Here is a 72,089-nt window from a genome sequence, read left to right as displayed (position 1 = left end):
GTACTGTAGTCATGATTTGCCTTTATTAAGAAGATTCATCTACTTTTTTCGGCGCCTCATATCTTTTCAGGATGTAGGAAAATATTTTCCAAGGATCTATATATGTGCATTTTCTGGGAAGTACTATAATGGAATTTACTTAGAAAGATTTCTACTGAAATCCACTAATCAGATTTTCTATACCATATGTGAGAACACTAGTCCAGAGAACTAAGTTTTTTTGTTTTTAGCTCTGAGGGTTGAATATCAGCAAGTTCAATAAAAAGGGATAAGTAGATTAATTCTCCAATCAGTTGTAACTAATTGTCAAACAAACAAACAATAGTTGCTTCAATTATTAGTTTCAGTTTTTACCCGCAACGGATTTTCTGTCCCACATCCTGTGCCACTCTCTGTCACACTTTTTATTATATTGCTATTTCTCCTTCACAAACATCATATTTTAATTCTTTTTTATTTCCTTATAATCCAATAACTATTAATTGAGTAAAAAATAAATACAACAGCTTCAGAAAACTAATATATAATAGAAAATTAAAAAATACAGTAGAAAATTCATAAAAAAATCTCATTTTGTATGCATTTTGATTTTTTGAGTTTGTTAAATTTTGTGTATTACTCAATTAATAGTTATTGGATCTTAAGGAAATAAAAAAGAATTAAAACATGATGTTTGTGAAGGAAAAATAGCAATATAATAAAAAATGAGACAGAGAGTGGCACAGGATGTGGAACAGAAGATCCGTTGTGGTCTTTACCCCAAATGTTGAGGCATTAGAAAAATTTTCTCAAAGTCTGCCCAAGCTCACAAAAGTCTAAACCCTGCAAAACATCTTATCCCTTTCCCTTGTGTATGTGATCTAACCCTCATTTGTATTTATGTTGGGCATTCCTGATCGTCCAATAAACCTGCAGAATATGGAGAGCTGCAATAAAACTGGCGTTAGGCAGTACAAGAAATCGGCTTGTCCCCGTCTCCGATGGACGCCGGAACTTCATGAGCACTTTGTTGATGCAGTTGAACAACTTGGTGGAAAGCATGGTAAGTTTAAATTCCTCAAGAAACACCCTTTTTCTTCTGCTTTTCACTACTGAAAAAAAGATTTTCCATCAACAAGGACGAGTAGTATGGCATACATATTAAGCTGCTTTCCAAGGACTTTTTTTGTTAGCATAAGACTAATTAATCTGGTTTACAGTAAATCGCCTAGTACTTTTAAAATTTTTGTTGTAAAAACACTGCTACTGTATTAAACCATTTTATAATTATGGTTAATCTTCATATCTTCTTACTTAATCATGATACTATAGTAAGAATATATGGAAAAATATATTGCTTGGTATGGGAATATATGTTGAATTTGTGACTGAACCTGTAAATTTTTCAGAAGCAACACCAAGGAGAATCATTCAAATGATGGGAGTAAGAGGGCTTCAAGTGTCTCATGTCAAAAGTCATCTGCAGGTATAGCAATTAGATATATTTCCCTTTTTTGTCAATTTCTCTTTTTTGGTTAAGAAGGAACATGCAAATTATCAACATTGAAAGCTGCAATAGAATCGTTGATATCCTAGGGAGCTTTCACGACTGAAAAGCTTGCTAGGTTCGGATTCTCGAAAGAACTTACTCTGTGCTCTTTTGGAATTGAAACTTGTTCAACAAGAAGAAATAGACCATATAGAAGACAGAAAAAGAGAATTAAGTACACAAAATTTAGTTAAGAAATCAGAAAACTATGAAGATTAATATTCATCTAATAGGGGATGTCTAATAGGGGATGAAAGGAGTGCTTTACAACTATAGATACAGACACTTTGCACGTTTATGTGTGTCCTAAAAAGTTTCAAAAGAAAGAAAACCAAATGGACAGAATGAAGAAAAAACAGAACGAGGAAGTAAATTTATAGGAGCTTTTAACGTTTTTCGAAAATCCAAGATAGCCTAAATTAATGTCTGAGAATTTGGGCTTGCAAAAATGGGTATCAGATTGATCATTTTGCAAAAAGGGGTTTCAGTAAGATAGAAGTGTTCAAGTTTTCCAATAATTGTGTAACCCCCACAAGTTTTGGTAGCTAGATCAAGCCTAGAATTAGGCCTAGCCAGACACTAACTAGGTTAAATGTATCTCTCATTAGTTCGTTTATTCTATAATTAGTTTACACCACAAAGTAATGCATTCTATTTCACTTTTTTCTTTCTCTTGCTTTCTTTGTTGGTAGCTTCCGGGCTGGCATACATATCCTATACACTTTAGGCTTAAATTTGTTTCACTTCATCCATCTTGACCTAGATCATCATGATCGCAAATCCTTTGATTAGTTTTTACCCTTGGAATCAGTACTTCTCGGTAGTTTATTCCATGTGGCTTTAAATCCTGGAAACACCATACCTGAGTAAGCAATAAGGTTTCCAGTATATTTGATGGCTATGGATCTTCTGTTATACATTAATTATAATTTTCCTGTTACACACTTTAAATAGATTGATACTATATTACTTAAATTGTCACAATAATACCCCTAGTTAGATTTAACTCTTGAAAAAGATACGTGTCAATATATGAGAATGTGTAATATGAATATTATACATTAGCACGTAACAGATGACCTGCAACCCATTTTAACAACACACACATATATAGGCCTACCTATCTACTCGTCCATTTTAAGAATTGCTATGTGACCAAACATGTCCCCATAGACGTGTAGTCTGTCTATTTAATTAACTTTTCTTTTGTACCTTTCAACAAAATTTAACGAACCATTATCTACGAGATTAAAGCAGCAGATTAGGACTGTATATTTATATTAAAGATATTTCCCAAAATAGAATGTTATTGCTGAAGAGACTGAGTGAGTTCTTTTCCTCTAGCAAAATATATAATAGCATGTACAACATTGCTGCAGAGATCATCTAAAGGGAAAAATATGAAAAAGAAATTTTATACATGCTTAGACAACCCTTTTAAAAAATTAAATCTGATCTGAATTAATTGCAATCATGGCTTTTGCAGATGTATAGAAGTATGAAGAAAAGGACCACCATTCACCTAGTGGTACCTGCGATGCTGCATGAGAAGGAAACCCCAGATTCTGTAGTTCCGTCCCCTCCCAGGTAGGCACTGCTACAATTAGTTCACCTTCTAGGTGACAATCAGTGGCATCCTGTTCTATGTGCATGCGTATGATATGGCAGGGATTTTTCTTATTGTTTTATCATGTTATCACGGTGTTTTCCTAAGATCACCCAAGGGTTTTTGTTTTTCTTTAATTTAATGAACTTAAATTATAAGGAAAGAGAACATTTTGACTGCAAGTAATTATAGGAAAACATTAAATGAGAGTTATCTCAAGACAAGGGGTGGGGCAGATCAGGAACTTACTCTCATCTACCATTTGACTGATTCGATCCGCATCTTGCGGGTCAGCCATTTTTTGATCTTTATTCCCTCGGTCTATTAGCGGGTACCTGATTATAGGGTTCTCACTGAGATAGGGCCGGATCAACAGGTACCCACCCCACTCCATTTTTCATTTAATTTTTTTAAAAAAATGATTTATACTAAATTTAATTTTATATTTTACACATTCATCTAAGATTTAACAAAGATTTTTTTTCTCAAAAAAAGTCTCCCACCAAAAAATAAGCATGCGAAGAGAATATAAGATAAAAGAAAAAAATTAAAAGAATTCAAAATCAAAAAATTTTTAAAATAAGTAGCACAATTTTTAAAATGTGCACATTTTTTAAAATAGTCTCTCATATTTGTACTACAATTTGTTCAATAAAATTAATTATTTAATTCTAAATTATTATTTTATAATATGTATATAAAAATAAAAAAATAAAAAAATATATATGCGGGGCAGGGCGGGACAAGTCGGGTACCCGCAAGTTTTTAATTATGTGATCCTAACTCGCCATGTATCTTAACGGGTACTCGGCCCTTTTTTGACCCAATCAAATAATACAAATTGGATATCTTAATTTTCGAATTAAATCAGATCAGATATGGTGGGTTTTCGAGTTAGTGGATAATTTTGCTCACCCCTATCTCAAATAGTACAAAAGTAGTGAATTTTGAACAACTGACGTCTTTGAAAAAAAAAAGGGAACAAACAAACAAACACTCAATCGAATGAGTGCTATGGTAAGTAAATGTCTTCTTGTTCCTTTTCGTTTTTCCTTACTTATTTTGAGTTTTATAGAAGATGAGGACATTTGTTTTGGTTTTTCTTTTTCCAGTTTCAATTGAATACAAGCAGTAACCCATAAATAGTGGGATATATACGTAATTATATCCAGCAAAGTCCTACTCATTATTCTGAAAACGTATAAAAATCTCGTTGCTTTTGCAGCAAAGTTGGCAAAGATCAAGAACCACAAATAAAGAGGAAGGAATCAGGGAGCTCGATCACTTGCAAAGGCAAAACTAAAACTATCAATCAAGGGGATTCTCTATTCGATTCCCAGGTAACTTTTTTTTCTTTTTTTAGAGAATTCCACGGTAACTTCTACTCATAGTGTTAAAAAGAATAAATCTACTTATACTGCAACAGATTTAATGTACATATCTGCATAAAAGGACTAATTTCAGTTTGTACCCTTAAAATTTAAATCGATTCTTACATTGCACTGTAAATTTTAATTTAGAAAATTTAACTCATCTTTTATTTTCCCCACTTGTTCTGATAGTTTACTGCGTTTGAAAACTTGATGAAAACAGAAACTTAGCATCACACTGCACCCTTAAACTATACAAAAGTAATCATATTCCATGTCAAATTTCATTTTTGAGGCACTTTATTCCTGAAAGATGCCAAGTGTTTTATTTGTTTCACTTTGGTTGTTACAGTATTCAAACAAATTACTCAAATCATAGGCAGATGAGTGTCAAATACTAGGAATCGCACTAATGTTTCAAACTGCCAGTAGTCATAAATTTTCATTCCATTGTTCCTCTGGTGACATAAAGATTGTTTTAAGGTACTATTTTTAAATGGACTACCACCTATGAAGTTTGGGTGTGGCATACGGGAATTAATTGAAAGTTAAGGTGCATAGTAGAACTAATTGCAGAAACTGTCAAGCTCACATTTTGTCCTTTATTAACTTCTTTTACTATTGGACTAAAGTGGGCTGGATGGAAGATTTTATAGTGCAAAAATATCTACAATTTAATTTTGAGGGGCTAATCTGAGAATATCTATTAAGTTTAAGGTTGCAACTTGGTCCTACATAAAACTGATCTCTATCTAGCAACCCTACCCAAACTTACTTGAAATATAAAAGATGCTACGTGCACTTTGCCCCAATTGTTTTTGGGCATGCTACTAATTTTTCCTTGCTCTCAATTCTTGACAGCATACGAACAACATAAGCCCTTTATGATATGTGACTAAAATTATGAAACTTTTGTTGTTGACTGCTAAAAGTGCCATAATATTCCTATCACAGTAGGGGAGCATTTATCCATATGTTAGCCTTTTGATATGAGCTCAATGCTTAAGCTTACGAGTAACTAGGGCATAACCAAGAAATCTGAAAACGCAAACATATAGGCCAAGATTTAGAGCTTGAAGGGGTAAGGTATAAAAAACACGGGGTATAATTCGCATTTTAGGGAAAAGTGTATGAAAAATTATGCAAACTAACTTGGGTTTTAATTGAAAATTTGCAGGTCATACAAGGTAGTACAAATTGTAATACTTTGACAGAAAGTCAGACCGGAATTTTTGACTTTTTACAAGCCATTGTTGAATGTGGAAAAGAGCCAAGGTTGTGGTCCTCAAATGGTCGTCTAGTCTCGCAGTCTAGTGCCTCGAGCAATTCTTTTGACCTTCTTCCCCATTCTTCCAAGGACAGTCATGTTAACTTGGACTTGTCTATCTCACCATGTTACCACTACTAACTCCCAAAGAACAATATATGACCAGTTTGTTCAACTTTAATAGTATCAAAACATAGTAACAAACTGTGAATTTTGTATAAGAATGTAGAAATTTTGTACGGATTGATTTACAGATATGAAAGCTTGTGCAGTGTTTATCTGGAGTGAAAAAGAGAGAAGTAAACCTACCAATTAATTTGTCAATCTAAAAGAGAAGCAAAATCTACCGAATAAATTTATCAATAATCTAAAAGAGAAGCAAATTCACACTCTGAAAATATTCAAGAAAAGATATTCCTTAATTCTTTTCTTTTTTGGAGAACTAATGGACTAAGTGTAAACTCTTGTCTTACTATTGTACTTCCGGTAATCGAATGTTGATGAATTTAGTTCAAATCACTGAGGTGATGTGGTATGCATTCATACCCACTTGTATATATACTATCAACATATTACACATAATTACTTTCAAAAGCTTTAGTATTGTATTCCAAAATTTTAAAGCAATTTTTATATGCTGTTGTAAGTAGTAGAAATGTATCGCCTTTTTAATGCAAATATGCATATATCATAAAGCGATGGTTGTTGAGTTGTCCACTCATAAAGCTGAAGAAACGTGTGTACCCCAAGTCTCTGGTTAAACTGAATCTCAACCACACTTTTCATGTCTAACAAAATGGCATGACAAATCCTCGCCACTGGCATCTGCCTTCCTTCATGGTGTGCACCGTTTCAAGCCTTCCAAATATGCCAACATATAAAACTGGGAAGAACAGAGAAAAGAAACCGTCTTACCGCAAACCGAGGGGAGAATAGCCACCAAGCCATTAGCCATGCCCGTAATGACAAACCAAGTTGTGTTACCACACAAATCCTACCAAAATAACTCCAGACACCCTTCGCAACCTGGCCCTCCACAAAGTTGTGCCCTCTACTGGAGAAAGTATCAGGCTTAGCCACTGAATTGCATCATCTATCAGGTCATCTACTTCTTATTCATGACCAACTTTGTATATAGGAACGTATCGCAGAATATTAAAGGAAGACAAGAACTTATCAAATAATAAGAATTAATTTTAATTTGCACCATCTAACTTGTATGCAGTTCTTACTTTGTACCTTAAATTTTAATTTTGGACGTATTGCACTCTAAGCTTTCAAAATCCATTCCATTTGAATCCAATCAGTTAACATTGTGAGCAAAACTAACACAATTAAGGACATCAATAAAAAAGACTAATGCCACTTTGCAATCTTAACTCATATTTGATTCTTAATTAGTACTCTAAACTTTAATTTTTGTTTACATTGCACTCTAAATTTTGGGATTTGCCCTATTTGAATCCAATCATTAACACCATAAGAAAATTTATGGAAATTAATAAGGAAAAATGTATAATTTTCATCAGTTTCCTTTGTCTAAAAAAAACCAACTAGAAATTAATATCTAGCAGATTAGTAGCAGCAGTAGTACATTATAGTTTTTTAATCCGAGATTCTTGTTCTTTAATTGTAATTTAGCTAGTTAATCATCTATCTAGTGGAGTTTAGCAACATATTCACTAGTTCCCTATATTTAAGCCATAGTTTGAGGTCAATGGATTGAAAAAATTTGGAATCTCTAAGTTGCTATACAAAGAATAAAAATATGCTCCTTCCATGAGTATCATATCTAGAGGAATTAGTGGTGCTAGTCCTCCAAATACGAAGAACTAGTTTTCATCACTAATTTGGTGTTTGGCACATCCTAAGCATCTTATTCTAAGTCTTAGATTTGTTCATGCTTGAAAAATTCTAGTTGAATTTCTAATTTTTTATTGTTAGCCTTGCTTTACTTTGTCAGGCAATCGTGTTTCTTTTTAACCAAAGACTCGATATATGGGACCAAATTTGACGGTGAAGGAGGGACTATCATTTTATCTTTCACTGATTGCAATTGTTACACTTTGCGTGTTGTGTAGACAATCTTTATTTCCATTAGTTTTGCTTAGTAGTGGAAAAAAAAATTGGACTCAAATTTGATAATTTTGAGAGTTCAGGGTCCAATGTATCCAAAATTGAAGTTTATAGTGAAAAGTAATAACTAGATACAAGTTAGAGGTGCAAAGTGAAATTACTCTTTTAATGATGTACAATTGCTATACTCACACATTTTGTGCACGTACCTTGATTCAGCTAGTTTTGCCCACAGTGCCAAATGTTGGATTCAAGCAGGATAGATTCAAGAGTTTTGGGTGCATAGTATTCAAAATTGAAGTTTAGGATATAAAGTAAAAAATTGAGTACAAGTTAAGAGGTGCAAAATAAAATTAGTCCAAATAATAATTTGTACTACACTATCAACTTTTAACTACCCCGAAATTAGTTTAATCCCTAGCAAGATCTTGATGGAAGTTAAACTAAGCTATTTTATTTCCTAATTGTTTTACTTTCCGTTAAGTTCCAGAGTTGTTTGAAGACTAGTACTAGTTATTAGTTAGTTTCCTTTTCAAAGGCTTAGTCGGTGACAGTTTGAGTCCGAATCTAATCGAATAGTCAGTTTCCTATGTGTCATTGGTTTTCTTGTCCGAATCTTAATCCGAGTTGTTTCTTGATTCGTTAGCCGGTTTGGATTTGTACTTTATAATTAAGAAACTAATTGGTCTATAAATACTACTAGTGGTGCTAGGTTAAGTTTTGAAGAGTTAAATTGAGTTTCAAGAGTAGATTTGAGCGAAAATCTCATAGTTGAAATTTGTGAATTGTCGTGAGTGAAATAACTTGATATTTGTTATTGTTGAGTTTTGAATTAAATTAATTATTGAGGTTTGATTGTGAGTTTATTTCTCTTCCTCTTCCCATATATTTTTATATGTGTTAGAATTGTTTCCGTCATGTGCATATTTTTAGTGCCAACAAGTGGTATTCGAACTTTAAACTTTGATCTTAGGAATTGTTTGCAAAATTGGAGCATAGGATTAGAAGATTTGTTTTTGACAATTTGGATGCAGAATTGGTCCTAATTGAGTGGAGATTAAATAATTAAAATATGGATCCACATTATTCACAACATTGTCCTGTTTTTGTCTTTGATGGTAAAAACAATTTTGAGACTTGGAGGTCAATGATGAAGAATTTTTTCAAAGATATTGGAGTTTGGAATATTATCCAAAAGGGGTTCACGGAACTTATAGCAGGTACAGAATTATCAAGCGATGCAGTTAAACAATTACAGAAGAATAGACAGTTCAATTACAAGACATTTTACTATCTCAGGATCCAAATCCAGTTACATGTAGTGAAAAAATTCATACATATAAAGATAGCAAAGGAGGCTTGAAATTTTTGATAAATTCCTATGGTCATGGTGGAGAAGAAGAAATTTGTGGTGAAGAAGAAGAAAAAGAATATTTTGATGAGTCAAAGAAAGAAAAAATTATAGAAGTTGTGAGTGCACATGAAGATGAAAAATTTGTAATTCAAGAAGAAATCTCATGTGTGGTTGAGGAAAATGGTGAAGACATTGATAAAGTTAAAGATGTGTTTGAAAATCGTGGCAGCATAGCAATTGTTAATTTTGTCGAGATTGATGAATTTTTTGAAGATCATTTGATGGAATTGGTTGATATCAATTATGATGTAGACGATTTAGTTGAAAATTGTGACATTGCTAAGGTTGATGTAGTTGTCAATGTGAATCAATCAACACAAAAATATGGTGATGTTAAAAATCTTGGTGGCAGAAATTATGATTTTCTGATTTTGGGAGATTTTATTAGTGATATGCATGAATTGAATTATGGAGCATTGGATGGAGTATGGGTGAACATGTTCAACTTTTTTTATAGAAGTGATCAGGCGAAAAAATTATTCGAGAAGAACAAGTTTCGTCCACTATCGCGTGTAAAGATGAAATTAAAAACCAATTATAAGTTGGGGTTGATTGTTGGAGGTGACCATAATGAAGAGTTTAATTTAAGAGAGGCAAATATGGAAGTTAAATTAAGCTATTTTATTTCCTAATTGTTTTAGTTTCCTTTAAGTTCCAGAGCTGTTTGAAGACTAGTACTAGTTATTAGTTAGTTTCCTTTTCAAAGGCTTAGTCAGTGATAGTTTGACTCCGAATCTATTTGAATAGTCAGTTTCCTATGTGTCATCGGTTTCCTTGTCCAAATCTTAGTACGAGTTGTTTCTTGATTCATTAGTCGGTTTAGATTTGTACTTTATAATTAAGAAACAAATTGGTCTATAAATACTACAAGTAGTGTTAGGTTAAGTCTTGAAGAGTTGAGTTTTGAAAATAGGTTTGAGCAAAAATCTCATGATTGAGATTTGTGAGTTGTCGCGAGTGAAATGACTTGATATTTGTTATTGTTGGCTTTTTAGTTAAATAAATTATTGAGGTTTGATTGTGAGTTTATTTCTCCTCCTCTTCCTACATATTTTTATATGTGTTAAAATTGTTTCCGCCTTGCGCTTATTTTTCGTGCCAACAAATCTTAACACGTTAGCATCCCATTGGCCCTTGGACATACATGTAACTCTGCATTCCATTATTATCCCTTGTCCATATGTCTTGGTGGATAGAATTATATTTTATGTTTATATGTTATTACAGAAGAAGGATTTACTGTTATGTAACATGTTGTCTTAAACTACTTAAGAGATAATATGCACGTCTCCTCGTTTAAAGGAAAATGGATGTTGTGAGAACCAACTTATTGGAATAATGAGGTTAATATTTAAATTGGTGATCATTCCTCAATGTTAGGTCTGGTCCCAAAAATTGACAAATGAAAATAATAGCATTTTTGGCAACTTAATAATGACAATAACAAAACAAATAAATCAAATAGAGAGAAATAGAATTTTTTTGTAGTTTGGTGCAATTAACCTACGTCCACGGGTGAAAGGGCAGCACATTTACTATAACAAAAAGAGAATACAAAAAAAAAAGAGTATAAAATCTTATGAAATAATTCCTAAATCCAAAAGACATGTAAAACTGAAAACACAAAAGAGTTTAAATGACACAAAATGCTTAATAGTCCAAAGGCCCATAACTTACTCTTTTGATTTGATGCCCAACCAAAACTCTTCTCAAACTAGAGTGTGAGCCTCCCAAAACTTTCTTGAATTGATGCATATGGCACTTGGGTTGTTGCCCTTAGCACATTTAAATTCGGTTAAACCCACTCTATTTATAATAACAACAAGGAGAGATTTCTTTGTAAACTTTCGATGTAGGATACAAAGACACACTTACAAATCTCCACCTTTGCACCGTATATCCAACATCTGTAAATAGCAGATAAATAACAAACAAGTTCCACTTTCTCCATAAAAGTCCCAACGAATTTCAATGAATCACCAAAGTCCCAATAGACCCCAACGAGCCACCAACAAACCAAGATCCAAAAGACTCAATAGGTCCTATACGGACCAAAATTCACAAAAGATTCAACAGATCCCAATGGGATAAAATCCTCAAACATACTAATCTTTCTCCACCTTCTTTTCAAAACTCTCAACGAGTTTCAACATGTCAAATAACTCTTCTTCAAAACTCAACTGAGTTCTAACGAAAATTTTTTGTTCTTCACTCTCAGTATCACCCAAAACCTGTTATTGTCATCAAGAACCCAAAACCAAAAACCTGAAATTCTGATACTAATTTGTTAGGTCTGGTCCAAAAAAATTAACAAATGAGAATAATAGGATTCTTGGCAACTCAATAATGACAATAACAAAACAAATAAATCAAACAAAGAGAAACAGAATTTTTACGTAGTTCGGTTCAATTGACCTACGTCTATGGGCAAAAAGGTAGCACATTTACTAGAAAGAGAGTACAAAAGAGAGAGTATAAAATCCTAGAAAATAATTCCTAAGTCCAAAAGACATGTAAAACTAAAAATACAAAAGAGTCTAAATAGTACAAAATGTTTAATGGTTCAAAAACCTATAACTTGCTCTTTTGGTTTGATACTTAATCAAAACTCCTTTCAGACTGAAGCACGGACCCCTACAACTCTATTAGGTTGGTGCATATGGTACTTGGACTGTTGCTCTTAGTACACTTAAACTCATTTAAACCCACTATTTTTATTACAACCATAAAGAGAGATTTTTTTATAAATTTCTAATGCGGGATATAAAGACACACTTAATACTCAATGCTCGGGTGCAGGATCCTTTGAACCATCAAATGCAGAATCGGATTGGGTCCGGGATTATGGTTTTTGTATACTAGTGGATTGGGGCCAGATCTTCGCTAGAAAATTTTGTTGCCACCTTTTCACTTTAATTGGTGATTATTTTTTGTGCCAGAAATTGTGTTTTGCAAACATATTGCTTCTGAGTGTTAGAGACAAGTGGAAAACATCTTTTCCTATACTTTAACAAGTCTCTTAATAATTGACACCAATAAGATTCATTTGATAAATACTTAGAAAAACTTAATATTTGCTGTAAAACTTCTCTTCTCTTGTTATATTTTAGGGGTAAATTGCCAAATATCTACTACAAATATTTGGTGTAGTGAGGGCAATTAAAATCTTAAAAATAGTGTTCAAACACACCTCAAAAGATCTTCTTTCTTTTTCCACTGTTAGTGGATTTTCAGTAATAGAAATTTCTGCAATTTGTACTACTTTCATTAACAGCCAAACAGTCTCCTTAAACCACAAGGCATATGTTATCTAATTTAAAATAACCTCTCAAAAAGCTCCATTGACAGTTTAAAATAATTAAATGAAGCTGGAGCTCTAACATTTATTAGCAGCAGCAGCAGGAAGAAAAATTGCTATCCTTTGATTGGATTTGAACTAACTATTCTTTAGTTTGCTTTCCTGTTTTCCATCCACATTGAATTTTGGTACAGTTTAGTGTTGAACACGACAGCCCATGACACAACAACGATGGGTCCAAATTCCAAAAGTAGGCACCGCCTTTTGTTTACATGAAAGTGACAGTATAAATATCGTGACAAACTTGTCCTTTGGGTTGCGTTTTTGTTTTTGCATCTCTACTATCATCACAACTTGACTAATTTGCTTTGCTTTCTATCATCTGATGGAACTTTAACTGCGGATTAGGTTTTTTAGCTGATCCCTAGAGAACTAATTGAATAAAAAAAAGGAAATGTACACGTGCTAGGTTGTAGGACATGCATTAGTACTTAAACACATGCAAACATATCCAAATCATAATGTTATTAGTGTGTTAATGATGACAATTAATACATCAAATTTTTTTCAATCGTTTTTCTAGGTGCGTATGCCACAAGATCCTTGGCTTTACTGCGTGTTCAATTACGACATCATTGAAAAGTACGTGTGGTTTGAGTAGCGTGTAAGTAGGGATGGCAATGGGGGCAGGTGCCCGCGGGAGGCTCACGGGGTGGGGGTTGGGGCGGGGGGTAATTTTTTCCCCCCGCTTAGAAACGGGGCAGGGGGCGGGGGTATACTCCCCCGCCCCATCCCCCGTCCCGTCACCCGCAAAAAATATATATATATATATAAATGACTATATATTATATGTAAGTTAATTAGTTATAAACTTATGATAATGATATTATTAGTTAGATGTATTATATAATGTATATTAGTTTATGTAATATAATTGATATTATCAATTATATGAATAATTATACATGTCTACTAATAGAATTTATTAATTAGTTATACTAAATTTACTAATACATTTATACTAAATTTCTAATTACACTTAATAGAATAACACTTTTTTCTCAAAAAAAAGCACAAACACAATGATGAATTAGTGATTGCATTTGTACTAAAAGTGAAAATTTGACTATTTTAGTTATATTTATTTCATCATATTGGATTGTATTCAAATAACTTCTGTTTGATTGTTTTTATGAGTTTCAATTGTAAAATTACAATGAATAATAATTTGGTGATGTGTTGATATTTTAGTACTTGATTATTTATTAAAATTTAATTATAATAAAATTATATAATAAAATTTTATTAACCCCGCGGGTGCCCCCGCGGGGGAAGCTGGGCAAGGCGGGGCGGGGGTGGGGCGGGGCGGGGGGAGCGGGAGGCGGGGGACGGGGGGAACTAATAGGCAGCGGGGCGGGGGATCCCCGTCCCCGTTGCCATCCCTACGTGTAAGTGTCTCATAATTGCATGAACTTTGACTTTGTTCTTCTCTTTTGTTTCTATTTTACTTTTTTTTTTTGGGATAAAATACGCTTTACCCCTGTGGTTTAGCGCTTTTTCATATAACCTTCTTATGATTTCAAAAATTATACATAATCTTCTTATGATTTAGATTAAAGTGTCAAAATTACGAAATCTATATTACATAACGGAGTAAATTAAAATATCAAAAGTACATCTATATAAAATTGAAAATAATTTGGATTATTTATGTGATAAAACATTAAATCATAAAGAGGTTTTGTAGTAAAACATAAAATTATACAGGGTTAAAGTATCATATATATTATGTTTATATATTTTGGCTAATTCAATCATATTAACTTTTAAATAAGGATAATTTTCATATTTTCACAGGTTCCGTAGCAGAAGATTATTTTCGTCACTTTGATACTTTAGCGCAAACTATAAAGGGTTATGTATGGCTTTCAAAACTATAAATGAGATATGTGAAAATTGCTAAACCACGAGGGATCGAGTAAAATGTATTTTACCCTTTTCTTTTTTGGGAAGATTAAGTTCATCAATTTTGTTTTAATCTTATGAAAATATTAATGCATCTAAATCAAACTCAACCTCATGCACTGATAAGTACGAGGGGTCAATTAAAAATTTTTAGTTTTAACTTGTTTTTCAATTCTCCAGTGGCTTTGGTGATCGTAAACGAATAAATTCCTTGGAAAGGTACTAATAGTTCCTAAAAAAATGCGTAATTTAATGGTTGTCACATCACAGGGCATCAACATTGCACAAAAAAAAATCGTAAAAGTCAAATATTGGTAGAGGAAACTTTCTCTGCTGAAATTATTTGCTGTTCAACAGATTCAAAGACGCTAATAAGGTGGTCCATAGGCTCTCTCTCTAGCACTTCTTCAATCCGCGACCGAGACATTTCTTTGGCGGATCATCATATTTTCTGAACTTCTGCAATGAAAACTTTCGTCAATTGAATAGACTAATGGGCATGTTTATTTTATTAGCATTTAACACGCAAGAACTGGAAGCAGAAAAATTGAAAATATTGGAGTCAAGTTGCCAAACCTGGGCAAATCAGATTGCATGAATTAGGGTCTCCACAGCTCCGACACAGAAATTCTTAAATTTGACTGCTACAATAATTAAGTATTAGAGTATGATTTGCAAATTAATAAAAAGATTTAACTATTTTAGTTGGCATTTCATATATATATATATATATATATATGTATGTATGTATATGTATAATATTGTCTAAACTCATTAGGTACTTATTAACTTATCTTAATTTATTTTTAAGTGTAAGTGAGAGAGGTGACTCGATACCTCTCAATTACACTTCCTCCCCGAACCACTCAACTCATCCCTCCTTCCAACTTACATAAATTACACCTTATCACAATTAATGTACCTTTGTATTTAGATTTTGTTTTCTAAATGGTCACCTATTAGACAAACCCTTTTGGCCTACTAATTCCAAAAGTAGCCAAAAGATTAATTGCGGTAATCAATTGTGCTTAATGAGCATATGGCATATATCTAGCTAGCTGACCAATTTTTTATGTAAATTTGAGAAATTTTATTAATAGAGCAAGGAAGTTAACACACACGCACATGACTTGTGTGCACAGTTCTCAAATTTGATATAATATATGTCTATTATCATTTCTAACTATTAATAATTAATTGATAATTAGTATAAATATTAAGTTTTTAATTATTATCAGAAATAAAAATAATAAAACTCATTATCATTTTTTAATTATTATTATAAATAAAAATAATAAAAATATTAAGTTTTTAATTATTATTACAAATAAAAATAATAAAATTCATTATCAATTTTTTAATTATTATTAGAAATAAAATTAATAAAACTCATTATCAATTAATTATTAATATTGATAAGATACATATATTATGCTAAAGAAAATGAACTTATGATATATTATTAGTATGAATAAATAAAATAAAAAAGAAGTTTAGTTAGAATTCTTATTGCCCATTTAATACTATTTCACTCTAATTTGCATCTCAATTCTTGCTAAAACTCTCTTAATATCATTATTTAATATTTAGAGAAATATACTAATTCAAAATCAAAATATTGGGAACCAAAAGTGCAAAGTCAAAGTTATATTTGATGTTGACCGTTAGTCATTATTCCATTTCCATTAGTTGTTTTAAATTTGTCTAAACTAACAAACTTTGGGGGACTAGATTTGTTTTGATCGTAATATTAGAGACCAATTTGGCACATAGATCAAATTTTGGGTACCAAAATTGCAATTATCCGTTTCGAGTTTTATATGAGAGGAGGACATCTTTTGTTGAGTTTTTTTTTTTTTTTAATCGCACATGATTACAAATAGTTCCCCATAAATAGTGGGATAAATGCGTAGCTATATTCAACGAAGTCCAACTCATTATCCTGAAAACACATGAAAACCTTGTTTCTTTTCCAGCAAAGTTGGCGAAGATCACGAACCACCCAAAAAGAAGAAGGAATATGGGAGCTGGACCACTTGCAGAAGCAAAACTATAGCTGTCAATCAAAGAGATCCTGTTCAATTCCCAGGTAAATTTCATTTTCTTTTATAGACAATTCCCAGGTAACTTCTACTTAGAGTGTTAAAAAAATAAAAATCTACTCGTACTGCAACAAATTCATTGTACATATATACATAAAAAAAAAACTAATTACATTTTGCACCCATCAAATTTATTTGTTTTGCTTTAATTGTTACATTGTCCAAACACATTACTTGAATCATAGGGCACGTAAGTGCCAATTACTAGAAATCGCACTAATGTTTCACAATGCCACTGGTCATTAATTTTCATCACATTGTCCCTTTGATGATATTAGGATTGTATAATACTATTTTTTGAAGAAAATAAAAAAGAGTTAAAAGATCCTAGAATATTAGGAGTTGAGAAAAGCAAATTACTATCGAAATTTTTTTAAAAAAAAATTTGCTTAATTTCTGGCAACCGAGTAGTTGAAATCATTTTGGGGTAAAGCATGTAGCAAGTAGAGATAGGAAGCTAATACTCCATCTTCACAGGAAAAACTAGGTGCATGATTTACAGCCCACACAATTAACATCCCTTCTAATACAAAGAAAATGACAATGTGGAATAACCATTACAAAAATCTTAGGGCATTTGTTTCATTAATGATCATTAGTTAAAAGGGGAAAATTTTGAACCACAAAAGGACAGATGAATTGCATTTCCCTCAAATTGGCAATGACATGTAACTACTAATTTTGTATTTTGTAGAATACCATTGCTAGAGTTAAATATAACACTTACATGCATATGCATAATTCAACCAAATCTGTAACAGCTTTACTGACAATTAGAGCATTTTAGAGTGCAATATCCACGCTGAAGTTTGGGATGTAGTGTAAGGGAATTAATTGGAAGTTAAGGTGCAAATGGAACTAATTGAAGAAAATTTGAAGCTCACATGTTGTGCTTTATCAGCGTTTCTAAGCTCTGTTAATTATTGACCCAAAATAGGATAGATCTATAAAAGAATTTATAGTACAAAACGTCTACAATGCAAACTTTTGTGTGTGTATATGCGTGTGTGTATGTATATATATGTATGTATGTGTATCTATATATGTGTGTGTATGTATGTATATAAAATTCAAGGGTGCACTGTGGTCCTACGTGGCTACTTGAAACAAATCTATATTTAATAAGGTAAATGATACTTATACCCCAAAATAGTCTTCTGACACTCCACCTTTATTTACATAATAAAATATTAGTACGGATTGTAGGGAGCTACTCTCCAAGTTATCACTTGCCTCCAGTGCAAGTTAGTAACCTTCCCATCCCAAGCTTACTTGAGAGAAGTCACATTTAGTTTGTAAACTTTCCAAAGGAAATTATGTACGCTGCAAATGCAGATTTACTTTAGTGAAGTTCAGTTTCATTATTAAAAAAAAAAAACCTTACTTGAAATATAAAAGATAATACACGCACTTTGCCCCCAATTTTTTAAGCATGCTATTAATTTTCTGTGTTTTTAAACTCGAATGGACCGTCCGGTCTGACCGGTCAAACCGAGAACCGACCAAGTATCCGATCTGAGTTATTCTAAAAACTCGGACCATTATTGTGATAGTAGAAATTTTTTTGACTAAATTAGGTCTTGTAATTTTTTCCAATTTAGATTTTTCACGCAAAAATATTGGTGTCTTATGTATGTTTTTTATTTTTCCTGTATTTTATTATTATTGTAAGCATTGTTAGTTGGTGATTTGATTTATTCCTATTTTAACTAATATTTGGGAAAAGAGTAATTTATCTTGGGTTAATTTTGATATTATGTGCTTGCACCGATACCTCTTTCCCAACAAAATGGTATCAGAGCAGTCAAGTTGGACTGCTCATTTGTACTAATTAAAATGAATGATTCGGATAGTGGTTGTACGATAAAATTAAAGGCAACTAATTATTCGATTTAGAAGTTTAGAATGGAAGATTACTTGTATTACAGAGATTTGTTTGAATCTAGGGGATAAGAGTAGGACAAGTGATATGAGTGATGAAAAATGAGTTGTTATGCATGAAAAAACTGTTGCTAATATTAGAAAATGGATTGGTTAGAGTATTTTTCAATATTTTGCTAATGAAACTAGAGCTGATGAACTATGAAAAAAGTTAGAAAGTATGTACGAAAAAAAGACTGATTTAAATAGCACCTCTTATCTGAAACCAATTATTCGGATGAAATACAAAGATGGTGGAGATATGACTGAGCATCTGAGTAATTTTCAGGGCTTGATAAACCAAGCAACTACATTGAACTTGAACTTAGATAATAAGGTGCAAGTTTTGCTATTGTTCAGTTCACTACTAAATGGTTGAGAGACTGGTGCTTTCGATTAGTAATTCAGTTCCAAATGGTGTGTTGACTATGAATATAGCAAAAGAGGTTGTAATGAATGAAGAACTTCGGAGGAAGGAACAAGGAATTGTAAACGAATCCCAGGCCCTGGTGACAGAAAAGAAAGAAAGAAAGGGGAGAAGCAAAAATAGAGGACCCTACAACAGGAATGACAAATCCAGAGGCAGATCTGAGTCGCAAAAAAATATTACATGCTTTTATTGTAAAAAAGAATAGACATTATATAAAGGAGTGCAAAATTTTAAAACGAAAACAAATTGAGAAAAAAGGTAAGGTGTAGGAAAAAGATGATGAGGAGACTATAGTAGTTGTGGCAGCTCATGATGATATGTTTGTATTCTGTGATAATAGTCATGTGAATATTATCTATTATGACAGTTATTAGGTAGTTGATTCGGATGCATCCTATCATGTTATATCTCACAGGCATTTCTTCTTAATCTACACTGAAGGAGACTTTGGCTATATTAGAATGGGAAATGAAGTTTCGTGCAAAATTGTTGGCATCGAAGACATATATTTGGACACAGATACCGGGTGCCAGCTGATTTTGAGAAATGTTCGACGTGTTCCTGATATTTGTCTTAATCTTGTTTTTACAAGAAAACTTGATGACGAGGGCTACCATAACTCGCAAGGTGGAGGCAAATAAAAACTTAGCAAAGGAAATCTTATTGTTGCTAGAGGAAAGAAACAAAGTACCATCTACTTGATGCAATTCAAGTTAGGAAAGGGAGAAGTGAATGTTGTTCGTGATTTTTTAATTGACCTTTGGCATAGACAACTTGGACATATGGGTGAAAAGAGGATTCAGACACTTGTTCGCAAGCAGTCCTACTTGAAATTAGAGGTAATGCACTTAAATTTTGTGTTAACTGCATTTATGGGAAACAACACAGAGTTGCAATTCAAATTTTTCTCTGTCTAGAAAATTGAATCCGTTAAAGTTGGTGCACATTGATATTTGCTATACAAAAGATAGGTCTCTTGATGGTGTTGTTTATTTTGTAACTTTTACTGATGACTTTGCTAGAAAAGTTTGGTGTTTTGTTTTGAAATTCAAAAATCAAGTTTTGGATGTGTTCAAAGATTTGCATAGCAAAGTTGAGAGAGAGACTGGCAAGCAGTTAAAGTGTGTTTGTGCTGACAATAGTGATGAGTACAGGGGATCGTTTGAAAGTTACTGCAAGTCCTATGAGATCAGACTAGAAAAGACAGTACCAAAAATTTCTCAAGAGAGTAGAGTAGTAGAGATGATGAATAGATCTATCACTAAGTGGGTCAGATGTGTGCTCTCCAATGCTAAGCTACCAAAATCTTTTTGGGGTGAAGCAATGAGGACTGCAGTTGATTTGAATAATCTTTATCCGTCAATTCTTCTAAATGGCGATATTCCAGAAAGAGTATGGCTGAAAAAAGATGTATCCTTTAAATACTTGAGAGTTTTTGGTTATCGGGCATTTGTTCATATTTTCAAAGATAAGATGTCAAAATTTGATGTAAAATTAAAGCAGTGTATTTTCTTGGGTTATGGATATGAAAATTTTGATTATAGACTGTAGGATCCTGTTGAAAAGAATGTGATTAGAAGCAGTGATGTTGTCTTCCTTGAAAATCAAACCATTGAGGACATTGATAAATGTGACAACCCAAAATTCTCAAATGACATTCCTGCTAGTTCAGGTCCAAATTCAAATCTAATTCTAGTACCTGTTGATTTTGATTATGGGGGAGCTGATACAGATTAGAGAAAGGATATTAATGGTAATGACACTGTTACTGATGAACTTGAACAAGAGACACAACCAACTCCACCACCACCACCACCACAAGATGAGTTTAAGAGGTCTAACAGAGAAAGAAGACTTTCTAACAGATATAATTCTAATGAGTATATGTTGCTGCCAGATGGAGGAGAACCAAAATCCTATAGTGAGGCTTTAGAGTATGACAGGAAAGAAAACTGGTTGCAAGTTATGCTAGAAGAGATGATATCTTTACATGAAAATCACACCTATGACTTGGTGAAATTGCCTAAGAACAAGAGAGTACTAAAAAATAAATCGGTCTATAGGTTGAAGACTATAGATCACAGTTCACAGCCAAAGTACAAGGCAAGATTGATTGTGAAGGGATTCAGTCAGAAGAAAAGTGTTGACTTTGATAAAATTTTCTCTCATATAGTAAAAGTGTCATCAATTCAGTTCGTTCTTGATATTGCAGCTAGCTTGAATTTGGAGATTGTGCAACTTGATGCAAAGACAGCCTTCCTACATGGTGACTTCGAAGAAGAAATTTATATGAAACAACGGGAGGAGCTCAAAGAAAGTGGCAAAGAGAATCTTGTATGCCATCTAAGAAAGATTTTGTATGGATTGAAACAAGCGTCAAAATAGTGGTACAAGAAATTTGACTCCTTCATAACAAATCACGAGTACCATAGGACGACATCTGATCATTGTGTCTATGTGAAGAATTTTTCTGATTAAATTTTTCTGATGGTGATATCATTATTCTCTTACTGTGTGTTGATGACATGTGATTGTTGACCGTGACGCTGTGAAAATTAACAGGTTGAAAAAGGAACTAAGTAAATCATTTGCAATGAAAAATTTGGGTCCGACTAAACAGATTCTTGGAATGAAAATCTTTCGGGACAAGTAAAATGAAAAACTTTGGTTGTCTCAGAAAAAGTACCTTGAAAAGGTGCTATAGTTTAACATGAGCAAAATTAAGGAAGTCTTTACTCCACTTGCAGGTCACTTCAAACTAAGCATTAAGCAGTGTCCTACAAATGAGAAAGACAAAGAAGAAATGAAAAAAGTTTCTTATGCGTTGCTATTGATAGTTTGATGTATACTATAGTTTGTACCGGGTCAGATTTTGCACATGCAGTTGGAGTAGTTAGTCGGTATTTTTCTAATCCTGATAAGGAGCATTGGAATACTATCAAATGGATCCTCGGGTATCTCGAGGGAGCTTTCAAATTGTGTTTGTGTTTCGGTAATGGCAAGACCATGCTAGATGGGTACACCGATGTAGATATGACAGGTGATCTCAATAATAAGAAGTCTATATCTGGGTACTTGATGATTTTTACAAGGGGGCAGTGTCATGGCAAAATAAGTTACAGAAGTGTATCACCATTTCCAGTACAGAGACAGAGTATATCGCAATCACTGGACCATAAAAAGAGAATATTTGGTTGCAGAAATTCCTTTAGGAGTTGGGTATGAAACAATAGAAGTACAGTCTTCATTATGACAGTCAGAGTGCCATTCATTTGTGTAAAAATTTTACATTTCACTCTCAGTCCAAGCACATTGATGTGAGGTATCATTGGATTCGAAATGTATTGAACTCCAAATTATTGACACTTGAGAAAATTCACACTAATGACAATGGTACTGATATATTGACTAAGACATTCTCTAAGGAGAAACTTTTGTTTTGCGAACAAGAAATAGGTTTGACGGAACCCTAAATGAGTTGGAAGAGGAGATTGTTGGACTAGTGGATCTAGCCCATTTGATGGACCAACCACAATAAGTCCATATGTTAATGAGTTTGATCAATTTTGACCAAATCAAGTAGGGAAACCAAGTCACAAGACTTGAGGAGTTAATCAACTGAGGAAAAGAAAAAGGTGCAGCCGTCACTTTTCTTGGTTTTGAGAGAAACAAAGAGAGAGGAATTAGGAGAGAAACTAGAGAGAGAGAGAGAGAAACGGCTTCAAGATCTTGATTGGAGGGTAATTCGAAACCCGATTGAGACAAAATTTTATCCATGTGATCATCTCATCAAATTCTACTTATCTACTGGTTCAGATTTTAGATTTTCTTTTCATTTGATAACACCTTTCTAAACCCACTTCTTTGGCAGTTATAGTTTTTGTGGGTGATTTTGTAGTGATTTGATTTGGTTAATATTGATGATATTGTTATCATTTGAATATTTTGGGTAGATCTATGTATTTCCATTATTATGATAGTGGAAATTTTTTTGACTGAACTACGTCCCGTGATTTTTTTCAATTTGAATTTTTCACATAAAAATCATAGTGTCCTGTGCCTTTTATTTTTTCCTACATTTTATTATTGTTGTTGGCATTGTTTTTTGGTGATTTGGTTTATTTCTATTTTAACTGATATTTGAGAAAAGAGTAGTTTGCCCTGAGTTAATTCTGATATTGTGTGCTTATACCGGTATCCCTTTCCCAACAAAAAAAACATGTTAAAATAATTTATTCCAATAATAACGCATTGATGCCCACCAACAAATAGGGGTGGCAATGGGGCGGGGGATCCCTCCCCCAACCCCCGCCCCCTGCTTGCCCCGCCCCACCCCGTTTCCCCTGCGGGGGCACCGGTGGGGTTAAAAAAATTTTATTATATAATTTTATTATAATTAAATTTGAGCAAATAATCAAATACTGAAATATCAACATATCACCAAATTATTATTTATTGTAACTTCACAATTGAAACTCATAAAAATAATTAAACAAAAGTTATTTGAATACAATCTAATATGATAAAAAAATATAACTAAAATAATCAAGTTTTTACTTTTGATACAAATACAATCACTAAATTATTATTGTGTTTTTTTAGAAAAAAGTGTTACTGTATTAAGTGTGGTTAGGAATTCAATATAAATGTATTAATAAATTTAGTATAAATAATTAATAATTTTTATTAATAGACATGTATAATTAGTAATATAATTGATAACATCATTATATATATAATTATGCACGTGTATATATATATATATATATATATATATATATATATATATATATATATATATATCTTTTTTTTTTCCAAACGGGTGGCGGGGCGGGGGTATACATTTCTAAACGGGGGGAAAAATTACCCCCCGCCCCCGCCCCACCCCCACCCCAATCCCTACCCCAATAGACCCCCGCAAACACCCACACCCGTTGCCATCCTACCAACAAAGTTGTTATCATACTTTTAAATGGCAAGATCAGCATATGATGGTGATCCTTACTCCCAATTTGCGTTTTTTGTTTCTTGAAACATCCAATCCCGCGTAAGCTTTTTTTTTTTTTTATATATATAGCTTTTAAATCTAAGGCAGTTTTTGGTTTCAAATCATTTTCATTAGGTCTGGGTTTATTGGCATTTCATTTCATCTATGACGTTAGCAAGTTTTTTGCCTTTGCCTTGACTATTTATTTAGCTTTGATTCTTGACACACCTTTCATTGATTATTTGAGGGTAAAAGGTTTTTCATGCTCACTTGAAATTCGATAGACACATCTCTCCTTATTTGTTGGGACCCCTTGAATCTTCTGGCATCAGTTGTTCTCTTAGAGAAATTCTGTTGATTTTTCTCAAGTGGTAGGCCCAAACCAAAGTTGACAAATAAAACTTACCATTATACATAAAACACAATGCACCAGAATAAAATTCAAGAGACACTAAAGCCTAATACACTACACACAACCCTAAAATTAGACACTAGCCTATTTGTTGGGGTAGTATCAGCTGACCATAATTGGCAGATCAATCAGCAATTTATCAGCTGCAGCCACTTGCTTGAAGATGATGCCTAAAGGAAATGTGTAAATAGCAAAGAAAATCGGCAGCAATAGGTGTCGATTTACCATAGTGGTCAATGTCCATACACTTAGCTACACAAAAGGATAGGCACCAGAAGGAAGAAGAGCCAATTAGGCTCAGCGGTTTGACACTAAAGCTACAGAAGCGTACACAAGAGCATGTCCATAAAAGCTAGGAAAGTGAAAGACCATGTGCTTCTTATAATGAAGAAGTGGGTGGTTACCACTATCTCCTTATTAGTTGGTAGGGATGACATGACAGGTTGTTTCTCCTAATGGTGACCATGATTCATGAAGTGCGGGAGTGGACTAATCAGCAACTATCACTTTTAGAGGGAAACTTCATCCATAAATAGTTAAAGGTAACATTCAACAACAAAAACAATTCTAGGGAAAATTCTTTTAAGAAATAGTATTCATAGAATGCTCTCATTTTAGAAGCTTTTCTAGGGTCGTTAAGCTAAGTTTACGATTTCTTGCTTTCTGCAAATACTTCCATTTCCGTAGAAGCTTTCAATTACACGTCTTCAATTAGATTCACGTTAGGTTTTGCAAATGCTTTCCTAGTTTGACACGAATTCCTTTTCATTCCAAGCAGTCCTTTAGTTTTGAGCAATCTTTACCTTCCGGCAAGCTTTACGTTCTAATCAAGCATTCAATCTATATTGAGTAGTTTTCTTAGAATTTCTTTTATAAATCAACTTTCCCTTCAATTGCTTTCTTTATCCGAAGCTTTGTCACAAATTTCAAGTCCTTGAGAATGGTTAAGGCGGACGAACAGCGATTGACTATGAGTCAGGTTTATCGGTGCATTGCAATTTCTACATTTCTCAACACATTTTACCTTTTTCTTGATACACATCAAGTGGTAGGTTCAGAAATCTCAATCTACCAAGTCAAATCGATTTTGGTCTGTTAGCTATCAAAAATCAGTACGAACGCTAACAATAGAGCTTTATGTCGGTTGAAGAAAGGAAAATGTGGCTGTCAAGTTTACCACGTCACACAAGTAGCTATCACCTTTGCACCAAATTCATTTCTTGAGAATTCCAGAGTGAAGCTTCCCTAACATTCTTGATCATTTGAGAATAAAGAGAGGCTGCGCATATTTAACATCTGCAGGCATCAACATTATAGGCGGTAGCAATTCCAACCTTGTTGAATTATGATTCATCATAGTTTTTACTCTTATTCGTGCTTGGGTAATTCTCTTTGGGATGGAGAATTCCTAGTGATTTAAGAAATTGGGAGATAGCTCCTTTTACATGTTTTATTTTCCAAGATCCCACTTTCTAATCCGTGAGTTCAGTGTGTAAAGAAGTTTCAGAATGATTCATTGCAAGAGTTAGATCAACTCTCGTGAATAGCATGTTTTGGTGCAAATCAACTTGGTTTTATCCAGTTGGAATCCTCTATGCCATTACTCGATGTCAAATCCAATGTCAATTCCACTTATCACGTGATGGTAATAAATTTAGATAAATAGCACATGATAAATTAAATAAATAGAACACTTGGCATAAATATAGAAGTGACACTGAATTATCACTGGAAAAGTGACACTGATGATGTCGTGTAGGTTTTATCCGACTTATATGTGGTAAGATCATATCAAACCTGATAAGAGTAAAATATGAAATACAAGACTGAAATAGAAAGCTTTTTTTATTAAAAAAAAATGTGATCTATGCTCTTTAGCTCTAGATTCCTTTTACACATATATTGATGATTTCTGCCCGGTGAATGTTGGTTTTTTCAAAGTCTTGGGAGTTTAGATCTGACAAACTGTGTTTAATATATTATCAATTTACTCCACATTGATTGTTACCTATGAAACAATTCGATTATTTATAATTCTATCAGCTGTTATCTACTACCTAACCACAGCAAGTAAATCTAAATGATTGACATGTAAGCACAAATATACTATTCCTTCTCTCCTCCTTCTCTCTTTCTTCTCTTTAAAAAAAAAAATTCTAACTAAAACTCCTTTCAACTCTCTCATAGGAGAGAGATCAGATTTTTCTGATCTTTGCCATAGGAGGAGCCTTTTTTGTAGTTTCTTTTCATTTGTATAAACAAAATCTCTTCTAGAATTTTCTAGTGAGAGTTTCTCCTCTCCTTGGGATTGTTTAGTGAGAATTTTTTTTCTTTTTTAAATTTTTTAGTGAGAGTTTTATTCTCTCCTAAGGATTAGTAGTGAGATTTTTTATAATTTTTTCATTTTTCTTTTATTAGATTTGAGTTTTCTCAAATTTTGATTATCAGATCTAGAATTTCTTGGACCTGTTCGGCAAATTTCACCATAATATCTAGACTTGAAGCAGTTAATCAGCAGATATGACGATTGGAATCATGCACAGATGTTCATAAAATTACAATTATTTTATCTTATTTTTTAAATTTGAAGCTTTACAATACAACTTTTATTGTTCTTCAAATTGTTTTTTGATATTTGTGTATGGTTGATGATATAAGTTTTGCCATTAGTGCAAATTAATGAAATTATGATATTTCATAATAAAAAAAAAAAAAACCTCAGCATGTAAATCTCGATAGAGATATATTTACCATCTATAAAGAAACATGTTCTTTTCTTTACATATACAGCATCTATCATTGTAATAAAAGCAATTCTTTGTCCAGAATTAAGTTGATCGATGCATATTTGATATGCCAGTGTGTCTTGCATCTTTTTGTCTGCCTTGCACGTGGAACCTAAAAAATTGCTTATCTAATGTAGAAATTGATAGCAAACGTGATCATCCTTTGATGCTTGGCGGAAGTATTCTTTTTTTTTTTTTTTTGTCAATCGTCAATCCTACTCCTATTCCTACTCTATTCTAATCTAACTACGGGGGAGACCCAACTGGACCTATGAAAGGACCGATAGGAACAGAACCACCACCGGACCAAACGGATGCACTACGCACCCATCTGAATTTTTTGAAAAACCACAACTGTGGCAAATTAGTGGGAGGTTTGAACCTTGCCTCCCACCCCACCAAAGCCTTAAAGGCTTGGTGGTGGCCATCAGCCTAAGACTGATGGTTTCTTGGCGGAAGTATTCGAATTTCACATTTTTGCCACCCCTCGTTAGCATTATTAGCCGCAGTTAAGTACACCAATATAGCAGCCAACAGTCTCCTCAAATCATAAGGCATATGTTATGGAGATGCTTCATCTAAACATTACTCTTGAGAGTTGTTTGATTCGATATGATCTCTTGAAACTACTGCTTGATGAAAAGTTTGCACATGAACTTCATTGGCGGCTCTAGAATCACCCAATGAAGTTGGAGCTCTAACAATTTTTAGCAACAGCCGCAAAAAGTATCGCTCAGTTAGCTTTCTTGTTTTCCATCCACATTGAATTTTGGTGCAATTTGGCATTGAACAAGGCAGCCCATAACACGAAAATATGGGTACAAAAGTAGGCACCGTCTTTTGTCGTTTACATGGAAGTGATAGTATAAAAATCGAGACAAACTTGCCTTTTAGGTTTCCTTTTTATGTTTGGCATCTCTTCTACAATTCACGCCTTGACTGATTTGCTTTGCTTTTGCCAGTTGATGGAACTTTAACTATGCATTAGGCTTTTTAGCTGCTATCTAGAAAATTAATTGAATAAAAAAATGTACACGTCCTAGGTTGTGGGACATGCATCGGAACTTAAACAAATGCAATCATATCCTGATAGGGAGAAACATTTCGAAAGAGTCCCTCAAAGAGTCCAATATATAAGTAAGAAATCCAACTCTGATCCAAAAGATTAAACTATTAGATCTTGATCCCTTACTTACATATTAACCGATCTTTCTCCATCTCTCGGACCAATGTGAGACATGAGCCTTTACTCATGAACCTAACAAACCTCTCCCTTCGTGAGTAACCCCTACATTAAATCCAAATTTACAAGCTCTTTTTTAAGTCCATTCTAATACTAAACGCAAGCCCACCTCTGCTAGCCCTTGTCTCCATCTCACACCAACTGGACCCTTTGCCAAACTCATGGCGCACCTAATCCAACATTAGCCAAACTCCCTAGCACCTTGGTCCACCACCAAGAAGAGAATTTTTACTGATCCAACACCGAGAAGAATTCACTTGCTCATGAGTAGTCCAGTCTTGCAACCTAAAACTCTGATACCAATTTGATAGGGAGAAACACATCAAAAAAGTCCATCAAAAAGCCCAATATACAAGTCAGGAACCAACTCTGACCCAAAAGTTTAACGTATTAGGTCTTGAACCCTTATTTATATATTAACCGTTCTTTCTCCATCTCTCAAACCAATGTGGGATATGACCCTTTACTCGTGAACCTAACATATCCTAATCATAATGTTATTAGTGAGTTAATCATGACAATTAATTCATCATATTTTGGCATTCATTTTTCTTGGTGTGTTTGCTACGAGATCTGTGGCTTTATTATGTATTCAATTACGGCAGCATTGAAAAGTATGCGTGGTTTGAGTGGAGTGTAAGTATCTTATTCTATTTTACTTTCTTCTTTGGGAAGATTAAGTTCATCAATTTTGTTTTATCTTATGAAAAAATTAATGCATCTAAATCAAACTCAACCTCAATTGCTGACCAGTACTAGAGGCCCATTAAAGCCGTTTTTGTTTAGCTTATTTTTGAATTCCTCAGTGACTTTGGTGATCGTAAACGAATAAATTGCCTGGAAATTTAATAATAAAAATATTTCGTGCAAAAAATGCGTAATTTTTGTCATCACATCACAGGGCATCAACATAACACAAATAATTCGTGAATGTCAATTCAAACTAAATACGGTGGAGGAAAATTTATTTGGTAAAATTATTACCTGTTCAACAAATTCAATGACCCTAATAATGCGTTCCGTGGGTTCTCTCTCTAACCCTTCTTCAATCATAGATCGAGACACTTCTTTCGTGGAATTGACAAACAGGCATGATTATTTTGACCGCATTTAACGTGCAAAAAGTGGAACCAAGAAAAAATGAAAAAAAAAAAAAAAACTTTGAGTCAAATAGTCCAATCCGGGCAAATCAACTTGCATGAATTAGGTACCAGACTGCTCCGACACAGGAATTCTTAAATTTGACTATTCTACTACACAAAGTTAAGTCTTAGAGTCATGATTTGCCTTTTGATAGAAAGATATAGTCATTTTTCTTGGCATTTAATATATATACCTTTTTAGGGAAAAAATTAAAATATACATATATATATATATATAAATTTTTTCTAAACCTATTGGCACTCTTTAACATACCTAAATTATACCTAACTTATCATGTGATTGCACACATAATCACAATTATAGCACCCTCCCACTTACACTAAAAAAAATAATTATTGCACCCTCCGTATTCAGATATTTTTCAAAATTAATTCACTTTTAAAAAAAAATAACACTTGAAATCTCTCTTAACTACACTTTTTTCAAATGGGCACTTGTTAACCAAATCTTTTGCTTTTGGTCTACTAATATTTCTTTGGATTGTGATTTTTTTCAAAAAAATTTTATATTTTCTGTGAACATATTTTTTGATCATCTTTTTATTTCACATGCATCAAATCGTTATAGTATATTTTTCTATAAAAACTCTTAAAAATAACAATTCAAACGAATAACTGAATTGTGCTCAATTATGAGCATATGGGGCTACGGGCCATTAAGCACATATCTAGCTGAACAAAATTTTAGTCAAAGAATCAGCCGACAAGTCAAAAATGTTTGGTAGGCTGTAACAATATTGTCAATTTGACGTACTGAGGTTTCAGTCACATTGAATTGTTCTGGTAGGAAGAAATTACTCTCAAGCAAAGAATTTTGAGCACACCATAGCTATAGTTAGTCCTATACTATTTATGGGAACACCAATTCAAAAAACTATTAAGGTTGAATATCTCAAAAGATCCAATCAAGAGGTAGTTAGATCAAATGGTCGAGTCACTTGTAACCAAGTTTCAAACTAATAAACAATAATTGCTTCAATTATTTCTTTCATTCTTTTTCCCCTAATGTTGAGGCAGTAGAGAATTTTTCTCAAATTCTGCTCAGGCTCACAAAAGTCAAAGCCCCCCAAAACATCTTATCCTTTTCACATGTGGTAGTGGTCTAACCCTCATTTGTATTTATGTTCAACATTCCTGGATGTCCAAGAAACCTGCAGAATATGGAGATGTGTAATAGAACGGGCGTCAGGAAGTATAAGAAATCGGCTTTTCCGCGTCTCCGGTGGACGCAGGAGCTTCATGAGCACTTCATTGAAGCTGTAGAACACCTTGGTGGAAAGCACAGTAAGTTCCAGATACTGGAAATTAGTTAGCTATATTGAGAAAAACCATTTTCATTTTATATTTTTTACTTAAATGTTATGTTTCATAAAGAAGGACAAGTAGTATGGCAAGAATATTAATCTACAATCTGAGTATTTTCTTGTTGAGTGGATCAAAATTTGAAAACAAGACTAACCATTCTGCTTTGCATCAAATCATCTAGCTAATGCTATGTAAGAGTTTGTTGTAGGTTTGACTTCATATATTTTTCTCAAACGTAGTAATATATTAAGGTTATGTGAATAAATACATTGCTTGGTGTAGTAGTATATGTTCAATATGTGATTGAACCAGTAAAATTTTCAGAAGCAACGCCAAAGGGAATCGTGCAAATGATGGGTGTAAGCGGACTTCAGATGTCTCATGTCAAAAGTCATCTGCAGGTACAACAATCAATCAAGCCAATCTTTTTCTTTTTCTTCAAATTTCTCTTCATTTTGATACTGTGGCTTTGGTTAACATGTGCTCTTTTGTAACTAAAACTTGAACAAGAAGAAGAAATAGATCAATTTGGAGAGAATTTAGTAAACTTCCTTTTTTTTTCCTTTTCGGGGACTTAGTTTACTGACATGATTAAGATATTTATTGACATAATAAGACCAAACTTCGTAATATATAGCTGATATTTTCCATTTCTAATTTAGAAGTTTTGATGTATATTCAAGCTTTAGTAATTTACTTGTTTAGGTTATGGTGTAATCATTTAGTAGTATCTCCTCTTAGTAGTTTCATATTCACTAAGTTTTGTGTTTAGTATATAAGGTGTTTAAAATATTGTATTCATTTGAGAAGAGTGAGAGAAAAAATTAGGATAGACAACCAAATGCCTTGGGTATTGGAAAGACAATATTGTTTAAAATTTGGGCCGGTCTCAAAATCAATGTGCTTCGCATTTTTATATATGTCAAATACTCTCTACTGCATTCTGCTAATAAAATCAGAAAAAATGAAGATCAGTATTATGGGGTCGAAGAATGCATCAGGATAATACTATGTATACACAGACTTCTGGACTCTTATGTATTTCCTGAAGTCCCGAAAGAAAGAGATTATGGACAGAATGAAGAGAAACAGAAAAAGGAAGTAGACGTTTAGCAGCTCTTGGCATTAAATTGAAAGTCCAAGTTAATGTTGGAGAAATTCAGCTGGCGAAAATGGGTTTCAATTAATAATGAAAGGCATAAGCAGCAGAAACAAAAGTTTTTTAAGTTCTCCAAAAAAAAAAAATGCAGGGGCAATAGTTTCATTATTCTTCACAAAAATTTTGAAGTTTAAAAAGCATGCAATGCATGAGTATCTTCGCAATACAAAACAACGGCACCAATGCGCAATAATTGCGACCCCACAACTTTTGGAAGCTATATTGCAGAAGCAAAAATCTGCAATAATGATAGAATACTGGAGGAAGAAGAATTGCCTGGTGGACTCCGGGAGAATCCACTTGCTTTCAGCTGAAAAAGATCAAAACGGGGTTAAATCCCCCGGAATGGGTTCCGACGACCAAGTTAGAGTCCGGTGTATAAAAATGAGGGGCAGAGGGTGAGAGAGTCTTGTATCCATAAATGTATAAAACTATCAGAAGCCCGCCAAAAGATCTGTTCAAGTTGGCTGAAGCTAATATTTACACCTGCCTCGTGGCCGGTGGATTAGGCAAGAAATTCTGTTTGCTATAAGAATTGCATCCTGGCCTTCGACCTCGAGGTCGAGGTCGTATGGAGAGGTGTTGGAACCTGTCCAGCATCTGCATTTTTACCTTGGTGACTCACTGACCACTTTTTACCTCCGACACCTCTTGTACATGTGCCAGTTGAGATGTTGAGGAAACGACACCTATCCTTTCATCATTTTTAGACGGAATCAGGCCTAGCTCCTCAGTAACTAGCTAACTGTTTGATTGTTTTGTTGCTTTATTCCATACGTCCTTTTTCGCTTTCTTTCTATCCCTTATTTTCTTTTCTGGCAGCTTGCACATAAGCATACATGTCCTAGACACTTTTAGATTGAAAATTGGTTCACTTGATCTATATCTGGAGTTAGATCAATCACAATCACAACTCAGTTGACAAATTTTACCTTGAATTAACTACCTCCCGGTAGTTTAATCTATATGCTAGCTAGCATGGCTTCAAATCCTGTAAACACCAAATCTGGTAGTTTAATCCGTGCTGTGATCCTTGGGGCGGGCTCTCACAGCCTGGGAGGAGTAGTCTGGCCGGTTCAGGTGATTCTGCCTAGGTCAAAATACCTCCCAGTCGACCAAAAAAAAAAGAGTAAGCAGTAAGGTTTCCACTTTATCAATATTTATAATTATTTGCTGTTGATATTTGACATCGTTTTGGTCTTCTTTGGCCTCAAATAGAAACATAAATGAAAGCAGAGAAGAATTGGGTACCCAAATATCTAACTACTATTTGGGAGTAGACAATCTGATACTAGCATATTAACTCGTCCACTTTTAGAACATTACCATGTGAACCAAGGTGCCTCCTCTCATATGTATTTCATTTCATTAATTTAACTTTTTGGTAATCTCATGAAAAACTGATGAATTATTATCTACAAGATTAATGCAGCAAATTAGTATTCAGGTTAATGCCATAGACATTTCGCAAAGAAAATGTTAATGCTAAAAAGACTGAATTCTCTTCCTATAGTAAAATATATTATGGCATGCATAATTGGCATGAGCCTGTTTGAGCAAAAAAAAAATTGCAAAACAGTGTTGCTGCCAGAGATCATTTAAAGAAAAAACGAAGAAAAGGGAAAAAGGTTATATGCATGATTAATCCAATCTGAATTAAAATTCAATCATGGCTTTTCAGATGTATAGAAATATGAAGAAGAGGGCCACTATTAACCTAGTGGTACCTATGAAGCTGCATGAGGAGGAGACCCAAGATGCTGTAGTTTGGTCCCTTACCAGGTAGGCACCGCCAAGTTAATTCATCTTCAAGGTGATAATCAGTGATAGCCTTTTTCATTTGCATGTACGTGATATGCAAGGCAAACAACTTTTCTATAGTTTTCCCTTTTAATTAAAGCTTCACATCTGTTATATATAGTTTTATATATATATATATATATATATATATATATATTCTTGATTGGTAGATTTTTTTCTGTATGCATCATTACAACGTTGCATGATCTCTTCATAATATTAGATATTTTCTTTTTTAATGCTTGAACTTAAACTATATGGAAAGGGAACATTTTGATTATAGCAAGGAAACTGATTTCTGTACCAAAGATTTCAAAACTTTTAGATACTATACCATACGGTAGGGTTTTATGTTGATCAAAACCCTACTATTTCCAATTTTCATACATGTATGTTGATCAAAATCGGACATGGCTATTTCAATGGACATGCTATGCTGACAATTATTTTAAATTTTACAAGAATACATCAAATGAGAGTTGTGCAAAGGAAAAATGTACAAAAATAGTTAATTCTAGGCAAAGGTCGTACTAAAAGGAAAAAACACTCGATCGAAGGAGTGCATAAATGATAATGTACATGTTCTTCTTTAGTTTTTTGTTTTTCCTTTCTAATTATGAGGTCCAGAGGAAGTAGGGTTTTCTCTTTTTTTTTTTTTCGTTGGGTTGCATAACACATAGTTGTAGGGTCTGCTCAAATTCTTCTTGCTTTTGTAGGAAAGTTCGCAAAGACCAAGAAGGACCACCAAAAGAAAGGAAGGAACCCGAAAGCTCGATCACTTGCAAAAGCAGAGGGGAAAACGAAACTATTAATCAAAGGGATCCTTTACTCAATTTCCAGGTAACTTCTATTCGTAGTGTTAAATTCTACTCCTACAGTAACATAATCAATGTGCATATAATAAAAAGGACTAATTCCATTATATACCCTACAAATTTATATCAATTCTCACATTGCATATATGATTTGGACTTTAGAAACTATAAAATTCTTTTATTTGTCCCACTTTGTTCCAATAGTTACTAGTGTTGAGAAAATTTGATGAAAAGCAGTAGCTTAGCGTCACATTTATTCTCTGCACCCTCAGACTTTACATAAATACTCATATTGAACCTCAAATTCCGATTTTGAGATACTTTTTCCCAAAGCTGCAAAATGTTTTATCTATTTCACCTTAGTTGTTACACTTCCAAAAATGTTACTTGAATCATAGGCACTCAACAGCTAAAAAAAAAAAAAAAAATCGTAGGCAGTTGAGTGTCAAATATTTGGAATTCAATGACACCAATCATAAATTTTCATCGCGTTGTTCGTTTGATGATATTAAGATTGTATAAGGCAGCTTTTGGATTGAGAGATTTGACGAAAGATTTAAAATTCTCGCAAATTCCTCTAGTTTCTTAAATTACTTAGGAGGTGTTTGAATTTGTAAATCATCAACTATTGTACTATTTAAAAGGTATTTTGATAATTGGTGAATTACAAATTTAAATATCTCTTACATGATTCCAACAACTGGAGCGATTTAGATAGATTTCAAATCTTTCATCAAATTCATCAATCTAAAAGAAACTTTAGAGTATTTTGGATGAACTACGGCCTACAAAATAAAATAAAATAAGTACTTATAATATATTAGAAATTAAGAAAAGGGAATTAATATAGAAAAAATAATAAGAAGAAAGTGCTTATTTTCTGCCCACGAATGCGGTTGATGTTCTATTGGGCTAAACTATGTGGTAAGTAGCACAACAAGAAGCTAGCAATCCATAGTCATTGGATAAAATAGGTGCATGCTTTTCAGCCCACACAATTAACTCCCCTTCTAATATAAGGAAGATGACAATTTAATGTGTGAATAACTTTTTCAAAAATCAAGTGACATTTGTTAAACAATTTATAAGGGAATATGTTGGGCTAAGTTTTGTTGGCAATTGTTTGGTTAGATACTCATTTTGATGTGTAAATGCAAATTTTGCTTTTAGCAGAATACCATTGCTAATGTTTAGTAGTATCATACTCAGATACGCATGACTTAATCAGTTTGGTAATAGCATCACCGATAGGACTAAAATAGGTTAATTAATCAAGCATTCTAGAGTGTAACATTAGGGCCAGGCTGAAGCTCTGGGTGTAGTTTGGGAATCAATTGAAAATTAAGGGAACTAATTGAGCAAAATGTGAATTGCAGTACTTGTTCTTCTTCAACTTTTCTAAGCTCTGTTAATTAACTATGGGACCAAAGTAAGATAGATAAAAGAATTTTGTGGTGCAAAATTTTTAAGATTAAACTTGGGTAATCTGGTCCTACATAAAACAAATATGTATATGAATACCCGTTCCCTAAGATTACTTGAAATATAAAATAAGTTACATTCCCTTTTACCTCCGTACGTTTGTTTCTAATATCAATTTTTAACAACATAAAAACTACACACGTCTTTTATGTGCTAGGTGCTATAGGACCTTCTCATCCTAAATATGCAACAGATCTTTTGTCCCGCTCTCTATCCTACTTTTTATTATATTACTACTTCTCCTTTATAAATATCATATTTTAATTCTTTTTTTTCTTACTATCAAATAACTATTAACACAATAAAAAATAAATACGGCAGTTTCAAAAAAGTAATATATAATAGAAAATCAAAAAATATGGTAGAAAATTCATTAAAAAAATCCCATTCTTTTGTGTATTTTGATTATTTGAATTTGTTAAATTTTGTGTATTGCTTAGCTAATAGTTATTGGATCTAAAGAAGCAAAAAAGAATTAAAATATGATATTTATGGAGGAGAAATAGTAATATAATAAAAATGGGACAGAAGATGTTGCGCCATAAAAGCTAACTCAAAGAGTGAGACTTTCCTTCACACTTACAACCAAGCACTCAACTCAACAATCTCCTCCTCACACATCAAACCCTAAGTTGAATTACGTTATAACTAGACTCTGATACCAATGTTGGATGATATTGAGCCTTCTCACTCTAAAGCCAGTTCAAGGGGTGAGAATGTTCCTCACACTTATAATCAAGCACCCTGCTCCTTCCATAATTGATGTAAGATAAACTCAACATTATGCAACTAGAATTGTGAAACTTCATTGGTAAGTGGTAACTACTAAATTGTCATACTATTCTTAATACAATAATGATGTGAGGTAAGTGTGTCTATATATATATATATATATACACACACGTGTATGTTTGCCATTTTGACATGATCTCAATAAATAAGCTTACGTGTACTTGGAGGGCATAGCAGAAACTTAAAGAGCGAGAGTTTGTATCAAAAAGGGGGTCAAGTTTTTGTTTTGAATAAAAAAAGGGGTAAAGTTTCAACAATCACGGGATATAATTTGCATTATGTGTTTTAAAATGTTTTTTAGATAGCAAATTATTTGCACATATTTATCTATTTGTATCATAAATATATTTTTTAGCCAACTTTTTTTATTTTACATGTATTACATAAAAAAAATGCTATAATATTTTTTTCAAAATATTATCCCAACTGATCTCCTATCCAAACACATACAAATTAACTTGAGTTTTAATGACATTTTGCAGGTCATACAAGGTGATACAAGTTGTTTCTATGCGTCAAAAGAAAGTGAGAATGGAATTTTTGACTTTTTACAATCCATTGCTGAATGCGGAAAAAAGGGGAACTTGTGGTCCTCTAGTAATCGTCTAATCTCGCAGTCCAGTGCCTCGAGCGACTCTTTGGACCTTCTTCAGCAGTCTAGCAAGGACAGTCATGTTAACTTGGACTTGACTATCTCGTCATGATTCACAGAGTAGTATGTCAAAGGAGTAGTTTGATCATTGTCAATGTTTTGGATTTATTTTATTTACACTAACCGTGTATACATTAGCAGGTCTGAATGCATTACAAATATGTAAAATTTAAATTTAAATTTAAATTTTACATATATGCGATGCATATAGACTTGATAGTATATATAGTAAATGTAGAAAAGTTTTGTCCTAGCAGCACATGGTAACAAAATTTATATCGATAACACAATTTTGAACAAAAATTTAGAAAATTTCTACGCATAGTTTGAAAGGTATGAAATCCTGTAATATAGTGTACGCATGCAAATTTTTTCTAAAATAAAAAAAGAAAAAAATAAGAAAAAATGCCTTTCAAATTCCAAAGTATCCAACACATAAATTCCATTATCAATGTTCTTCTTGGTAGTTTGCCGGTTCACCATAAACCTATCTTGCTCTTTACTTTTCATTCACTTCTTCTGCTTGCTAAACTGTTTGGTGATGACTCTCAATGCCAATGATTCTTGTTTTCTTTTGTGCCTAATTTTCGCCTATCTGTTGGTCCATTTCAGATGCTGTTGTTTGGCTTATGACAATTTTATGACTAATAGTCTTATATATTTGTGGGTCCAAAGTTGATGGAATGGGATTTAAGGTTTCAGCTCTTTGTCTCTTGGTTCATGAATCCTTCATAATTTATTTCTCTTGGTGTAGATTTTGATCTTGATTTAAGTGCAGAGATAAAAGAGGAGTCACTGCACATTTAAGATCATTTCGAGATTCTACATCCATTATCGGCAAAATCTTAGGTTAGAATCATTGGTCCATGTGAAAAACCAAGTTATAGAATTTTGCCCCGTTTGGATTGCAATTTTTCTGAGAAAAATTGTTACGTTTTATGTGAACGCATTTTCCTATCACATTTTTTCCTCACATATATCAAATCGCTATAGTAATTTTTCTGCAAAAAATCCAAAAAAATATAATTTAAATGGGGATTTTCCTGAATTTCGCCATGACCATTGATGGCACTTTTGCTAAACTTGACTAAAAGTTTGGCCAAACTTTAGGGAAGGTGATCCTAGTTCCAAATCCAACCCAAGTCCCCAACCAATCAGCTGATTGGTCTTATTGGTTTGATCTCTCAGTTTTTTAAGGAATTGACTATACAGAAAAAATGCAAAAAAACATGTGAAAATGATGTAAAATGCAAACGCATGAAAAGCACATAAATCCAAACTTGAAAATTGAAAGCAAAGTTTTGTTATGATAGTTTGTGCCCGCATATGATGGGTAGAGTAGGTCTGCAGTCCAACGGTCATTTAACATATGATTCAATTATTAGTAGCTTAGCTTTGCCGTCCATGTGATCATTCAGGGCTAGTCTGTCAGTTTATTTAGGCTCTTCATAGTACACATGTTTGGTCCAAGTGGGTTGGATTTGCTTTTCTATGGCCCAAGTTTACGCGTATAATTAAAAAAAAAAAAAAAAGCTTCTGAATATTGTGCACTATTAAAATACTTTTACTTTTCACAAAATCTTATAAAATACATAATAAATTTTTAGCATATTATAGTTCCCCAATTATACTTCAATTTTTTTTAAAAAAATATAAAAATATGTGTAACTATAATAAAATATCTTTCTAGTTATATATAAAATTGCACCTATGTATATAGTAGTTTCAATATATTTACACATGTAAATATAATAAGGCGATAAAGTTTTAATAACTTTTATATTTGATACACGAGAATAAAAGTTCGTATTATTCACCTACAGATTTATATGCATAATTTTGCCAAACTTGCAATTTTATACCAAACTTTTAATCACAGTTTTGAAGTCGGAATGCATAATCATATGTACTACTGCATTGTATGTATTAAGAGAGATTATATATGAAGGTTTGAGAAATCAAAAAATTGAGTTGCCTTGTGAGAAGTCCAATGTTCATTTCTTTCTTTTTCTAGATTGTATGGCCTGATTTATTTCTTTGTTTTCCGGAGCCCAAATTTCTTCCTCTCGTAGATTTTATGTATTTCTTGATACCTTTTTTTTTTTATCACTTGTCATCATCTACATCTACACCTACTCATAGTTCTAATCTAGGTTATACTAGGGGATAACCCAACAAGATCACAGAAAACTGACGGGGACTAAATCACTATCGGATCATCTGCACCCACATGAATCTTAAGCAAAAGTCATATTAAGTGGCAACTTTTTGATGGGAAGTAAGAGTTGAACCCTTGACCTCCCACCCTACACTATAGGTGGTGGCCAACTCCTAGTTGTGTTTCTTGATACCTATATGGATCAATTCCTGCACCAAATAAAAACTTGGAAGTGCATATTTCCATGGAAAAATTCAGTTCAACAATTAATTACCACATTTATGTGAGAAAAGGATGGATCTCAGATTAGTCAATTTCACACTGACTTCTTTCCAGTTTCCAGATGTCTTTTTCCATTTCCTCCACTTACGTTAATTTCAACATTTTCTTTGTACTTGGTAACTGTTGATGGAGACGTGCATGGGGCATGGGGGAGCTCTCCAGCCCTAGAAGAAAAAATTAGCACCAAATTGCTTTTCATTATACTAATCCATTGAAAATTCTTTGACAAATTTACAACATTAATCATGAATGTGTAAACAATTTATGAGCTTTTGTTTAACGTAGGTAAACTAAACTGTATTATTGTCTTTCCTTTCCAAAATAGTCCTCCACATTTGCAATTTAAACTGTTTTAGCCATCAAATTCCAAAAGTGTTGCATTTAGGTCCTAAACCATACTTCTAGTTTAATTTCATTGTCCTAAATTTGGCCTAATGCTGAATTGGATTCGTAATATGCCTCTGTCCCATAGATTCTTTTAGAGTAAAAGTTGAGTTAATTGGTGTTTATTTAGAAAAAAAACAACAAAGGTTTTAGTTTTTCTGATAATGTTTGATGAAATTTTGGACCAAAATTGCATGTTATGCCAAAATTTGGGTTTGGCAGTCGATTGGTTGGTTGAAACCATTAGGTATAGGTAGTGTGTTGGTTAGGTCTTGTGAGAAAACTGTTGAACTCCAATTAATTTTATTTTTCTACTGTATTGGTTACCTATCAGGAATTGTTTACAATTTTGTTGAGGTTATTTCATTCATAGACTAAGTTCATCGATCCTTGATTATATAACACAAATATTTTCAATAGATTAATTGATAAATTCTACACAAGGATATTTCGTACGGTTAATTAGGTTTTTTTTTTTTTCAAATAGGCATTATTTGTTCTTTTCAAACTGTTTTCGTCGGACAATTCTGAACCGTACAGTTATCTTATCCCTTGTTTTCTACAAAAATATTTGCCAAAAATCCAAGTCCAAAATGGACTTTCATGCTAAAGAATCTACTGGACTTTCTATGGATATGATCTCTCATCTTCGCTTAAAGATGTAGACCGTTTGGATTGTATTTTTGGGGAGTTTTTATGGAAACATTACCATAACACTTGTTTAGCGTGTCATGTATATGAGGTAAAAATGGTGATTAAAAATTGTGTAGAAGGAATATTCATGAAAAACATAAAAAAAAAAAGCAGTATTTGGCCCTGTTTAGTCTACTATTTCTCTCTGTCTCTTTATATATATATATATATATATATATATATATGTATGTATGTATGTATGTATACACACCAGTTGTATGCATGCGAATTCTTTAGACTCTTTTGGGACAAATTAGTGTTATGACTCAATTATAATGGTAAGAAGAACATAGTCTGAGAATACATTCAACTGCTACAAGAAGCAGAATCCCATATTTACTTCAGTTCTTCTCCCATTTCGACTACTATTGATCACAAGCAACGGTCAGTCTTTAGCCCTGCAGACCAATGACACCCCAGGCAACCCTACCACCAGCATTGCCTGTGGTTTTGCTGAGTTCATGAGTCTCATATTGGTCAAGATCAAAAGAACTTATTTTGGTGAGTCGCACATTTAGAGTCAAAAGAACCGTTGGGAGCATCAACCAAACTTATTTTGGAATCGTTTAATCATTTTTTTATAGTAAACACTCGCATCAGAGACGACGGACATGGGGCACCCAAAATAGTGTTACACTTTTTAAAAAATAGTAGTGTAACATTTTATTACTATTCATACGAGTCCTACACATAATATGTGTCGATTATAAAATTGTATAAGTAGTTCACATTGAATTATAAGGCGTTCAAAAAGTATTTATACTCCCTCTGTCCTATTTTGATAGTTTTGATTTTTTTTTTCACACAGTTTAAGAAAAAGTAATTAACTTTGTTGGAAAAGTAAATTTAGATTGCTATTTTTCTAAAATACCCTCACATTAAATATGGTACAACTTTATGGGAACTTGAATTGGTGATAAAAAAAGAATTAACTCTCATTAAATGGGTTTGGTTTATAGTAACAATTACTTACATTGAATAAAGGTATTTTAGAAAAATTAAAATACAATTACATTTTTCAATTAGAAAGTGAACTATAATTTGGAATAGATGAAAAAGAAATACAAAACTATCAAAGTGGGATGGAAGGAGTATACTCCCTCCGTCCCATTTTGTTAGTCTTGATTTTTTTTTTCACACAGATTAAGAAAGTGTAATTAATTTGGTTGGAAACATAAATTTAGATTAATAATTTTCTAAAATAACCTTATGCTAATCACGAAGAGTGCCAATTAATATCAGTTACAGCTAATAGGTTAGTATTGGAAAAGTTCAATGTATTCAATGTAGTGGGTTAGTATTTAATAACAATGTATTAATAACAAAATATTTAATAAGGGTATTTTAGATAATTTGAAAGATTACTACATTTTTTAATGGAAAAGTGGACTACAATTTGAGACAGACGAAGAAGGAAAATAAGATTATTAAAGTGGGACGGAAAGAGTATTATTTTGAACGATTATTAATAACGACTGTCCGTGCCTCGTGTTCAGCATCTCATATGAGCAGTTTAGCGTGAAAGCGGACCTACTATACGGGGAAAATTAAAATCGCAACCGGCAGAGCATTGAAGACAATTCCAAAAAAGGATGCTTCGTATGGGAAATTGGGGCCCAAAATTAACACGGACGGGACACAACCAAAAGAATCATATGAGAAGGAACGTTCTCGTTTTTTTTCTCTTTCGAGAGTGGAACGTTCTCGTACACCTGAATCCTGAAACAATCCATTATTGTGGGTGATGAATTCATTTATGGCGCCATGATGAGTTTTCTGTGCAGGTGTAGCAAGGACCCACAACAAAAGCAATGTAAATTTCAATAAGGGACCACAAATTGCAATGTATTGTTGAAAACAACCATATGCCCATCTAGGAATTGTGGGCATTTTTTAGGTATGCAGTAAAAGTAACAAGTAACTGGAAAGTGGACCAAGTAATTTAAATAGGGTGGGAAGGCTAGGAAAATTTGCCAATATGATATACTGTTTAAAGTTTAGTCGATTCATGTGGATTTGTGCAAATGAACAATAATCAAATCGAGTCGAAATTGGAAATGATTTATGTAAAATTGAAACATGTTTAGAATGCTAGACATAAACTACAACAATTGAACATTTTAAAGATAGAAAATTTTGCATAGTTTTGAAGATCGACCAATGACTCACTTGTAGTCATGCCTAAGATTATAGGTGTCAATGCTAACTCAATTGAAGTGGATTCACTTGAGTCCACAAGTAAATGGGATATGTGTGCAATAAATTTTTTTAATTAGATCTAAATGAGTGACTCAATTAAATACATTTAATTAGTGAGTGAAGCTAAATCATCTATTTAGACTCATTCAAAACTAGAGTGTAGATTCAAACTCCTTTAGTAGGACTTGAGTAGGTAAATTTGAATTTCCCAACCATCCAATAAATATTTGTTAAAGTTCTCTGGATATATTTACTTGTTATTTTCCTTTTTGTTTATTGTTTGCCTTTTCGTTCTTCCTCCCTCCTTTCGAAATTCAAGCAAACCCTTCAAGTCTTTTGTTTATTGATTTCTTACATTAATGCTTAAATATTTTCAAATTTAGTAATATGATATTATTTGAACCTCGCCATGATCGCCATTTTTTTTGTTATATAAAGTTTTAATTGGGTTTTCCTTTTCATTTTTATTTGGATAAAAAAATTCCTTTACTAACTTGATATGTATTTAGTTTTTTTTTTTATTACATCCTTGTTTGGACAGCAATTTTCTAAAGAAAAATTGCTACGTTTTCCGTGAACACATTTTCCAATCACCTTTTTACCTCACATATATCAAATCGTTACAGCAATTTTTCAACAAAAAATCTAAAAAAATGCAATCCAACTGTTATTTGTTATTAAACAACATGTGTAAAAGAATTTTAATAAATTTTTTAAATGATCATAAATGCGTAATTAGATGATCTACACCCATATAAGACCATACCCATTTATTACCTGTATATTTTGATCAATTTATTAAACAGGTATATTGGGTTGGCATAATTATGTCAATTACTCTCATTTTGACAACTCTACATGATAAAGATGGTGGATTGCAAGTATGAAGTACCTAAAAATTATAAGTGAGCATTTAAACTATGAAAGTTCAGTGTTTGCTATGCTTGCATATACATGCATCTAAACTTGTATACATTTACATATACATCAATTATGTAATAGAATACCACAATACAAAAAGAAATGGTAAATTAGCCAAACAAAATTATAGAAACATGAAGAAACAAGATATGTATGCCCTTGTTATGAAATTTGGATGCGTTTGGGCTATCAAAAGAGAAATAGCTTAAGATTAAAAACCTCTAGCAAAATTGAAATTTGAAATCATGATATACTTGTCCCCAAAATTGAACTTGTAACTGCCATAACCTCAAGTGCTTAATCAAATTGAAATAGGGTGTTAATTACACACATGTGGTTACGTGAGTAATTAAACTTTAGTATCATGATTTTTTTTGTTTTCCATTTTAACCAAGCTATGTGAATCCATTTCGATGAGATCAATCAATCATCCTATATATATATATATGTGTGTGTGTGTGTGCGCACATGCGCGCGCTTCAAATTTGAGATATTAGGGATTATATTTGCTTTGACCTAAATTTCGGAGAATAAAATCACTCTTCTACCAAATTTTGGGGATCAAAATTGTATTTTTTTTTCCAAAAATAAAGTAAAGGTGTGTTTATCCAAAAAAAAGTCAAAAAGGGGGTTAAGTGCCAATTAGAAAAGTTTATAAGGTAAAATGCAAAATAAAGTAAAGGTGCGTTTATCCAAAAAATCAGAAAGGGGGTTAAGTGCCTATTAGAAAAGTTTAGAAGGTAAAATGCAATTGGGGACTAAGTTCAAGGAGTTGATATTTGTATACATAGGGGTGGGCAAAATTATTCGCTAACCCGAAAACCCGTCACATCCGATCCGATCCGATCCGAAAATTAGGATATCCGATTTTTATTATTTGATCGAGTCAAAAGAGGGTCGGGTATCCGCTAAGATGCGGGGCGGGTTAGGGTCACATAATTAAAAACCCGCGGATACCCGATCCGCCCCGCATATGTATATATATATTTTTTTTATTTTTATTTTTATTTTTATACACACACTATACAATAATAAGTTAGAACTAAATAAATAATTTTATTGAATAAATTGCATTACAAAATATGAGAGACTATAGTTTATTTACAAGATTCATTTGTAAAGGTCATGATCTTATATTTTATAGAAAAATGTTTAGTTAATGTGGAATATATATATTAAAAATTGTGCTACTTATTTCAAACTTTTATTGATTTTGAATTCTTTTAATTTTTTTCCTTTATCTTATATTCTCTTCATATGCTTGTTTCTTGGTGGGAAAACTTTTTTTAGAAAAAAAAAATTATTAAATCTTAGATGAATGTGTAAAATATAAAATTAAATTGGTATAAATCATTTTTTTTAAAAATTTTAAATGATAAACGGGGCGGGACGGGTACCCGCTGATCTGACCCTATCTCAGCGGGTACCTGATAACGGGTACTCGCTGATATTCGGGGCGGGTAAGGGTCAGAAAATGGCTGACCCGCAAGGTGTGGGTCGGATCAGTCAAATGGTGAATGGAGCGGGTACCCGACCAGCGCCCATTCCTATGTATACATTAGGTTCATCTACCACCCAAAATAGCCGAATGGGTCCCATGCTGAGTTGTTAAACTTCTACTCGTTCTCTGCACCTCTGAAAAAAACCTCTCTTTACACTTTAGAAACGTGCATGAGCAATTTAGGAGATAATTCTAGAAAAACAAATCTCGAGTTGGAAGAGCAGTTGGACCAATGCCAATTCTTGGTTCTCCAGACTCTTTTCCGTATGAACAAGTACTTGTAAAACAACACTTATTCTTGTATACTAAGACTAACTTGACTTGAATTCAATTATTTTTCGTGCGAGTTTTGCTTTCCCTCTTCCACAATCCTTCTGTTCAAAAGGACAATCAATCCTTCTGTTCAAGGTAATACAGGACAACCCCATTTTGTATTTAATGATTATCTGTATTTTCTTCCAATTTTTCAGTTGGGATTGTCTTGCCTGAGCAGAGATATTTTTTTATGGGTATTTTTTTTGTTGAATTCTTCTTGGGCTTTCTGATATTCTTTGAGAAAAATACATATATGGCTTTTTTTTGGGATTTTTTGGGTGGGGGGGGGAACTAAATTTTTTAGTTGGTGTTGAAGATTGGTTGTTGATTGCAAAGTTGATATTTGATTTTAAGTATATTGATTATAATTGAAGATGAATACGGAACACTGCAGGGCTGAAGAGAAAGGGAAAAGAAGTCTTTTTATGTTACTCTTTTTTGGGTTTTGTTTTAAATTGCGAATTTGTTTAAGTTTAGCATTCTGAAGTTATTGTTGTTACTCTTTTATGTTGGCTGGAATTTTTTATGTCAAAAGAATGTGCTGAGGATTGAATTTAATTGGAGCTGATTGTTCGTAATATGCTGTTGAGGTTATGACTGTTGGATTAGAATCATGTTTAGTTATGGATGCTGAAATTTGGTTTCGCGGAACAATATTTGATGTTGTCGATGAGAAAATTCTGAAAAAAGTCTTCTTTTTAAAAAAATTTATTTGGGTTTAATCTATTGGAAAGTCAGCTGATGATGTTTTTATTAGCTTGACCATGTTCATTGTTGGCCTTCAATTTCAAAAAATAAGTAGTTGTAATTGTCCAGAATATCCTGCTCAAGGTGATCGTGAATTTTGTAGCCTCCTGCTAGCAATATGCAGCTCAAGTTGACTGTGATTTCTGTAGTCTACTGATAAAAAAAATGCAATCTTTAAGTGCTCTTTCACATTTATTATGTTGCAAGAATTTTTAGATGAAAAAACATGGAGTACCTTTTATGTCAGATGATGTAGTTGTCTTTTGTTAGATTTGGGATTGAATGCTCAGAAGTTAGGAAGTTTGAAACTCAGCAGAGATTGTTTTCCCTGTTTCTGTCATTGTTGTTTTATCTCTGAAGGAATTACTATCACATTTCTGTTAGCCATAAGATGGAAAAAGAAATGCACTTAATTGTCTGAAATTCTGAACCCAGATACTGAGCAATTGTCTGAGGAAATAATTGTGACTGTGCAATTGCAGAGATGGCGATCAAGTCCTACGCAACCCAAGCTGAGCTACTTCTGCGGAACTATATGCATGCAGATTCTTATGCCCTGTGCACATCTATTATTGGCAGCATTTGTGCTTGCAAGATGGTACGAACACTTCTTGCCTTTCTCAACTTCACTTTCAGCATATTGTTTGCTTTCTTGTGTACATTTGTGGTGGATTGTCATATTGAGCTGTCTAAAATCAGAATATAGTACTGGTTTTGGGGAGCATGTTCATCCTGGCAAGAAGTTTCCTTTTTGTTGTTCCATTTTAGGTTGTTTACATTTGTTTTTCTTGATTTTGGATTTGTTCTATGTTGTTCAGGTTTATGATCTCAGCCAGGTCATTAGTGCAGCTTACTTGAAGAGCTATTCTAGACTTTCGAAACTTAAAAAGATTGAGTGGAACAACCGGTAAGTAGATATATTCCTTGACATTATTCCATTTCCCATCAAGGTTTTCCGTCTTGTTCAATTACAGTGATCTTCCTTTCTGTTGTATCCTTATATGTGCCTATCTATGATGCAGTGCCATATCAACCTTCCATGCTATATTCATCACAACCATGTCACTTTACTTTGTATTCTGGTCAGATCTGTACTCCGATGATCGTTTTGCTCCTGCTATTACTCTTCGACATTCAAAATTGTCTACATTTCCTTTGGGTGTAAGTTTTTTCCTTTTCGTTTGTATGTTTCTGACTTCCATGCTAGACCACTACTGCCACAACTTCCCACGTTCACCCATTCCCTCTGCCTTCCCACCCGCTGCCCTGAAAAATGAATAAATAATAAATTAAAAATAAATACAACAATCGGTTATTGGAGTTTATGTGCATTTTGACTTGGTTGGGAATACATGGAATGATAATTTTTGAGTTACAAAATTTTTGGCCCCTATAACTTATGCACAAATTAGTACCATATTGCTGTGGGAGTTCAAGAAAGTATTCTGTGATTACTGCATTAATGTAAACTAGTCTTAGCTCACACAAGGAAATGTAGACTTGTTTATTTCACATATGAATTCCAAATGTAGTTGATTGTTTTTATGCTGTTACTCGTTGAACTGAATTTGATTCTTGATGCCAGTAAAGCATCCATGGGAAAGTGCAAGTGCATGTTGATTTTAGCATATTGTTTGTGAACAGTGCAAGTGCATGCTTAACAATAGGCAGAATTATAAAGCATTTTAGTACAGAACAATGTGGGAAAGGTTCAAACAACTAGTAGAATTTCAATAACTATGTTGAAAATAATATTTTAAAATGACAGTGAAAGAGTACTACTAATCTCTGTTTTTCTACTTCTTTCACATAGTTGAAAAAAAAAAGAAAGAAAATTGAATTTGGATAGAGTATTATTTGGAATAATTACTGTAGCACTTTTTGTGATGTGATGTATGTGAGATAAAAAGATAATTGGGAATATAAAAAGGTGAGTTGGGAAATGTGTTTATGATGCAAGCGAAATATTATTTGAGATATTTGTGTTATCCAAACACTCCCATTAATGTTCCCAAACAGTTTATCAATGGGATTCATTTGAAGAGGTCAAGCAATGGGAGAAGGATTTTGTGAGCCCATTTTTTGAAGAAATGTTTTTTGTTCCACTTCTCAGTCAGTTACCTGTGCTGTGAAATCTCTTAAAGTAGATTGCATTTGAAGCTGTACATTTTGAACTAATAATTTACCTCAATTGAGCTACTTGAGAGAGAGTTATTTAGGATGCCATCGAGTATTTCCATAGTATAGGTTATTATGGTTGTCTCAAATGATACTCTTTGTCTCATATAAGATTCTTACAGATCGACTGATCTTAGAACTGACAGAAGTGGATAAATTCTGGATAAAATATTTACTAGATCCCCACAATCCTGACTTTGTACTTAGCTCTATTCTGAAAACACTCTAAATTAGTAATATTTCCCATGTTTTTATTGAAGGCCAACAGGAAAGCAAAGTCATAGTGATAAGGGCTGTCTATTAAGGGTAGTCTATTAAGGGTAGGCCAAGGTGGTGGATGGGGAAATGCTCACATGGAAAAAAAAATGCTGTTAAATGTAAGACAACCCAAGGGTCAATGTTACCTGAAGTACATCTATGGATGTTGGTGTATAAACACATTGATGTCAGTTAAACATGCACACAAAGTTAAAATATTTCTGTTTCGTTAGGGTTCATGTCTGTGAACTACCTCCTATCTTTTAGGCACGTTACATGGTTTTTTCCCTTTGCTTTCCTGGAAGAGAGGGAAGGGGGTTTCTTTAATTCTCACACTCAGAATATGGTTGAACTTGCATTCTATTTTGTGAAGTGCACGACATTGAATGTATATCAAGCTTAGAATGCTGATATCTATTGGTAATTTAAGGAAAAGAAAAAAGAGAAACCCAGCTTGGATTTAAGCATGAGACTCCCTGCGCCCTAGGATAACAAATTACCCTGTTATCATGAACCAGCCCATCTGTATTGACTATGCATATTTTGAGCAAAGCAAACAATCGTAGTCCTTTCCAATTGTTGCCAAAAAAAGGGATATTTCTTTTCAATTTGAACCATTTTGTGCTATCTAATGTGGTCTAGCTTTAGCTGCCAAGGCCTCTTATGGTGAGGTGTATGAGAGGAATTTTTTTTTTAAATAAATATAATCCTGGCGGTGTTTGTTATAGCATTCAGTCAACTGCAAGAAACTCTCTTCAAGCACATCTCTCATTGTCTAGCAGTAAAACATATGTTGCATGTAAAACCTGACAAACCAACTTTAGGTTTAACAAATATTGGATGACAATTTTCCTTGTTAATCTATACATTGTCTGAGTTTGTGGCAGTGCACCAGAATGACAAATTTTAGGAGGTAGTATCTGACAGCTAGAGAGTTGAGATGCATGTTCAGCATATTCACATGCCTGTGTCAGAGTTTTGTGGCAGTGTCACAAATATCAGATTTTAGGAGATCAAATGTACAACTTGCAAGTGACTAAACTTTAGCTCTGTGGAGGTGACAAGATAGCAAACTGGTAGAATGTTTGTATCCACGAGCTGAATAGTGGCAGTTGGGCACTTTTCATTGCTGGGGAAACTATGGATTTCAAATTGGATAATTTTGTATATTGACCAGTAGATTTTTGACATGGCTGAAAGTACATTCAAGACCTTTGACATTTAGCTGTTTTGGGCATCTTATGGAAATTTCTTTTTCCATATGGAATTTGGATTTCCAATTAAACTAATTTTTGGGCATCTTTAAAGGAATTTAACAGTTCTAGGTGAGATGCCCACATAAGATTGCTTCTGCAGTCTTGATTGATTGCTTGTTCTACCATGTCTTGTTGCTTATGACTCATATATTGCTTAACATAGTGAAATATGGTAAAGGTAGCTAGATATTCCATAAGGATACTTGACTTGGGCCAATTATAAGCCTAAAGCGGTGCATCATCTGCCTTGATGGGGTAAGTATCCACAATACATAAGCTGCAGGAGCAGAGCATTCTCCCTTGACTCAATCTTGAATTGAATTTTGCTGTTTAATCTTATAGACTTGAGAAAAGCTATGACATTGGCCTCTCAAAACCAAACGTGGGGTTTTTGTGCACTTTCTGGCCTTTTAAGACAATATAGTCCTTGGGCTTCAGTTCACTGGCCCAATTACGGACCTTGTCATGGCTTAGTAGTGCACTTTAACCTCTCTGGAAAGTGATCGGATGAAAATTTGATCTGATGAAATACTCAATCGGGAGATTAGCTATGTTGCAGAGATTGAGATGCGAGTATGTTGCAGAGATTGAGGTGAAAGTGTATGTCTAGGTTTTAGATTTGTTGATATTGTAATATCTAGGGATGAGGACAGTGCCTGGAATTCAGACCTTGGTATGTGATACTCTGGACATGTGAGAATTACCCTAAGAATTTATTAGCAAATTTTTGGCAATCACGTGCTGGTATGTGGCATTTTTTTTCCCTCTGAATTTTAAGTTTTACTGTTGAAACAGTGGGATGTGAGGCGTTTGTAGAGTCGCTTGTAATGTAAATTGATGACAATTCTTGGGGAGCCTGAAAACATCTTATTGGAATCTAATGAGCTAATGGCAATAAAATTTTGCTTTTTTTTTTTGTTTTTTTAAATGTAAATGAAGATGCTCGTGTACTTCCCGATGGATGCCTGTATCATCAAGGGAAAGAGAAACGAAACTTTGCCAAGAGTTGGAACCATTTTACAGTGTTTTCAATCACAAATTTTGCTGCATTTCTATATAGTTTTTCCGTGCTTCCTTAAGTTCTAATGGTTTGCGCATATGTTGTCAAATATTGTCTTCACACATGCCATTGTCTTTTTTACAGGTTTCTATTGGTTATTTCCTTAGCGATCTGGGAATGATCATTTGGTTATATCCTTCTCTCGGTGGTTTGGAGTATGTAAGTGTATTTCCTTTTGATGCAAATGCAATTGTTTGCTGATACTACAGTTTGTTTCTTGCGATCTTGTAAAAGCATAAGTTCGGTAGTTGAACTTCGGATAATAAAATTTTGTCACCTGAAAGTTGCATTAAGAAAAGTTCTTAGGTGGTGATTTAGCCAGTCATTGACATATTCCTGATGCTGTTTCAGGTGGCTCATCATCTTCTTTCCATGTTATCTGTGATCTACGCAATGGTGACCGGTGAAGGACAGATTTATACATATATGGTCTTAATTTCCGAGGCAACAACCCCTTCCATCAATTTAAGATGGTACTGTTACGTTTGATTCTTGATACTCTGGAAACAGCATGAAGCACTGTCTTACTAGTTTTTAATGAAGAACCCTGATCTGTTTCATTATTTATTTATTATTTATTTATTTTTTGTGTGTTACCTTGAGAAGGTATCTCGATGCAGCTGGAATGAAGACATCTAGGGCATATCTCATCAATGGGGTTGTGATGTTTTTGGCTTGGGTGGTGAGTAAAACAATAGACGTTATTGGACAGTTGAATATTATTCCTTTTTTACTCCTTACATGATTTAAGACGAGATTCGAACTCTGTATTTGATGTATTTTGTTTTATACTTTCCTACTTGACGGTCCTCGGTAACTCTCTGCAGGTTGCTAGAATGTTGCTGTTTTTGTACTTGTTTTATCACATATGGGTGCATTATGACAAGGTAATAGCAACAAACCATGGAGTTTGACCTTTGTAATTAGATCATCATGGGACGTGATCTCAGAAAATGCAAGTTTCTGTTTTCTTAATGTAGTCTTTACTCTCACTGTTGACAAATCGCTGTTATCTGCCAACTGTTGGGTTGCATTTGTTGGCCATTTGTTCAAAATAACATTTAAACGAAGTTCTACGTCTACAAATGTGGATGACATGGTGTCTTTTGTCTTGCAACAGGTGATGCAGATGCAGACATTTGGACATTGCTTGGTTCTTGGGGTTCCATCAGTCCTTATCGTCTTGAATTCGGTATGGTTTTGGAAGATTTTAATGGGATTGAAGAAGACATTGGCAAAGAGGCATTAGAAGTCCCTGTTCAATAATTATGTCAAGGCACTAATCTATTTTTTTGTTTTTTTGTTGTTTTTGTACATTGACCTGTATATTCTCTCTTTTCAACTTTCTATCCGATCAAGGAGAGGAGGACATTGAAAAATGGACTGCGGATTCCCTGGTTTACTACCAAGGGAAATTCTGTTTTGAGAAATCGAACAAGTTCATGTATAGTATATATTCCTGTTAAATTAAGAGCTGCAATAATATTGCGATCATTAGCTTTCTAGTTATTATGGAGTGTATTTCAAGATTTGCATCTGAATGGGATTAACTTTGCAACTGGAAAACTAGATGCAATATTTGGTAGGCACGTTGGATGTTTCGAAAAATTTGAGTTGACTGTTCATTTTGGAGCAACAAGCTTTTGTTTTCTTGATGTTGTCTGGTTCCTCTTTGTTCAAGGGGAGAGAGAGAGAGTGAGAGGGGTGAACATCTATTGAGTTTCCTCAAGTCAAAAGGGTTGGGATTATTGCAGGATGATTTGCCTGAATGTACTAGATAAACCACCTCCCTCTGGAGATGGTAAGGACCAAAATCTGAATTGGAAAAGTGAGGAGCGATTTGGCGAGCTTCGAAGCTGCAACTTTGGTCTCCATTTAAAACGCAAAATTTCGGTTCCCTCTCCCCTGAGGAATATGTTGAGAAGTTTAGAAGTTTTTATTTATTTATTTATTAGTTTTTATCAAAGTCAAGTTTTTAGAAGTTGTGTTATCTAGGAGTCTGTGTTTTATTTGGTAATTTTATTTAATAATTTCTTATAAAAGTGATTTCTTATTTTACAAATCTCAGTAAATTATAAATAGGCTGTGAGTGGAAGTATTTTTCTTAAGAGAGTCCAGTAGTGTTTGAAAGGTTTTATTATAGTGTGACTTTCTTTCATGGCTTGAAATTTCAATAATAGTGCAAATTATTTATGTTTTTCTCTCCCATAGTGATTATTTTATTCATTCAATTTTGTAACCTCACACACATTAATTATTATTAGAACACTGAATTTGGGTTGTAGAATTGGTATCACGAGACCATGAGAATAGGTCTGGACATTTTCGCTGTCAGAAAATTAGAGCGCAAGGTTTGCAAGAAAATACTCAGTTGATCGAATTAAATCACAACATTAGTCCTGAACTATCTAGTTGATGAAGATTAGACCATAAAATTGGTTCAAAAATTATCAGATTGTTGTGGGTGCTATGACAGAGATCAAAGAAGAATTCTATTGAATTTGTTGATTGCTGTGGACTGTCAGGTTGAGGAATTTGATTGGTTAATAAGACAGAGTGATTAGGAAAACTTGATAGAAGAGGGAGAAAAAATTTGTTCAGGAATATGAATTGGTAACTATGTTAAAAAGAAAAGAAACTAGAAGAAAGAGATTGGGAAAATTTTTTGTATTGTTCTCTCTCTTAAAGTTATAATGGTACAATGCCCATATGCTCATATATATATATATATATATATATATATTTATTTATTTATTTATTTATAGGCTTACAACAGGATAGTAATTATTCTACCAGCTAACAACCACCTAATTGATAATAATTATCCTAATCAAATACATAATTGATACACATTTAAATTTAAACAATATAATTACAATTATCACCTACCACCTACCATCTACAACTTATTCCAACACTTCCCCTCAAATTGGTGCATCGATATCGTACATGTCCAACTTGTCAAGCGAGTTGTAGAAGTTCCTAGTCGACGCAGTTTTTGTGAGTATGTCAGCCAACTGATCTTCAGACTTCATAAATGAGAATCGTATCACCTTATCTTCGAAATTCTATTTGATAAAGTGTCGAACCACTTCAATGTACTTAGTACGGTCATGCTGGACTAGATTATGGCTGATGTCGATGGCAGCTTTATTATTATAGAACATGTTCATTTTTTATTTTGGAGCAAAGCCGATCTCGGTCATTACTCTCTTAACCTATAACAGTTCGCACACATCCTTTGCCATCCCTATGAATTCTGCTTCTACACTAGACAAAGACAACACCTTTTTATCTCTTTACTCTGCATGATCACATTACCACTGACAAAGGTGAAGTAGTTTGAAATTGATTTTTGATTGACAATGTCTCCTACCCAATCAGCGTTAGGATAACCATCAATATTGAGATAGTTGTTCTTGAAAAATTGGAGACCTTTTCTAGAAGAATCCTTTTAAATATTGAACGATCCGCATCACAACTTTCACATGCCATTTATTGGCTGAATGTATGAATCGGCTGACCATACTAATGGCAAAGGCAATATCGGGGTAAGTATGGGGCATGTAGATCAACTTACGACTAACCTCTAATATCTTTCTCTGTCGGTTGGTTTATAATCCAAATACTCTCCAAGTTTATGATTCTGTATAATCGGCTTGCCAGTAGATTTACAATCTAGTAACTTTACTTCTACTAAGAGATCAAAAACATACTTCCACTGAAAAAGGACGATGCTTTCTGCCGATCTTGCCACTTCAATTCCAAAAAAATATTTGAGATTCCCCAAGTTTTCATTTCAAATTCAACTATCTATTGATCTTGTAGCTTAGATATCTCTTCTTTATCATTACCTATGATAATCATGTCATCGACATAGATTATCAAAGCTGTTGCCCCACCAAGTCAATACTTCAAGAATAGAGTGTGGTTGCCGTTACTTTGCTGAAAACTATATTTCTTTATTACTAAAGTAAATTGACCACACCAAATACATGGTGATTGTTTAACTCGATACAAATACTTTTTGCAAGTGGCAGGCATCATTTGTCTCTAATGTTGTAGAATATCAAGATGGAATATTCTTGTATACCTTTTCCTCAAGGTCACCATACAAAAAAGCATTTTTTTTTACATCAAATTGATACAGCGACCAATCTAAATTGGCTGCTAGTGAGAGAGCAGAACTCTGACCATATCCAATTTTGCCACTAGTGAGAATGTCTCTTGATAATTGGTGCCATAGGTCTGGGTACACCCCTCAACTATAAGCCGGGTTTTATATCAGCCTTATACTTAATTGTGTAAACTCATTTGCATCCTACAGTTTTCTTTCCTTTTGATAGTAAGACTAATGTCCATGTGTCATTTTTCTACAATGCTAACATCTCATCTTTTATAGCTTGACTCCAATTTGGATCTATGAGAGCTGCATGCATGTCATTTGGAATATCGACTGATGACACATTATATACAAAGGCCTCCAGCGACTCTGATAATCAGTGGATTGAAACATAATTTGTAATAGGGCATTTGGATTGTTTTGCATAGGCTTCTGAAGAATATCGATTTGATGGCTTGCTACGATTGAACCTGTTAGGTAACACATATCAACCTTACAGGTGCCAAGTCTGTGCGATAATAATAAAAAAACCTAACTACCACCAAAAGCAGTCAATAATCAATTTCAAGTACTGGAGTAGGGATTCTAGATGTGCAATGGGTTACTTGATTCACCCTGGTTTCGAAGAGTTTGCTTAATCCAATATACCAGAATTAATTAACTGATAAAATTTACTAACTAGTAGACAGTGACAAGCAGGGTCGTCTCCTCAGGGATTGGGGAAAAGTTTATTTCCTTCGAGTTAAGACAAACGGGAGGTTTTAGTATTCAATGCTAATGAATTGCTAACTAGATAAATCAAATGCGAAAAATAATTAATTGAGAGAAATATTCAGGGAAACTCTCGCCAAAGATACACTTCAAAAATGGTTTATGCAACTGATCATCGATTCAAATATAATTCCAACATTTATCCATAGATTGGTTATAGCTGTCATACACGCGATAAATAACCAGCCTCTCCTTACTTTTTCGATAGTCAAGGTACGACCATTGACTATTTCTCTAACCAGAAAATATCCCTAGGTATAACGGTGGGATTTAATTTTTAGATTGCATTAAGAATTAGAAAAATCCAACTCTAACTAACAAACACGCAACGAGAGTTTGTTTAAATTAGATCGTATGTTTTTCTGACATAAACCCAATTATACCAGTTGCTACCGGGACGGAAGTAATCGAACAATTACGGATTTAACTACTTCCAATTAGCAAATAGACTACATGAATAATTAAGTATTGCGCAACTATTCAAACATACATAATAGCTTTAACAATCAAAAGCAGCAAACATACAAATACCAATAAATGAAAGAAACAGTTAAAATAATTTAGATCTGCTATTTCGTTTCCTAGCCAAACATGAAGAAAAACTGATGTCCCTCCCAAGTCGGCCACAAAAGGAAAAAGTCAAAAGACAAGTACAATGCTCTGTTTTTTCGTTTCTAGCCACCACAATTGATGAATCAATGTCCCACGATTTCTTCCTACTTTGACTCCTAATTGATTGGTATCCTAATACCGATCAACTTCTAAAAAGAAAGCTCTATTACAAGTCAACTTCCTCAGCTTTCCTTTTTCTTGGGAGTGGCTCACTAGCTTCCTAATTTTTAGCCAGCTACTTGATGCATTTTTGGAAGCCACTCACGTGCAATAAATCCCGAGAATCTGGACTTGAATGTGCCGCCACCAAATTAGCTAGAAATTGCCCCTTTTAATCATGTTTTGGTTATTTTTCTACAATTAGCACCATTAACCAAATATAAGTAGAATCCATTAATTAATACAATATTTGGCTAAAATAAAAGGGAAAATAAACATAAATTGAATAACAATTTCACATCCTATCACAACCAGTAGTACCAAAATAAATACTAGGATATCATAGTACTTACCGCAAAAATATTCTCAGGAGATGAATAGTCAGGTACTGAAACAGAGGAGGTTATATCAACAGTATCAAGAGATGTATCACTGTCGAATTTATCGGCTTCTACATCAGCATCATTGGTAGCGACATGTCTATAGTCTCATCAACATCAATATCAACTCCATCTAACTGTCATGCTAATCCTGACCAATTCTACTCTTTCTTATTCCTTGTCTCCCCCTAAAGTGCAAAATTGGATACTAATGATGAGAAGAATGCTTTAAATTCCAAAAGGTAACATTCACAGTTTCATACATCTTATTATGGTTGGATCAATACATTGATAACCCTTTTTATGCATAACATATTCTAAGAAAATACAGCAAACTGCACAAGGATCTAATTTATTTTGCTGTTTCTTATACAGCTTGACAAAAGTCACACACCCAAACACTCATGCTGGAAGTGTTAGCATTGATGGTAGAGTAAAATGCTGTAATAGAGCCTGCAATGGAGTCTAAAAATCTATGACCCTTGAAGACAATGTGTTCAGCAAGTGAACTGTTGTGATAACTGCATTAGACCAATATCAACGTGAGACATTCGCCCTAATCAGCAGGGCACACGCTATTTTTAAAATGTGCTGATTCTTCCTGTCAACTACTTCATTTTGCTATGAAATCTGAGTACATGAGGTTTCATGTATGAGGCCATTAGTGTTGAAGAAATCCTGTAGTGGTCGATGGTCATATTCACCACCATTATTAGATTAGAGAACCTTGATTGTAATTGAAAATTGAGTACAAATCATTATATAAAATTATTTGAAATGTCTAGCACTTCATTTTTTTTGTTTCAATAGATACAACCAAATCATATGAGTATAATCATTTATAAAGATTACAAACCAATTAATACCCATAGATGAAATAATCGGTTCGGGTCCCCCAACAGCAGAGTGCAATAGAGCAAAAGGTATATTACATTTATTAGAACTAATTGGGTGGTGGACCTGATGAGTCTTTGTCAAAATACTTGTTTCACACTTCATAGTGGCAACATTGATACTGATGGATATGTCTGAAAATAGATATTTCATGTATCCAAAAGATGAATGCACTCATCACCAATGTCATAATCGAATCTCTTGCTCTTTAGTGTTGTCAGTACTTCTCATCTAATTTGCTCTACCAAAATTGAAATCATTCATGTAGTATAAATCTCTCCTCCTAGTACCACGATCAATTATCTCCTCGGTGAGAATATTCTAAAAAAATAAAAAAGTTGGATACATCAGTGTCACAGAGTTAAGATCGACAACTATTTAACTGATCGACAATAGTTTATTTGATAGAAAGGGAATCAGTAAAGCATTGGGTAGAAGAAAAGATGAAAACAACATAACAGTTCTAGCCCATGTAACTGGATACTGAACACCGTTGGCATTAGAGATCATTGACCTTCTTGGTTGAGTGACACATGAGAAATCATTCAGATCAAAAGTTATATGATTGGTAGCTTTTGAGTTGACAATTCAATCCCTATCACCTCAATTTGAGATATGATTACCTTGGTACTGATAGGCCTTTGAAACATTGGCAGAAAACACTTGTGTAATATTGAGAATTGTAGAAGATGTCACTGATTCAACAATTACAGTGGCAACTTTTCCAAAAACTTTCATATTGATCATCAGCGTTCAATCTACCTACTCATCGATTTTTTCCTTTTTGTCCCTTCTACTAGGTTGAATACCCATATAATTTGAAACACATATACGTGTGTCCTATTTTATTGCAACGAGTGCAACTATCCCTATCGACGTATATCTTGGTGTTTAGGATAACATAATTAGCCCATTTTTTACGTGCTTAGATGCCATGACAGAGTCGATTGTGTTCTCTTCCCCTGTCAACATTACCGATTATCTTGTGTCTGTACGCTAAACATAAACATATGCTTTTTCTACTATTGGAAATGGTTTCATTCACAATATATCACTGCGAATCCGATCTAATCGGTCATCTAACCTATCAAGAAAACTGTACACCCTCTCTTTCTGTATTAGAGAGTTATACTTGTTGATATCTACAGCACACTCCAATGCACTCCAATGAGTTTGGCCGACGAAAGTCAATCTCTCTCCACGAGCCTTGTAGATTGTTGTAGTGCTTCTCAATCGGTCATCCAACTTGGCTCATCCCGGTCACTCTTTGCCTCAAATCATACAACTGGATGTGTCTGCCCCATCGAAGTATGTCATAGCACTATCATCCCATGCCGCTTTAGACCTAAGAAAACAAATGAAGTTACTGATTTAGAATGGATCCATATTGTTTATCAACCATTCTTTCACAATAGAGTTCTCAATCCACCACAATCGAGAGATACCGGATCTATTGGTGAAAGTTGAGAGAGTTCACCATTGATATATCCCAACTCATCCTTGTCTGAAATATACATTTCGATAACTTAGGACCAAAGAGCCATAGTTGGTGTCATCCAAGTTTATGCCAATCTGAACCATAGATGAATCACTGCTTGGTGTAGGTTTCTGACATCTATTCAGGACTTTCATCATCTGTGTGGCCAAGTCTTCAAGAACTATGTCAGTTTGTCCTTTCCCACATTACATAACTTCAAATGATTCCACCATGACTTCTTGTTGAAGGTAATTATCAGAGTAGCACCTTGAGTAGAGACCCTAGAATCCTTGCAATGATACCATGTGAGAATGAACAGAAACTAGAAAAAAGAGATTGGAAAAATTTTCTATATTGCTTTCTCTCTCTTTTAAAGTTATAATGGTAAAATGCCCATATATATAGGCTTACAATAAAATAGTAATTATCCTACTATCTAACAACCACCTAATTGATAATAATTATCCTAATCAAATCTATAGTGGATACACATTTAAATTTAAACAAGATATTTACAACTATCACCTACCGCCTACCATCTACAACTCATTCTAACAAAATAATGGCAAAATATTTTAGAAATTCGGTTAATGGTGAAAATTTTTCTATATTGACTTAGTTTGATTTTTAAAATGAAAAAAATATATTGAACAATGTAATTTGGATTATTTTCTTTGTTGGATTGTTGCAAGTGAGTTACCAAAACATGATTTCAAGAAGAATGGACAATTATTTTTTATGTGATGATCAAAATAATGGCAGAAAATATTTACAAAACTTTTGTTCATCGTACCAAAATACCTGAAGATTTTGGAAGGATGTTTATTATGTTTTGTGGACTATTGAGAAGGATTATACTTTCAAGCCAAAATTTGGTTGTTGGAATTAGATTGTAGATTTTGAAAATGATAGACTTGTTGATGATGTGGGTGTTTTTGAAAATTTTGAATCAGTTAACAATTTTAATTTGTATACCTTGTTTGGAGAAATTGTGAGTGATAAATTTGTTCAAGAAAGAGAATGTATTGATTTAGTAAAGGAGGAAGAAAATTTTGGTTTCGGAAGTAAAGAAAAAGAAGTAGTTGTTGAAAAATAGGTTAATTACACTTTGTCCTCCTAAACTGGGACCCTTGTAACACTTTGCCCCTCTAAATTCCAAATGTATACTTCCTCCGTCTCATTGATAGTGTCATACTTTTCTTTTTTATTTGTCCCAAAATGATTGTCACTTACTAAAATTGACAATGATAACTTTCACACATTTCTGCTTCATACCCTTCAATGTGACAACCCTTTCTTATCTTTTAGTTGGCCTAATTATGCACTTACCAAGTACCAATACTGCACTTAATAGTTCGTGACTCCCACGTGAAATGCAAATAACAATCGTGCATGACACTTTTCTCTAAAGTAGTGTGGAGACATTTCATTCTTTTAGGTCCCACATATCTTATCACACCTTGTGGCTTTTTTTATCATTCAACCACGTATCAATGCATTGAAAGTCAAGCGAGGTATTACCAAAACTTAAACACAAATCATTTAAAATTCTTGCACTGTTGATAATAATTGCAAGTCCCGAAGTGCGACACACTTTCTAGGACGGAGGGACTATATTTTACCCCGTATGGTCAACTTTTTGACAAGGTTAAGATAAAGTCATATTTTTCATGACCAAAATATCCCTAACTAATTCTTAAACACACATAATAATTGTAACATAACAAATACCCATTTCTTTAATAGTAGCTAAATGCATCTAAACACAATTACATTATGCATTTCTATCTTTTAGCCTTAAAATGAATTAGATAATTCACAGAAAAGAAGTCTAAGCAAACCAATATATTTATTTCAATACCGATAGCAATACTTATTTTAAATGAAATAAAATTAATTAGTGCATTTGGAATGAAAATTATTTGCTTATATTTTTATTGTAGCAATTTCTAATGTGTTTTATATGAAATAAAAACATGATTAAAAATAAATATATATTGAAAAATGTATTAGAGAGTTTTCAATTTTTTAAAATGCAGAATGCAAACAAACACAAAGCAAGGTAAGAATGTGATACAAAATTACTAAATAGCATCTTGTTGACTTGTGAAAATCTTGTGACAGCTGCAAAGTCAATGAAAATTATCAAAACTAATCTGTTTACAATTTAAAGGAAGACAGATAAGCGATGGAAAACTTGTGCAGGTGTTTTATAAATTTATAAATTCTTTTTTTCTCCAGAATACTAGTTTTTAATTCTTTGGTATTATACCATCTTTTATTTTTTTTAAAATCATATGACACTAGCGTTTTTCCTAATAAAATGTTTCATATTCCAATTAAAAGTATAACACTATTCTAGGACTATTATGTAAGGGCATTGATGTCAATTTGTTAAAATTTTGGATGGAGAATTCATCAATAATATTTGACTAGTCAATGAAGGGGGCATAGTGTATATATTTAAAGTTCAGGGGGCAAAGTGTTATAAATGGTCAAGTTCAAGGGGGCAAATTGTAATTAACCCTTGAAAAATTTATTGGTTTGAACTCTCTTCAAGGTGATGGGAAGATGTTTGATTTTATTAATATGGATTTCATTGGAATTGAAAAATATTTTGCTCGTTTATTGATAGTGTGAAGTCTTTTACTAATTATGGTAGTGGCTATTCTGAATTGTTTGATGGTGATAATTTTTGCCAAAAATAATCTATGATTTTGTATACTTGGCCTATGACACCCCATAATTTTATTTTAAAATTTAGACATATTAGTTTAAAATCTATCATGTTATAGAGATTAATTTTATTTGGGAAGAAAATTTTTAATTGCAAATCTATGAACCATTTTTGTAAAATTGAATCATTAGAAACATTAAAGAATATGATTAGTTAAACTTATTAGGAAGAAATAAGTACAAGAAATGAAATTATTGAATTAGAAATAATCAATTATGCAATGATAAGGATAAATTGAATACTAGGAGTAGAAATTGAATACTAGGAAATTAGAAAGAAAAGAAAATGTGAGGAGTTTCACGGATCTAGACATTTCTTGTGTAATTTAAAAGAATTAAAGTTAGAAATAATTAGGGAAGTAACAAGTATTGATTTAATACACAATATTAGCATGAACTAATGAAGAGATAAGTTTACAATTATTGTTCTAGAAGTTAATCTAAAACAAATGCTAATTCGTAGAGGAAAAATGTGAAAAATTTGAGAAATTTGTAACTACAATAGAATTATGGTTTGGAGGCATCAAAGGAATTATTGTAGGAAATGAGAAAAAAAAAAAGCAATGAAAAGTTTGGAAGACATTAAGGATTCTTTTGTAACTAACATAGTAATTGTTTGGGGAGTTAACGAAGGGAGATTATAAAAATTTTTAATAATTCTAAGTCATGATGAAGGAAGTAGAGGCTACTATAAAAGATTAAAAGGGGACAAGAATCCTAAGAAAATTGAAAAGTGTGAGAGTTCAGTAAAGAAAAATGAGTGAAAGCTCAACTGATTTCATTACAAAATGAACTTTGAAATTTGAAGGTGAGTATTCCTTTTGAAAAGTTATTTGAAGTTCATGTGTTTTGCAAATGAATTTTATTATTATATTTGCCAAATTATGTTTCAAATGTGGAAACATTTGTGTGGTGAAATTTCAGATCTTGTAATACATGATAGAGATTTTATAATTTTAAACTATTAATTTTCATAACTCATGGATTATTGTGCAAATAGTTTGAGTTTGAATTTTTGAATATTTATGAAAATATGAATTTTTTGAAATTTTGTATTTGTGGTGGGATTGGTAAACCTGGCTTGTGAATTCAAAAATTATTCAAGTAATTTATGTATACTACACCGTAGTACGTATGTTCTGTGCACTCGAAAATAAATTTCCAGGGTATCTATGAACCGGGCTCTGCTAGGGAATTTTTAGGTCTTTCATTTATTGACTTATGAAAGTCAAGAATGCATCAAGCTGATGATAAGTAATAAGTGGCCATGAGCTCCATCCGGCAAGATCAAGAGGTTTGATCTTATGGTATGATTGAATTTTCTAGGGATATTTCGAGTATCTCCTTTTGTTGCAAGCTACTGCGTAGGCAAAATCTAGTGTCTTATGAAAGTGTCAAGTCACGTACGCAATCTTTGAAATTGTATGAATATTTGTTTGAGTCAAATAGACCGACTAAGAATTGGTAAAGTCCATTCTACTGATAATTATGTATAATTTATAGATATATTATTGCGTAACCTCTAATCTTATCAAACATGTTTGAAAAAATTTGATAATTATTAAAAAATATTTGATAGACAAATTTTGAATCTCTATCATAATTTTATATAATAATTTGTCAATGATTTCTTAAATTTCATTTGCATACACAATGAGTCTCATTGGGTTATAACTCATCAAGTTTTGTTAAAAAAATGTTTCCAGGAGAGGAGACTTAATTAGTGGAACTATCAAGGGGATCATATGAAGGATTAATCGGTATCAAAAGCTTGGGACTGGATGCACGTGAACTTGATTGGAGATTTAATTGTATATTATGGATAAGTTTAGGCTATTCTATGGTGATTTTGTATTACAAAAAATTGATTTCAATGAAGATTTTAGGATTTTTAAAATGTATAAATCTTACGATTTTTTTTAATCCTAATGAGAACCAGGCAAGCAGCCAGTCCATCTATATTTAGTAGGGACAAGTTGGGTCGTTATATGGGCACTTATGCTGGTGACTTTGGTGATGAATGAGTTTTCATAAATGAGTATTTTGTTTGAGAAGAAATTGTTCATGAAATACAAAGTTCATTCTTTACCATGTGTCAAGATGAAAGTTAGTTGTGAAGTGTTACATGTTGTTCTTACATTTATAGAGTTTTCAATGAAGATTGTTACTTGAAATGGAGTTGGATCTGACTCAATAGAGAGCGTGGTTTAAGGGAGGCAATGTTGGCAAAGTCAACCAAACTTAAAAGTTTCTATTTATTTATTTATTAGTTTTATTGGAGTCAAGTTTTTAGTAGTTGTATTATTTAGGAGTTTATGTTTTATTTTATAAATTTTTATGTAAGTGATTTCTTATTTTACAAGTCTTAGTAAATTATAAATACAGCATTAGTGGATGTATTTTTCTTAAGAGTGTCCAAGAGTATTTGTAAGATTTTATTGGGGTGTGACTTTTTCCCATGATTTGAGATTTCAATAGTAGTGATTCTTTATCCATTCAATTCTATAACCTTGCACGCATTAATTATTATTAGAATTTTAAATTTGGGTTATACAAAATTAGATAATATAGATGTTGCCAATTGACCAAAAAAATACAAATTTTGGATTATGAAAATGGATCTAATGGTTCATTAGTTGGATTGCAGAGGGTTGATCTATTCCCCTACAATCCTAACTAAAAAGCCTCATGATGATTGTTTTGGTTGTTTAGGGATAACCACAAACATTCGAAGGTGAATTTTCTAGAATTTAGCCAAGAACATCTGCAAATTGACACAAATACGTTTGGATTGCTATTTTTAAAATTTTTGTAGAAGAATATACATTAGGAATTTAATGTATATGAAGTAAAAAGATAATTGAAAAATGTGTTTAAGGAAAATGTAAAAATTTTTCCTTCAAAAACTGCAGTCCAAAGTTTTCTGCTGAACATGCTCCTAGGAAAATGTGAGCCTTGATTTCTCAAAAGAATGCCCCATCAATGCTTTTTGAATTTGAATACCACTTTCTATAATTCATCAATTTCAAACATGGTTCAAAAAGTAAATTTCAAACATGGTCCAAAGAGTTGTGACGACTCAGATGAGTGGTCACTAGAACTGAGCCCTCTAGTTCTAGACCATTCCACTTTGTATTGAGATGCAAGACTTGCCAGCGACTCAGACAAATTCGGGCGACTTGGCCTAATTCAACACAAAGATGAAGAGGAATAGATGATTTAGGAACGATTCTCCTAAATCATCCTTGGTCAACTCCAATCAACTTAAGAGCCAAAAAAAAATAGCGAAAAACAAAAGAAAAAAAGAATGAATCTGAAAATCAGACCAAAAACAACTCAAAAAATGAAAATAATAACAAGAACTAGGTTGAAAAGTGAAAACCCATTAAACAAAATTCAATGTAGGAGAATAATTTCAAACATAGGAATCAAATTAGAAAACCTTATTAATTTAGGTTTTGTTTGGATTGCATTTTTCTAGATTTTTGCTAGAAAAATTATTGTAACGATTTGATACATGTGAGGTAAAAAGGTGATAGGGAAATGTGTTCACGGAAAATGTAACAATTTTTCTTTGAAAAACTGTTGTCCAAACAGGGCCTTACCTTTCGTCTTTCCTTTCATCCCAAAACTTCAGTCGTCCATGAGTAAGAAGAGAGGCAGAAGGAGGCGAGGTTAATTGATAACTCATAGAGAGTTAAAAAACTTCATCATCATTTAAAGGCTAAAGAATGAGCAAAAGAAAAGACACAAAAATCAGTAGAACCTCTAAGGAGCGGTTTTTTTTTTTTAATGGACACTTATTTTAGCTAAAATAGAAACCCATTTTGGATTGGTTATGGACCTTGTGTATTATACCAAATTACTTGTGGTTTTGGCCAGATTAAAGTTTAGAAATTTAAGTTAGTTGTGCTTATTTCCTTTTTGGAATCAATTTGGGCTAGAATTAATTATAAGATAGTTCAAGATATATTACTAGTTTAAGATAAATTACTCACATCATACACTGGAATAGCCCAAATCTATTGGATATTTAGTGAATATATATATATATTTATAATTCTTGCTGTACCTTACATATAATTTTTTTCATTTAGTAATTAATATTCTAAATATCTAGTGGTAGAGATTTTATTTTATTGACTTTTATAGTTATTTTAATTCCCTTATAATTCTTGTTATAACTTTCATGTGTTGCAAATGGACTTTAATAAGGATTACTTTTAAATGGTTGGTGGTAACCATGATGCACGAGCTACTGAGACAAATTTGTAGCATACACCAACTATTCCACTAAACATTTAAATCGTACTTAAAATTTCTTCAAAAACTGAGCAAATGATCATGCAAACAAGTTAATATTGCGGATAAGAATTTTAACTTACTAATATAATCCAAACTATTCTTCTATTAATAACAATTTTTTTACCATAGAGTACCAATTAAGATGCAATCATATACTTAGAAAAAAGAATGAGATGTCCTGACAAGTCATTAATTTCTTTGTGCTTTTGGATAATACTATATGACCCTCAAAGTATCCACATAATCCCCATGTAGTTTTATATAAAGTGAAAATTTGACGCTACATAATCTCTGTAATGTCATTAGTTAAAATGCTAGTATTGTCCTATAACTCAAGCACTAAATTGACTTTATATAAAACTATAGAGGGATTATATAGATAGCTGCAAAAATATAGGAGGTTAAGTAAACATTTATGTAAAATCATAGGTGGATTAAGTGGATATTACAATATCATCACATGCATTGTTGAAGTGTGTGTCAGTCAATCACTATAATGGGAGATGCTTTCCATCCATATTTGACTTTACATAAGATCATAAGAGGATTATGTGGATACTTTGAAACTTTAGGAGGATTATACGGTATTGCACAAAAGTACAAGGGGATTGTGAGTAATTTTAATTTTACCGTATTTATTTTTGAAGAAATAGTAAGATGAAACTCTTATGTGTATTTAAGAAGAAAAATTCTAAGGTTGGAAAATGGTGGAGAAGAAAAATAATACAAACTATAGTGGCAATTATTAGGATAACAACCTATTCTTTACTTGCAATTTATAGATCTTCTTATAAAGAAAAGATTCATCCTTTCCGGTTTTCATCTGTAAGTTTGTTTTTCTTTTGCTTTTTAAGGGTTATTATCATTTTACTCCCTTAATATTTGGTGCTATTATCAATTTCTCCTTTAACATTGCTTTTTATTCATTTTACACCCAAAACTAATGGTCAAAATTAACGAAATTTGTTAATTCAAGTAAAAAGATATGTTTAGCCCTTAAAATTATTATCACGTTTACTTTATAAACTATAGTTTTATTATTAATTTACCCCCTAGAGTTATTTTTTAGGAAATTTATCGCACCATTAAACCAACTTAGCAAGTTAAAAAACTTTAGAAAAAAGTACCATCCTCTTTGTATAATCAAAATAATAAAAAATTTAGAGTGGTTTTTCTCCTTTTTAGTATCAAGGAAAAAAGTCAAAATATTAATCTCTTTCTTCTTGGCAATCTTATTAATATTGAGAAAAAATAGAACGATGGGGGAGAGGAGAGAGAGGGAGAGAGAGCTCTTTTTTTTTTTTTTTATAAAAAATCGAACTAAGAAAGAGTTCAATAGTTTTATTATTTTAAAATTATTTTACTCTTTTGTTTACCACTCAATTCCAATCCTAATCTCGACGACGTTAAAGTAATATGGTAATATTAGATTCTTCATTGTTTTCTTTCTTTGCAAAATCTAATTTTCTATCTCGTTCTCCCCTATCTCTTTTCTTTTCTAGAACTAATTATTATGGAAAAATAAATTTGGAAAAATCCTTTTATTTTTATATTTTTGGAGCTCTTAAAGTGAAAAAAAAGGAAGAATAAGCATTCCAACCTTTTTTACTTTTAATTATATATAAAAAAAAAAGGGCAAATCCATTAAAAAAATTTTGAAAATACTAGTTAGGTAATCAATATGGTAAAATATCTAGAAAATAATATTAGAGAATAAACCGATTGTATCACTATTTTTTTTAATTGGCAAACCCTAATGGCAGGGTTGGGTCCCTATCCCGAATATTATTAAAAAATGAGAACATCAATAAGGTAAGAAAAACTACATGTCAAACACTCAGCGAATATAAGAAAATTGCTTAGCATTTAAACGAATAACATATGTGATTACTGCTGGCAACGTAGTAGCCTCATAGACTGATGAAATCCTATTATGTACAGCAAGTTTTGCAAGACCATCTGCTGTGAAGTTAACCTCTCTGTAGCAGTGTGTTAAAATGAACTCCGCCTTAGCCAACATAGTAGAAATCCTCACTACTTCCCCGTGTATACACCAAGGACACTTTTGCAGCCCTTAACCGTGTTGAGCAGAGTAAGTGAGTCCGTCTCAACAATAACATTGCACAAGCCCAAGGATAAGCATAATTGCAAGCCTTCTAACATAGCTAGGTGATTGTATCACTATAATTTAAAGGGATAAAGTGATTATAACAATATAGTAATGCCATAAAATAAAAAGATATTTTGTCCAAAATAAAAAGTTGAGTTGAATTACCTGTGGAGATAAAATGACTAAAGACAACGTTAAGGGGTAAATTGATAGTAGTGATATAGTTTAATGGGATAAAGTGATAATCACCCTACTTTTTTTACAAGCAATTCATCCCTCTCCATTGCCAAGTTTCCAAAGTACAGGCCTTTAGGTGCAGCGACTTTGATGTTTTTGCTCGGCGCATAACTTCCAGCGAGGCCTGGAGGACCAATGATGGCTTCGAGCAGCTCCTTTACGAGACCAAGAAGACCGCCAATACTCTGTCTCCCGCCACCTCTCCGTTGTCACTTGTTCTACTGCTGACTGCGCCCGGGAAATCGATCGTAAATTCGGGCTAACCCAGTGCTAGTGGACTTTTTCTCTCGATTTCAGTAAGAATTGGCCGAGGAACAGAAAGCAGCTCATTGATTTTCTTAACACTCCACTGGCAAAAAGTTTTACAACAATTTTCTTCCTGTGGTTTGCTCTTTTTGGATGGCTGTTTCGTTTCCTGATATTTGCAACGTGGGTGCTGCCATTTGCTAGTCCTCTTTTAATAGGGGCTGTCGCCAACAATCTTGTCATCAAAGGAGCATGCCCTACATGTAAGAGACAGCTTGTTGGATATAAAAACTAGATGATTTGTTGTGCAAGTTGTGGAAATATAGTATGGTAGCCTCAAGGTGACTTCTTTTCAAGAGGGGGCCAAGGTTCGAGTTCGTCTTCAAAGTTTGAACATGATGTAATTGATGTTGAGTTCGAGGAGAAATGAACTTCGAATACCAAGTGGCTCCTCTGAGGGTATCTTTACTGATGATGCCTTCCAAAACTAAGATTGATTTTCAGAGCTTTCAACTATGAATTAAAAACACCAAGTGGCCAGATTCGGTTTGCATCCACTGAGGATGTCATGCAAAAATATTTAAGGAATTAAAAAAAACCCTACTTTTTAATTTTAGTTTCCTCTTAGTTTCTGTTAATGTATGTCGTAATTGTTTTTATTTTTCTTAGTATCAAAAAATTTAAAGGAAAAAGATGAACCTTTCAAATGAGAGTTTGAAAGGCTCTTAATGCCACTCAATAAGTATATATTGCTTAAGTATACATATAGCTTTTTGTCATTGTTCTTATAGCTTCTAATAGCTTTGTTAAGGGAGTGTTGTGTGTAGGAAAAATAACAAAAAATAATGTTAACTAAAGCTAATAAAATGAAGCTTGAGTCATGCTTAATAGTACTGTCCTAAGAAACTGTTTCAGGAAGGATCAGAACTAGCAAATATTGCGTAAATCCAGCAGAGAGTGAAAGAAGAAGTAGAAGAAGAAATCTGGTAGGAAGGTCTCTACTGTCAGCTTTTAGTGTGCTTTCTAAAGTGGGAGTAACTGCTATTTATAGCTTAAAAAAAAGTAAATTTTACTTTTTGCTTGCAGTAAAACTATCTTGGGCCGTGTTTAACCCACATGCAAGGGAAGGTGCAAATCCATCAGTTTGTACTGAAACGGCCCAACTCAACTTCTCTCTCATGTGCGAGCCTACATTAGTTACCAATCTAACACAAACCCGATAAAAGATTAAACATTATAAAGTGATGAGAAGTCCCTTTGGTATTCCAATGTAGGACAAGATCTTTTGAAATGCTCTTTTATTTACAACATCGTGCGTTTGTCCCCCCATTTTTTGGAACTTCCACCATTATATTTTTATGAGTATGACACATTTAATGCTGCGAAAAAAGTGAAAAAGAATGAATGTGTGACCAATATCATCTAACATGTGGTAGGTGAAACGCACCAATAGCCAAACATGGGTTTAGAAATTTTTACACAATTATAACAAATTAACAAAAGTGGTAGTATTATAGATGGGTTTTGATTTTATTGACTAGCCTGTTTCCTTTGAGTCTATGACTATAGTTTGACTTCCATCTCGCTAATCTCATTGCCAACATGCCACCTAGCACATTAGTGCTATTTAATTGTCATCCTAAAATCTATCGTCTATTTCATTCTCTTATCCACTATCACAACTTCCCTAACTCTCCATTGTGACCTTCTCAATCCACCACTTTCTTGCTCCACAGTTCCTCACAAAAAGAGAACTATCAATTGTCAATATATTTTTGCTAACCTTTCTTAGTGTGCCTCTTTAAGCACTTCTCCTATCGTCTACTGATCTCTATTTGTTAGATTTCTTGTTCAACATTAGTTACTAAAAAGTAAAAGAGCACCACTTGAACCTTTAAGATGGTTATGAGATTTGTAGGGATGTTTCATGTGATTGTGGTTATTCTTCTCCTACCATCTACTGATCTCTATTTGTTGGATTTCTTCTTCAACATTAGTTACCAAGAGGTAAAAAAGCATCACTTGAACCTTTAGGATGATTATGAGATTTATAGGGATGTTTCATGTATTTTTGGTTATTATAATGATTTTTTTATTTAGAGAGAATGAAAAGTAGAAATGATTTCATTTGATACCTATTCCCTAGAATTTGCACCATCTCGTTTGATAATATTTCTCTCTCTCATGTATTTTGTTTCTTAATCACCTCTACCCAAGTAATACTTTGAATGGTATCCTTATTCTAAATCCAAACTGATTTCCATTTGGAATTCCAATTCTGGAGTCTAAACCAAATGCCACACGAGACTCCAAAGAAATAACATGATAATTTATTTGAAACATACAATCTTTATCCCTAATCCAAAAGTACAACTCTATGATACCAAATATAACAATAATACTGATAATAATCATTTCAAAACATATAAATGCTTATATTTCTATCTTTGGATTATGATCTCCTAAACATGTTTGTTTGAAAAAATTATCTATTTTTTGAAAACGTTAAACACAT

At 33.1% G+C, this 72,089-nt stretch overlaps 3 protein-coding genes, 1 long non-coding RNA gene and 1 pseudogene across 5 annotated transcripts; 4 read left to right on the top strand and 1 right to left on the bottom strand.

Moving 5' to 3' along the window:
• Nucleotides 1-688: 688 nt before the first annotated feature.
• On the top strand, nt 689-6,055 carry LOC140007410 (uncharacterized). The gene is made up of 5 exons (XM_072050170.1): nt 689-1,042; nt 1,389-1,465; nt 3,015-3,115; nt 4,360-4,474; nt 5,682-6,055. The coding sequence occupies exons 1-5, from the start codon at nt 880-882 to the stop codon at nt 5,910-5,912; spliced, it is 687 nt and encodes a 228-aa protein (XP_071906271.1). The 5' UTR covers nt 689-879; the 3' UTR covers nt 5,913-6,055.
• A 24,423-nt stretch (nt 6,056-30,478) lies between these two features.
• Nucleotides 30,479-37,831, top strand: LOC113689021 (uncharacterized). Its single transcript, XM_027206853.2, has 5 exons — nt 30,479-30,851; nt 31,197-31,273; nt 33,713-33,813; nt 34,548-34,671; nt 37,403-37,831. Exons 1-5 carry the CDS (start codon nt 30,689-30,691, stop codon nt 37,622-37,624), a joined length of 687 nt encoding a protein of 228 aa, XP_027062654.1. The 5' UTR covers nt 30,479-30,688; the 3' UTR covers nt 37,625-37,831.
• Nucleotides 37,832-45,891: 8,060 nt separating this feature from the next.
• On the top strand, nt 45,892-53,033 carry LOC113689714 (uncharacterized). Of its 2 annotated transcripts, none has more exons than XM_027207454.2 (9): nt 45,892-46,118; nt 47,255-47,370; nt 47,591-47,679; nt 47,795-47,933; nt 51,609-51,683; nt 51,876-51,997; nt 52,131-52,206; nt 52,352-52,411; nt 52,645-53,033. In XM_027207454.2, exons 2-9 carry the CDS (start codon nt 47,257-47,259, stop codon nt 52,771-52,773), a joined length of 804 nt encoding a protein of 267 aa, XP_027063255.1. In that variant the 5' UTR covers nt 45,892-46,118; nt 47,255-47,256; the 3' UTR covers nt 52,774-53,033. The 2 variants fall into 2 exon arrangements, with proteins under 2 accessions (XP_027063255.1, XP_027063256.1); XM_027207455.2 differs by having other exon boundaries at nt 45,978-46,118; nt 47,208-47,370.
• Nucleotides 53,034-59,460: 6,427 nt separating this feature from the next.
• On the bottom strand, nt 59,461-60,298 carry LOC140007409 (uncharacterized). Its single transcript, XR_011814721.1, has 2 exons — nt 59,909-60,298; nt 59,461-59,808 (listed from the first exon to the last, which is right to left on the bottom strand). It is a non-coding gene; the product is annotated as an uncharacterized lncRNA (long non-coding RNA).
• A 7,179-nt stretch (nt 60,299-67,477) lies between these two features.
• LOC113689074 (uncharacterized) lies at nt 67,478-70,004 on the top strand (annotated as a pseudogene).
• Nucleotides 70,005-72,089: the final 2,085 nt, after the last annotated feature.

The sequence above is a fragment of the Coffea arabica genome, chromosome 5c (genome assembly GCF_036785885.1).
Source record: "Coffea arabica cultivar ET-39 chromosome 5c, Coffea Arabica ET-39 HiFi, whole genome shotgun sequence".
Classification (NCBI taxonomy): Eukaryota; Viridiplantae; Streptophyta; class Magnoliopsida; order Gentianales; family Rubiaceae; genus Coffea; species Coffea arabica.
The sequence above is the reverse complement of the archived record's forward strand: the minus strand, read 5'-3'. Positions and strand labels throughout refer to the sequence as shown.

Excerpts from the sequence above, each read along its gene's own strand:
- LOC140007410 (XM_072050170.1), top strand. The coding sequence starts at position 880 with ATGTTGGGCATTCCTGATCGTCCAATAAACCTGCAGAATATGGAGAGC. Across the intron at positions 1,466-3,014 it reads ATGTCAAAAGTCATCTGCAG|ATGTATAGAAGTATGAAGAA; the intron begins GTATAGCAATTA and ends TGGCTTTTGCAG. Across the intron at positions 4,475-5,681 it reads ATTCTCTATTCGATTCCCAG|GTCATACAAGGTAGTACAAA; the intron begins GTAACTTTTTTT and ends GAAAATTTGCAG.
- LOC113689021 (XM_027206853.2), top strand. The coding sequence starts at position 30,689 with ATGTTCAACATTCCTGGATGTCCAAGAAACCTGCAGAATATGGAGATG. Across the intron at positions 31,274-33,712 it reads ATGTCAAAAGTCATCTGCAG|ATGTATAGAAATATGAAGAA; the intron begins GTACAACAATCA and ends ATGGCTTTTCAG. Across the intron at positions 33,814-34,547 it reads GTAGTTTGGTCCCTTACCAG|GAAAGTTCGCAAAGACCAAG; the intron begins GTAGGCACCGCC and ends TTGCTTTTGTAG.
- LOC113689714 (XM_027207454.2), top strand. The coding sequence starts at position 47,257 with ATGGCGATCAAGTCCTACGCAACCCAAGCTGAGCTACTTCTGCGGAAC. Across the intron at positions 47,680-47,794 it reads AAGATTGAGTGGAACAACCG|TGCCATATCAACCTTCCATG; the intron begins GTAAGTAGATAT and ends TCTATGATGCAG. Across the intron at positions 47,934-51,608 it reads TGTCTACATTTCCTTTGGGT|GTTTCTATTGGTTATTTCCT; the intron begins GTAAGTTTTTTC and ends TCTTTTTTACAG.